This window comes from Triturus cristatus, chromosome 10 (assembly GCF_964204655.1).
Source record: "Triturus cristatus chromosome 10, aTriCri1.1, whole genome shotgun sequence".
Taxonomy (NCBI): domain Eukaryota; kingdom Metazoa; phylum Chordata; class Amphibia; order Caudata; family Salamandridae; genus Triturus; species Triturus cristatus.
In genome coordinates, this window is record NC_140593.1 from 988,537,717 (window position 1) to 988,609,805 (window position 72,089).

The window sequence follows — 72,089 nt, forward strand, 5'->3', positions numbered from 1 at the left end:
GCCTTTTACGAGGAGTTCGATTTTCTAAAGCTCCGTTGGCTAAGTATTCAAATGTATGGGATGTTAATGTAGTTCTCAAGTTATTTTCTGATTGGCCAGACAATTCTGCTCTTTCTCTCAAAATGTTGTCTGCTAAGCTTACCATGTTACTGTGTCTTGTTTCTATCAAGTGTGTTTCAGATGTTGAAGCATTGAATATTTCATCTCCTCAGTTTTCTCCTACAGGTATTTTGTTTCAGATCAACAGACGGACTAAGACAAATTTAAACTCTGTTTTTTATCGTTATTTTCCTTCCCATCCTAAATTATGCGTAGGTCAATGTCTCAAAGTGTATGAACAAAGAACTTCTGATCTCAGAACGTCCTCTCATTCCCAGCTTCTCATTTCTTTTCGTAAGCCCCATCTTCCCGTTTCTTCGGCTACTCTGGCCCGTTGGGTTCGTTGGGTCATGTCCCTTGCCGGCATTGACGTCTCCATTTTCAGAGCCCATTCCACCAGGGGAGCCATGGCCTCAAAACCCTTTTGGGCGGGCTCTCGTTTGGAGGATATTCTGAGATCGGCAGATTGGTCTAATGACATTGTTTTCCGAATGTTTTATTGCAAACCTGTTGTTACTGCTGCTTCTTTAGTGGTTGATATGCTTTAAACAAGCATAATAGGAGCCTCCGGTCTTGCCATAAAATGTAGATTGTCCTAATAGATTATGACGGAAAGTCTTAATTATAATAAAGACACGGAGGCGAGTATTATCCCACCGCAACACTTCTAATCTGTGTTTCTCCCTCCCTACAGCGACTCCAGCGTTACCTCCCGCATCTTCGTGATGGGACTAATAATCTGCAAGAGCGGTCTCCACCTCATCTTGACGTCTCTCCTTCCTGTTTGGATTCTTCATCAGTGATTCCTGCGGTTCGACTGTCCTGGCTGGATGTTGGTCAAGAGATTTGTTCCTGGACTTTAGCCCTTACTATTGTTCTATAGATTGTTCCACTTTTTCTTGATTCTATCTGAGCTGCTCGCCAGCGAAAAGAGGACTGTTCACAGTCAGTTGTGACGTTATTCATGCTAGTACACTCTGTTTGGTCATAAGGTTTTGTTTTATTGTGTTCCCATTGGCCAGTTTTTTCTGCTTGGCCCTCTGGGAACTGTAGTTTTTACTTTTCTTAGCTGCTATTGAAATAAAGGGCAAGAAAAGAAGGCATAATACACGCCTACGTGTCTTTAATAAAATGAAGACTTTCTGTCATAATCTATTAGGAAAATCTACATTTTAGAGTGAGGTACAGAAGTGGAGAGACGTAGAGGCACAGAATGGCACACTGAGGGCTGAGGTAAAGTGAGTGGATAGGAGCATGGTAGAGAGAGAGAAAAAAAGGGGTTAATGATAAACAGGGGAAAAGGCGTAGTGCGCGAGGTAGCAAATAGGAGTAAGACAGTGTGAGAGGTGAGATATTGGTTAAAGAAATAGAGAAAGAGGTGAAGTAGCAAACAATTTGTGAAAACTTCTGTTTAACTTGGGGGAAATCCGAGTGCTCCACTTCTTTGGCAAAAAACTGTCTGACAGCAGTTGTTCAATGGCTCTCCTCTGCGCAACTAAAATGCAATGAGGATAAATCGGAAATTCTCCTCTGTGGGAGTTTCCCTCCCCAGTTTAGGTGAGCACTATGGCCTGCCGAATATCCCATGCCTGCCTCAACGGGGCAACCCGCTAAGGATCTTGGGATTTGGTTTGAAGAGAACTTGTCTTTTTCCACTCAGATCAAAAAGCTTGCTGGGAACTGCTTCTGGATACTTAAATCCCTCAGAAATGTTCTCCAACTCCTCCCTAGGGCAGCCAAGGAAATGGTTACTCGCGCCCTGATACTCTCGCGTCTGGACTATGGCAACGCCTTGTACATCGGCTTACTGGCTATCTGCTGTACAGACTGCAGGTAGTCCAGAACGCAGCGACCAGGCTTCTTTCTAACTTCCCAATAAGAACCAGTGTAAGACAACATCTGCACATACTTCAATGGCTGCCCGTGGCCGAAAGAGCTAAATTCAAAGCCCTTCTCCTGGCACATTCTGACTTGTACGGATTCGGTCCAATCTATCTAAGGAAACGCTTCAGGTTCTACGCTCCCGCTAGACAGCTGCGTTCAGCCTCTCAGCTCCTAGCCCACATACCTCGCTTTCGTCTCAAGAGAATGGGTGGCAACTCTCTTGCTTTCAGGTCTGCCTCGGCCAGGAATGCGCCTCCATTCACAGCATCCAGGACCCCACTCTCTTAAAAAAAAGATGGAAAACGTTTCTTTTTATCTAATCCGGCACTTTTTTACCCCTTCAAGGCTCGTGCCGGGACACTCCTTGGAGTATCCGTGCATGCTACAAGCTTCAGTAACATAACATAACAAAGGGAGACGGGAGGGCAGAGTGAGGGGTGAGGTAGAATGGGTGGCGAAGAAGATGGAGGAGAGAGAAAAAGAGGAGTTAATAATAGATGGGGAAAGAGGTAGAGGGAGAGAGGTAGCAAAAAGTAAGTCAGTGTGAGAGGTTAGATATTGGTTACAGAAATAGAGAGAGAAGAGGTGAAGGAGCGGGCAAATAGTGAGATAAATTGATGCTAGGTAGTGAGAATGATGTGAGGTAGAGAAAGGGGTGTAGGACAGTGAGAGGTGAAGCAGAATGTGGTGAGAGAGAAAAAAGGTAAGTGAAAGGTCTGGTGAGAGCTAAAGAAAGATGAGATTAAGAGAAGAGAGTGGGATAAGTGAAGAAGGGAAAAGAGTACTGAGGTGCAGCTGTATGGTGACATCAAGAGAGATAAAGAAGAGGGAAGAGATTGAGAGGTTGAGATTTAGAGATATGCGCACACTGTGGTACCAGTGATGTCATGAGAACGCTAGAGAGAGTCTGCATCGATAAAGATGCATTCAGTGAGAAGTAAAGGAATCTGATGAGGTGGAGGGAGCAGCGATTGAGGGACAGGGTGTAGAAGCATGGAGATTTAGAGATGGTGAATGACAAAAATATTGAATCAAAAATATTGTGTCACATGAATACCATGTGCAAAATATTGTCACTGCAAAAATATTGGGAAACAGTATATGGAAGGAGCGAATATGGGGCTTGATCATGATGGCATTTGGACAAGCGTTCGACCGCCATCCTGTTGGGAAAGGGAATGCCCGATTAGCTGTCGGCGGTCTTGCCATCAGGTTTAGGATGCAACCACCTTCAAGGCGGTTGCAATCTGTATATTTTGTATTTCAGTGTGTAGGTTGTAGTCCAAAAAAAACATATTGCACATATACCTGCACTATGTGGTAGGCACCATGCGGACACAGCCACATGGTGCAGGGATATGTAGGGCGGCACCATAGGTGCCACCCACGGCCCGTATCGGTTGGCCAGGGGGAAGGGAGGCCCGCTAAGAGCCCCCAAGTCACTTTACGCCTGCCTTTTTATGGTGGGTTAACCACCATGAAATGGCTGGCGGAAAGGGACATAGTTATCCCTACGGTGGTGCCAGAGCAGGCACCGCCACTGTTGTAGGGATTGTAGTACCTTTGATGCATGGTTACGTGGCAGTCGGTCTCTCCGCCCACCCTCCATCAGCCCGCCTTCATAATGAGGTGGGCGGTCATGCAGGGTCCGATGGCAGTGGGACCGCCACCGACGGCCTGATGGTGGCGGTCCCACCGCCATCGTAATGAGGCCCATAGTTTTTTATGCATATAATATTGTATTAAAAATATATTCAGATATAATATTGTAGTATTTAATATATATGTATTTTATATTGTTTTAATAAATGTAATATATATTGGTTATTATTTACATTTTTGGTGTTAATGTTATAAATATGATTGTTTTAAAAAAAATATTGATAGTTTGTAATTTTTCTTGTATAAATATTTTTTTACATTTAATTAGTAATTGACAAATTTAGTAGCGGGTTGCTGGGTTTCAAGGGGAGTAGGGTGGAAGGCACTTAAATGATAAATTATTGTTTTTATATTTTAAATTTTTATGTTAATTAAATATTTAATAGGTGATCATCTGTAATCTGATTAATTGATATTCCATTTATTTAATTGTATTTTGTGATTTCTAATGTATATCTTATTTTTGTATAGTTAAACTATTCATTTATATTTTAGTGCAGGGAAATGAAGTGCGATGTTATTTAAATTATAATTATTGTAAGAAATAATTTTTAGTTAAACAAATATTTATTCATAATAATGTATGAGAAGTTTTTTTGCTCATTTGTTATGTAAATTAATTGTTAACTGATTAATAAGTGCCTTTAATAATAAAAGTTAACAATTAGATTGTATATTTCTTGTTGGTTTTTATTTTATGTGTTTTATTAAGTCCAATATTTCAATGTTATCATTGTTTTATTTCTAATTTTTTCAAATCTTTTTGTGTGTTGTAGTATGGAAAGAAGTGTGTTTAGTTTAATTTTCTTATTTGATAAATTATTTTTGTATTATTATTTGGTTTACCTTTAACTTAATTTAATTATGTGTATCTTTTGTTTTGAACGTTTCAATAATTTTCCATTGTTACCTATTTAAACATTTGTTTAAAAATGATTTGGGTTTGGAATGGTTTATGTAATTTTTCAGAAGTTCAACATTTTCCCTGATTTTTGTTACGTTGGAGTAGGAATAGTAAATCTAACCGCTCCTTAAATTCAACATTTTCCCTCCTGTTGCCTAGATTGGAGTAGGAAAAATAAATCTATCCCATCTAAAGTCCAACAGTTCCCTGCTTTTGCTTATGTTGCAGTGGGAATAATAAAAGTAAACCCGCCAGAATCAAACACTTTCCCTACTGTTGTTTAGCTTGAAGTGGCAATAGTAAATCTAACCCCTACCAAGTCCATTGGTTCTCTTTTTTTGCTTAGATTGGAGTATGAATAATAAATCTAACCCCTCCAAAGTCCAACACTTTCCCTGATTTTGCTTTTGTTGGAGTTGGGATAGTATAGCTAACCCCTCTAGAGTCCAACGCTTTCCCTGCTTTAAGTTAATTTGGAGTGGGACTATTAAATGTAACCCCTCCAAAGTCAAACACTTTTTGAGCTTTTGATTTTGATGTAGAGCAATAGTAGATCTATCCCCTACAAATTCCAAAATGTCCCTGCTTTTGCCTAAACTGGAGAGAGAATAGTGAATCTATCCCTCCAAAGACCAAAGCTTGTTCTACTTTTGCTTAAATTGGATTACTTAATCTACTCTTTTCAAGTCCAACAGTTTTGCTAGAGCTGTATATTTTTTATTTTTTATATTTTCTCCTTTAATATTTAAAAAAATAAGTGATTTTTAAAATGTCAATATTTTAGATATTAATTTCATTTTTAATTAATTGTAATATATGCTATTAGTAATATGTTTGCTAGTTTTCGTTTTTAAATTATTGTTATTATTAATGTTTTGGAACTGCTAAAATATATTGGTTTTATTTCATTAAACATATATATTATTTATTTACTTCACAACATTAATTAAAATGTGTTCATATTCATTTTAATATTGAAATGACTTGGAATGCTATATATAAACAGTTTTGAAATGCTTACCTTATTTGACAATATTCTGTTTGACACTATTTTGTACACAATATTTTTGTATTTTACATACTTTGGGGCCTATTACGATGTTGACGCTATCTCGGTGTGAAAACCGACGATCATAGGTTGGTGGTTCTGCACACCTTATCACGATGTAAACTCCCATAGAGAAATTGGAGTTTTTGAAAATCCCTGCACCATGTAGCAGGCACCTTGGAGGCTTTCCGACCGACATCCAAATCAGCCCCAAAGTATGGAAACTCAATATTTTTGTAGACAATATTTTTGACATGATATTCTGTAATACAACTATAGTGATGGTACAGAGACGGGGTAATACAAATGGATGAGGTACAGCAGATGAGGCAAAGTAGGAGAGCACTCTGACCTATGAGACGAAAAGAGAGCTGAGGCTGGAAAGAGGTAGAGTGTCAGAGAAAGAGGCAACGCAGATGGAGTCATAGCAGGGGTAGATTGAGAAATGTGGTGGAGAGATAACCCAGAATTAGTAATTGGTGAGATAGAGGGATCAGGTACAACAAGAGTGAGATGGGGAAAAAGAGATGTGAAGTAGAGAAAGGTGCTCCAGAAGGAGAGAGAAGAGGCTAGGGGTAGACAGATAAGGATAGGGTGAAGAGAACCAACCAATTTGCATAGTAAACCAAAGCATGAACTTTCCCAGTGTGTGATGTTGGAGACTCCTCCAGGCAAAATGAAAGGTTCCAGGCACCCTGATCTCCTTTGGTGATAAAGCTATAGTTCTAGCATGGTGCAATTAGGGACAACAAGCACTAGCAAACAAAGTGCACAACAGGATGAAAATAAGCAGTGGAAAAGCTGTTAGCTCTGCCCTTCACAAGCTGGAGTGGTGATTACATTTCTTTTTATTGTTTACTGCCAGCATAAACTACAAGAATAGAAATAAATACAAGGAAGCACACCGCCATGGTAGGGACAAGCTTGCAAAAAGTAAATTAATAATTTCACATAATTTTAGTGGAGCAGTACTGGTGCATCTAACAAGATCGGTAAACCTAGGTCAGTTATAACAACCCTTTTAAGTTTAATGGACATTACAGGTTCGCAAGACACATAAAGGTGTTTCTAGGCTTGGTCGCATTACACCTTGCATGGGTAAGGGATTTTACAAGGTTCTAGGGGTACTTTTAGGAAATTAAAGCTCCTGGAGGCCAACTTCAGCAAGATGTCTGGTTGCTAATCCTGGTCTAGCATTTAAGAAGTTAGTGCATTCTGGGAGTTTTTGTTTTCATTTGATTCTTTGGAACCAATTGGACTGATACACATAATGATCATGGATTTCAAAGGCAGACGCTGCACTGGAAGCATGGAGATTCTGCCCTATGGTGGATGTGGTTATCTGTAGGCTTTGTCACTAATGTTATTCTTAACTTTGACATCTCCTAATTATCACCAGCTGTCCATCTGCTCCTCCATCTTTGCCTTCAGATGAGGACAGCCGCCAAGTTCCTTTGGACAAAACCTGGGTGGCCTGTGGTAAGTACTACATTTCAACATTTGATGAAATGCAATAAATATATACTCTACATCCGGGACATTTGAAGGCATGGGCAAATTGGGCTTGGGTTCAGAACCCCTCGTGCTTCAGTGGATTCATGGATTGGTAGGTAGCTTTTCTGTCAGGGTGTGAGTGTGTAAGATATCTGGTACCTGAGGGGTAGCTCTTCAGTTGTAAAGAGCATATAATATCTCTCTAAACACAGACATCGCCTTGCTGTCTGAGGTAATGGTCAGTATCCTGAGGGATAACTTTGCTTTCCGGTGACTGAGCCTGTAAGAGTTCATTAAACAGAAGGATTGCTCGGCTGTCATAAGCCAGAGTCTGTACAATCTGGTTGACCTATCAGGGGCAGCTCTGCTGACAGTTGCATGAACCTTAGAACTATCTAACATTAATGGTTGCTCTGCTGGAGATAATTAAACTTGGAGGAGTCCCTTTACTCCAGGGGCTGTACTACAACGAGTTCACGCTGTCCCTGTTTAATTTGTGGCACACCTCCTATTTTGTATATGAGGCGCAAACAGAGACAGTGCGCCCTATTACTTATAACGCGTACTGGGTTGCCATGGAGGCAGCGCATTAGTGAAAGATGGAGTGGCTGCACTTCAAAGTTGGAGGCGGATATCCCCTTGCAGGCTGGCCTAGTGATTGAACCCTCCCGCCTGCAAGAGTTTGTCTGGGGAGTCCATGAGACTGTTCTTTACCCCCACCAGAGGGCTGACAGTGCACCACCTTTTTTTGTGGCTCAGTCAGTACTCATTTTGATGGCCTCTTTGTCTCTGTGCCTGTGTCCATGAAGTTTCCCTCATTTGCATGGGGCCATCCACCCATGCAAATGAGGGAATGCCCCTTTAAGACAAGGCCAGTGTTACATGAGTACCAGCTCTATCAATATTGTAGAAAGGGCAGCACAAGTGTTTGCGTCTTCCACTGTAATACCAAAGTGCCCCAGGGCACAGAAAGTGAATGTACACGCCCAATGTGACATTTGCATGGGGCCATCCACCCATGAAAATGAGGGAACGCCCCTTTAAGGCAGGGCCAGTGTTACATGAGTGCCAGCCTTATCAGTATTGTAGAAGGGGCAGCACAAGTGTTTGCGTCTTCCACTGTAATTCCAAAGTGCCCCGGGCCCAGAAAGTGAATGCACACGCCCAATGTGACATTTGCATGGGGCCATCCACCCATGCAAATGAGGGAACGCCCCTTTAAGACAGGGCCAGTGTTACATGAGTGCCAGCCCTATCAGTATTGTAGAAGGGGCAGCGCAAGTGTTTGCGTCTTCCACTGTAATACCAAAGTGCCCCAGGGCACAGAAAGTGAATGTACACGCCCAATGTGACATTTGCATGGGGCCATCCACCCATGAAAATGAGGGAACGCCCCTTTAAGGCAGGGCTAGTGTTACATGAGTGCCAGCCCTATCAGTATTGTAGAAGGGGCAGCACAAGTGTTTGCGTCTTCCACTGTAATACCAAAGTGCCCCGGGCCCAGAAAGTGACTGCACACGCCCAATGTGACTTCAGATAATAAGGGTCCTGATCTCTGTAACACTAGGATAAACATATTGTCATAGAAGATCTGGCTAATCTGAAAAGCACCTGTGCTGTGAGATGCCTAATGACATTGCACCTCCGTAACCTGAGAGTCAGCTCATAGCGCTGATATCTAATGGATAGCTCAGCTGTTTGAGACCTGAGCCTGTGAAATATATGCAACCGGATGGATTTTTTTTCTGCATGAGATCCTAGCCTGTAAAATCTCTGTAATCTCAAGGGACAGCTCTGATGAGCCGGGCAGCACTGGAGCGAACCCCGCCTCTGCTGCCCTACCAGTGATTCTCTTACAGGATCACCTGACCGTTGGTAACTTCTTACTCACGCCCCTTCCAGGGCGGAGCGTCGCATAGCAATCCCTCCCGGTTGTTCAGGTCAACAACCGCCTGAAGGACTAGCGGGGCGCCAACACGGCATCCAGGACCCTCCCATGAGGCTCCGCGGATTTGGCACTGGCACCCCCTATGGTGCTGCGCAGAGGTACCCTTTGTACCGGCCTGCTTCCAGATCGCCCTGTAACTCTGCCACAGCTCTGGAGTTGTCCCCCGTCACCGCCAGGGCCCCCCACCACAGCTGTAGCCTAACTGCAACCTCTCATCTCTAGCACTTCACTCAGGTCTAAAAGAAAAAGGTCCATGCCTACTGGCGATAAGTGAACTCCATCTATGTCAAAGTAACCCTTCACATTCTCTTTGATCATCTCGTGTCTGATGAAACCTAGGCCCCTCTGGTCAGCGAACTTGCGCATTGCCCCATTGAGACGCTTCCGGGAATGCTCCACCGCCTCAACTGATTTGGCCCCTCGCCACGTTCTGCGTGGAATCATCTCAGACCAGAGGACATCGCACTGCCCTACGCGCAGGCAGATCTCGCCTAGGTCCCTTTTCATGGCCTGCAGGAGAAGCCTTCTACCCAGAGCGATGAGGTCATTCCCGCCCAGGTGAATCACTAAGATTTTGGGGGGAGCCCCCTGCGCAACCAGTCTCTGCTCTAGTTTGTTCCGGAGCGAACTCCATCTCATGCCAGGGAAACCCATCCACTCAAACTGTGTCTGTGGGAAGTGCCTCATCCAGTTCCGGTGCAACGCCCATTGAGCCACCCTGGAGATAAATGAATGCCCGATCACCCAAACCGGTAGCCCTAGTAAAACAAGAGACACGGTTTACACTCCTAATCATTTAATAACTTTGTCAACACACGCAAAATAAAACAATAATCACTACAGATACACTGCACACAAGAAATGGTCAGGTACATTACGGGCGAACGTATCGTTTATAGCAGTCCGACTCCCACCGCCCCACCTTCTTCACACTCCCGGGCGCCAAGCCTGCCTTGAAAGCAGCCGTGGCAGCCCCGATCCTGAATGAGTGGCTGGAGTATCTCTTCTCAGGCTGAGCCAACCCTGCCCTGGACAAACTAGCCCTGATGATTCTTTCCATCTGATATCTGGTCAGGGGGCCCTGGTCTACATGCATCAGTAGATAGCCGGGGGCATGGGGACGGCACTCCAGATATTCCCTGACCCAGTGGACCGGGCAAAACCTTGGGTCCCCGAGGGGCCTGAGGACCACGTCAATACCTTGTCCCGCCTGGTCAGTCTTTGATCTCCGGAGGCGGATTGACAGGGAATCCGTGAGGGGCACATCTAAAATGCCTAAGGCATCCCCTGAACTGTCGGTCTTGGACCTGGCCACCAGCTCACTAATCCGGAAGGCGCCAAAGAAGGCCAAACAGAAAGCAGCCACGAAGAGGGTAGCCTCATACTTGGAGTAGGTAACCCCCTCCAGCACGCCCAGCATGCCCATGAGGATGTTGAAATCATTTGGGGCCCTATTATCCGGAGCCCTGGGCTCATTCTTAGCCCACCCCTTGAGAGCAGCCCTTATGGCAAAAGATTTTGTTGGGTCTACCCCCCCTGACAGCTTGGCGTCGTGGCTTACAGCCGCCAGATGGCTGCCCACCCAGGAGTGGCTCTTCCCATGCTCCCTGGCCCACACCACAAATTCCCTGACTCTACCCTCAATTGGTGCAGCTGAAATACCCAAGGAATGACACACAGTCCTTAAGGTGGCCATGTGTGCGCCATATCGCTTCCTAGTACCTGGGGCCAATGATCTCTCCCCCATGGTTCTCAGTCGTTGGCTCACTGCAGGATCCTCCAAAGGTGCGCCGGGAAGGGGGTCATCTGTGCTCTCGCCCGCGGCCAGGCCTCCCTGAAGCGGAGCCACTGAAAACGAGAAAGTGCATCAGCTGCCACATTCTTTACACCCTCAATGTGTCTCGCCCTGAATTCCACATTAGCACGCAGACAAACCTTAACAAGTTCCCTGAGCAGGCATAGGACCAGATGGCACTTGGCTGTCTGCCCATTGATGGCCTGGACTACAGCCATGTTGTCAGACCAAAATAGGACCTTTCTGTCCGACAGGGTCTCTGGCCAGAGATGTAAAGTAATCACGATGGGCAACAGCTCAAGTACAGTGAAGTTCTTGGTGATATTGCGCCTGCGCCAGGCATTGGGCCACTCCTGGGCACACCAGTCCTCGCCTAGGATTGCCCCAAAACCCTCCCTACCCGAGGCGTCCGTGAATAGGCATAGCTCCTGACTGTCCACCCAGGGTTTCCCCCAGATCACCGTCCCGTTGAACTGGGAGAGGAATTCACCCCACGTGGCGAGGTCCTGCTTCAAACCTGTCCCTAGTCTGACCCAGTGGTGTTTCCTTCTAACTTTTGATGTGGCCCTAGCTAATCTCCGAGCAAACACCCTCCCAACGGGGATGACCCTGGCTGCAAAGTTAAGTTTCCCTAAGAGACATTGGATGTCGCCCAGGGTAGCCTTGTCTTTCCCCAGCAATGCCTGAATGTCATGACGGAACGCCTGTACCTTGTCCGCAGGGAGTCTGGACTCGCCCTTGACCGTGTCCAACTCGATGCCTAAAAATATCAGTACTTGCACCGGACCCTCAGTCTTGCCAGGTGCTAACGGCACACCCAGGTGTTTGGCCAAGTCTTGAAAGCACTGCAGTGCTCTTACGCATGCCTGCGTGTCAGCACCCCCAATGAACAAGAAGTCGTAAAGGTAGTGGGTCACTCCCTCTACCTCGAACTTACTCATTAGGACCCATTGAAGGAAAGAGATGAACGCCTCGAAGTATGCACAAGACATTGAGCAGCCCATGGGCATACACTTGTCATAGAAAATATTGCCCTGCCACTTGAAGCCCAGGAGGTGTTGGCTGTCAGGGTGGACCGGCAGTAGTCGGAACGCCGACTCTATGTCCGATTTTGCCAACCACGCTCCCTTCCCCGCCCTCCTGATCATGTCCACCGCCAGGTCGAGGGAGCAGTAGGACACCGAACACCTCCCCTCCTCCAACCAAAAGTTCACTGAGTCCCCTTCCGGGTGCGACAGGTGCTGGATCAGCCTAAAGGACCCGGGCTCTTTCTTGGGCACAACCCCAAGGGGGGAGATAACAAAGTGCGGAAGCGGTGGGAGGATGAAGGGGCCCGCCACCCTCCCCAGGGCCACTTCCTTCTTTATTTTGGCCATCACTATCTCGGGGTGGTCCCTAGCTGATTTGAGGTTCTCCGCGTCCCTGCTCACTAGGGGGCCTAGGTACGGAATCCGAAAACCTTCCACAAAGCCTTCCACGAGGAGCGAGCCCTCTTTGGTGTTGGGGTACCCACGGATCAGGGGAAGGAGGTTGGCGATACTGATGTGGGAGGGACCCTTAACCAGGATGGGAGGAGCCGATCCCCCCGCAGGGAGCGCGGGGCAGCCTGCATTGCTGTTGGGAAGAGAAAGGGTGCGGGATGGTGGGGTAGGGACTTGGGCAGGGCCGCGATTACTTGTCCTGTTGTGCCGGGGGCTGAGCCGAGCTGTCTCGCTTGGAACAGGAGGAGGCAGGGTGAGAGGCCCCACACTTGCTGCAGTTGTGTGCGAACCTGCATGCTTTCCCCCAAGAACAAGAGCCGGCGTTGAATAGCCTGCAGGTCCCATTGAACAATCGGTTGCCCGGCTTCCGGCCCCCTCCACGACCCCCCCGAAAGGATTTCTTTGTCTGGCCCTTCGCTTCCTGCTTTGTGTCCTTGGCCTTGTCATTGCTGGAGGTGCTGGACTTAGCTGTCCCTTCCACTGCATGACCCAAAGCCTCACCTCTAGTTGGTCCCACTCTAATTCCGGGCACATGGCTCTCTTTTTCCTAAAGTCAGAGTCGTAACGGTACCAACCCATTCCCCCACTAGTCTCAGCCTCTTGGGTGATAATGCTGGCATATTGGAATAACCCCGGCCCTTCCTCCGGGAACCTTTCCATTATTACCGAGGCCAAAATGGCGAAGGCTTGTCCCCACGTGCCAATGTTCTTTTCAGGCCAGGCTTGAAAGCGCACTTTCTTGTCATCATCCTTGGCCCCCAACGTCCTAGTGTCGACCCCCTCGGGCCCCATGCATGAGTAGGGTGAAAATGTCAATAAACTCTCTCCTCCAGATCCCTTCTTTGGCTGCCAAGGGCTCTTCCCACGCCAAGCAACATCGACCAGATAGCAGAGGCGCCATAGTGACCAAGGGGTTTGGCACCACAGCAAGGGCTGACACTGTTGGTGGCGCGGCCGGGAAGGCCACAATGGGAGTGGTGGGCGCGGACACCACCGAAGGTAGGGCCGAGTTGACTGTGGGGTTGGTCGACAGCGGAGGGGCCCCCACAACTGGCGGCTGTCCTGCCACGGGCAAGGGGATTGCCATCGCTAGTCACCCAACCTGGGCAAGGGATGCACTAGGTGGGCTGCCCGACCCCCCCCCAAACTTGCGTGACAGCTGGGAGCGCCGGAGCTTGTGAAAGAGAAGAATGGCTGATGCGAGATGACCCAATAACAGATCAGTGGATGAAGAGGGCTGGTTGAGTCCCTTTGAGTAAGTGTATTACATATATCATTTTAGTAAAATCGAAAGGTCTAGGCTAACGCAAAACCTAAAAAGAAATGCAAGCTGTAAATAATATTACTGTATGAAAGTTTGTGTGTAAAAATAAACTGCAAGCTGGGTCAGTGTATCCAAGAACAGCTTCATGACAACATCACAGTGGTCAAGAGCCTCGGGGTGCATGTTTTACAAATGAATTAGCATAAACAACTGTAACTGAAAATGTTCGAGCAGGGTATCTATTTAAAACGTACAGTTATAAAAATGCCCGTGAAATGGCTTATTTGTACACACATCACACATCAAAATAGTGAATCTAAACAAAACGCCTATATATCTGGCATTGTAGGCACACTTCTGTTTATGTGAGCTGAGTTCTAGTCCGTCTTCTTTGTCAGTGTAAGTTCAAACATTTAATAAGTCTAATTGTTTACTTTGTGGTGCTTAAAATATTCCTCTGCCCTGGGCCCCCCTAAATTCATAAACTGGCTGTGGTGAGCGCCATTGGTTTGAAAACGAGCACCCGACCAGAGGTCCGATGAAAGCAACTTTATGAACTGATGAATTTGCACCATTTAGAACTTTTGTACTTTTTATTAGATGCTTCTAGTCCCAAACTGCGTATTTATTTGGCAATATGAAGCTGAAATGAGGTCACTGCGAGCCTACATAACAAGCACACTGTTAATTAGGGGGTGGGGGGCAATTAGCCACAGCAGATTGCCTCGTGTAGTTCCAGGGCAGAACCGGAAAGGTCCGGCTGGCATCCAGCACAGGCCGGACTGCCTTAATCCCCTCCGGCAGCGTGGAGGCCTCATGTGGGCTTCTAATGAGCACAGGTGAGTGAAGGGCCTGTTGCCATGGCACTGCCTCCAGGTGCCAAATGGGGACCGCGAGCCTGCCTGACTTTCAGCGGCTGAAATTCCAGGCAGAAGAGACTACGATTGGACAATCTCCGTTCTGCAGACCCTGCAGCAGTGCCTCAGTGTTCACATACTGACAGATCTATACATTGACCCATGGCTTCCCCGCCTCTCCTCGCCCTACCATCCATCCGCGGCCCCCCTAAATCCAGCCACATGAGGCAAAATGGATACCATGTAACATGTATATCATATTAATGTATGAACTGTCTTGTTCATTGTCAACACCCTTAGGGCATTATTTATGAGCCCATGCGTCACTTTTGCGCCGCTGTTGCGTCACTTTTTGTGACGCAGCGGCGGCGTAAATATTGCGCCATGTAGCACCATATTTATGAAGTGAAGCATCCAGGCAGATGCGTCACTTCGTAAACCCCTGCGCTACATTGTACCTGCGTCGGGTATAATGTATGCAAGGTGGGCATAGGAGTGGCACAGTGAAATCTATAAGATTTGACTGCCCCACTTCCAGGACACCAATGCGTCAAAACCTTACCTGCCTCATGGCAGGCGTAAGGGTGGCGCAGGCCCTTTCACATGGGGCTTGCCCATTGTGAAAGGACACATTGCTGGAGTTGCGTTTGTTTTCAGGCACACGTCAGCAATGCGTCCCTTTTGCGCCTACAGATACGTCAGGAATACTGACGCATATGTAACTCCTTGCGACATGATGCGTCACACAGTAAATAAGACGCATCCCTCATGTTGCAAGGAGGGCGCAATGAAAACTTGCATCGCTGTTTTCACGAAGCGATGCAACAGTTTTCCTAAATAAACCCCTTAGTCTGCAACTCACTCAACCTTAAGAATGTGTATCCTTTCAGGTTACTGCTTGCTATGTGCAGCATTCTTTGTAGATATTATATTTCTTCTAAATAAATACAAGTTAAAAAATCTGTCAGTGTGGAACATGGTAGCACTGTCCGCAACTACTCACCTGGTGATTTGGTCAGGGATCTGGGTTCAAGACATTGCACCAAAATATTACCATGGACTGGTCGGATAGTAAGCCCCATGGTGAATGTTTTTTCCAGAGTGGTAGCATTAAACTGGGATGGCCACCTCCTTCTATGACACAATTTTTCCCCAGACAAGGGCTTGCACTGTACACAAAATGCATTCTGGGAGTTGTAGTGTCTGTATTGGTCACTTTGTGCAGTTGGCCCTGATAACAATGATTTGTATAAGGAAAGCGTAGGACAAGCAATATGGTTTAGAGACATGTAGCGATATGAGGCACAATGCTTCAGAATTTATGAACACATTTAAAATGAGACTGAAATACAAAATAAAATGTAAAATATGTAGAGAGCCTGATGACTAAAATTAATGATGGTATTCTGTGCGAGTAGTTCTTTGCCATTCACCATATATTAAGACGCCGTAAACCAGACACAATGCATGTATCAGCTTAGAAAAACTTGCGAAATCCAGATGGATCTCGGAATCTTCGCAAACCTGCCGTCGACTGAAACCTCCATAACACCACCATTCCACTAATATGCTGCACAGAATGTTCATAAGAGAGCTATAAAAGGCACTGTGAAGGGGACTTAATCAGAAGGGTACGTACTTAAGGTTGCCAAGGTAACTATAACACGCCCCCCTCTATGTACAGTTATCTCATCAATAATTTCATTGCAAATGTTTCAGTGATATTACAAAGATGTCATAGAGGATTTCATGAGTGATGTAATCTGTGGAGTAATTAGCAGTGCATGGCGAAGGCACAAGTTATAGTTACCTTAGGACACGCGTCATAGTTACTTGAGATAACTATAACTATAGCTGGTGGATTTCAGTGGGTTTTAGAGTTTAAAACATTTGTTGTTACTTAAAATTTCAGCTAACTATAACGTTTCTTTGACCTTTGGTTTTTTCCAGTGGATGTGTGTGTATGTGTGCATGTGTTGGTGTGTGTGTATTTATATAAACATATATATGTGTATATGTTTATGTAAATATATATATACTATACACACACACGTAAAAATACACATAAACATATATTTTCGTATTTATATCCATTTACATATATATATATATATATATATATATATCAATAACTCCATACATATTTCTATACCCTTACCCACCTCTAAATCCTAAAAAGCCCTTACCACCCCATACCCTTACCCTTCCTTGAACACTTAAAGCCCTCACTACTACGTACCCTAACCCAACCCTGAACCCCAAAAGCCCCTTGCTTATTCCTACCATCACCCATCCCTGAACGCTAAAAACCCCTTACACCCCTTAATCCATGTACCATTAGCCATCCCTAATCCCTAGAAAACCCGTACTAACCTGTACACGTATGCAACACTGAACCCTAAAAAACGCCAACCAACCTGTACCCTGACCCATCCCTTAACCCAAAAATATCCTTATCAACCGGTGCCCTTACCCATCCCCGAACCCTAAAACTCTATGATCTCTTAATACCTGTACCCTTACACATCTCTAAATCCTAGAAACTCGTACTAACCCGTACTCTTACTCATCCCTGAACCCTAATACGACTTATAACCCTTACTACCCTACTACCCATCCCCTTTTTACACCCCTAAACCTTAAAAAACCCATAACACCCGTAACACATCACTGAACCCTAAAAAAGCATTAAAACCATTACCACTCCATACCCTTACCCATCAATAAGCTCTAGACACCCCTTCTACACTATACCCTTACCCAACCCTAAATCCTAAAAACGTGTTACTGACCCCTACCCTTAATCATTCCTGAACCCTAAAAACCCCTTATAACCCTTCCTACCATTACCCATCCCTAAACCCAAGAAATCCCTTACTACCCCATACCCTTACCCAACACTGAACCCTAAAAAAATACTTGCCAACCTGTACCCTTTCCCATCCCTGAAATCAAAAATATCAAAAAGTATCCTTTTTCAGCCCTGAAATATGAAAACCCTGTGATCCCTTACAACCCAGTTCCCTTACTCATCCTTAAACTCTAGAAACCCTTACTACCATGTACCCTTATTCATCCCTAAATCATAAAAAACCCTTGTGTCCCTTACTACCCTGTACCCTTACCCATCCCTGAACCCTAAAACTCTTTGAACTATTACTACCCCATACATTTACCCATCCCTGAACCCTAAAAAACCATTACCACCCGTACCCTTACCCTTCACTGAACCCTAATAACCCCTCATAACCCTTACTACCATACTACCCATACCCTTAACCATTCATTATTATTATTATACTCATTTGTATGGCGCTGCGAATGATCCCCAGGGGGTTCTCTCGGCGCTTTAGAAGATGACACCCAATGAGCAGCATAAACTTAAAACAGCCGAATCTTGAGCATTTTTTTTAATTGAGACAGCTCGGCGCATGCTCCTCAGGGAGATTATTCAAATGGCTGGGGGCTAGATGGGAAAAGGCCCGACCACCCATTTTTGCCTTCCTAATACGCGGCGTGTGAAGCAGGTTGCGATTGCTGGATCTCAACTGACATACAGGTCCATACAGTACGAGCTGCTTCTTGAGGTAGGCTGGTCCATTACCCTGAAGAGACTTAAAGACTGTACATAATAGTTTCAAAATAGCTAATTTCCTAATAGGAGGCCAGTGTAATTGGCGAAGAAGCGGTAGAGAGGGGGTTCGTGCTGGTTTATTGAGGGCAAGGTGGGCTGCCGTATTTTGTACCACCTGTAGTTTAGAAAGTAGGTCTTCCCTTATTCCAACCAATAAGGCGGTACCATAGTCCAGTCGACTAACCAGGAGCGACTGGATGAGGGGTTTTCTTGGCGATAGAGGGATCCAGGGGAAGATCTTTCTAAACATCCGCATTGTTACGAAACAGGTGCCTGATAATGTCTTCACCTGTTCTTCCATCGATAATTTATTATCGATTCTAATGCCTAGATTCTTAGCCCAGATTTTTGGGGAGTGTGCTTCTCCTAGTTAAGATGGCCACTAATCTGAAGTCCACAATTCCTCGGCTTTCCCAAACAACAATATCTCTGTTTTGGTGGAATTGAGCTGCAGAAAATTCTCACTCATCCATCTAGCTATACTGGACATACAGTTTTTAAACTTTAGTATGGTTACTGTAGCGTCATCCTCAACAGGGACTATCAGCTGTGTGTCATCTGCGTATGATATGGTCTCAAACCCACACCTTCTAATGACTCCAGCCAAGGGGGCCACATATACGTTAAACAAGGTGGAACTTAAGATGGATCCCTGTGGCACTCCCTTATCTATCAGAGTGGTTTGAGACACAAAAGAGTCCAGCTGGACACATTGTGTTCTGTCAGATAAATAGATTTGAATCCATTTAAAGGCTCTGCCTCTGACACAAAACTCTCGCAATCTGTTCAAAAGGATGCGATGAGAGATGGTGTCAAAGGCTGCCGACAGATGAGGAGGACTAACATCACTCGAGTTCCATTATCCAATGACATCCTGATAGTGTCAGTGACCTCCAGCACAGCAGCTTCAGTGCTATTAGTGTCTCCATTATTTTGGAACAGGGGAGGAGCGAGATCGGTCTCTAGTTTTGAAGATCGGTCGGATCAGCTAACGCCTTTTTAAGCAGTGGTTTAATGCGTGCATTTTTCCACTTACCAAGAAACGAGGCAGTCGCCAGAGAGATGTTACAGACTTTGGCAAGCACATCAGCTAAAAACGGAGTGAGTTCTGACAAGACGGCTGGAGGGACCGGGTGTCGTGGGGATCCTGATTTCACGTGAGTTAGTAAAGAGCCCAGTTGTTCACCCGTGATATCCGGGAAGCATTCCAAGCTGGGAAGGCTAAGGTCTTCCTGGGGGGGTACTCTCTTGAGGTTTGTTACCTTCGGACCAAAGGAATGATAGATTGTATCGATCTTATGTTTGAAATGGCTGGCTAAGTCCTCACATAATTCCTGAGTGGATGAGGGAAGCAAGTTATTGGCCCTCGGATTCGTGAACTCCTTCAGGATCTTAAAAAGCTCCCTCGAGGAGTTCTTTGCTTCCGCGATACGGGAGCCTAAATGTAATCTTCTGGCTGAGTTACAGCTGTTTAAATAGGCTCTGTGTGCCGTCCGATATAGCGATTAATCTTGCTCAGATTTAGATTTCCTCCATTTCCCTTCCTTGACCCTGCAAAGGGCCTTTTCTCTTTTAAGAGCGTCTGAGTACCGGGGGGCTGGAGCTGCCCTAACCTGGATCTTTACCTTCTTAAATGGAGCAATGAGATAAAGGGCCTTTATAATTGAAGTCTCAAACTTATCTAAGGCTATATCACAGTCTTCGCAGTTCGTAAATGAAGGGGCGATATAAGCTTGACTGAAGGCAGATGTCACCTTTCTCCAGGCTCTGCGAAAATCCTTACAGACTTGCAGGTGGGCACACGGTTTAGTATCTGCCCAAGAGAAACTTAGTGTCGAATGATCAGTCCATCCTAAAGACTGAGGGGGCTCTACAACTAACTCCGACATGTTAGAAAAGATAGTGTCCAGCGCATGGCCGGCGATATGAGTGGGACTTATACTCTTTAAGGAAAGGTCCAGAGACTCCATAGCTGCCACTAAACTGGCAGATTCAGCATTAGAGAGAACCTTCAAATGATGATTAAAGTCCCCTACTAATAGGAACTTTTTTGTGTGCAGAGTCTGTGGGGCCAATCTTTCTAATAGCGTAGTGCAGAACTCTTTCTTATTTCCCCCTGGTGGATGGTATGCTAAGGCACCCGTCCATTCGATCGTTTGGGCTCGCTCCACCCTAAAGATCATCAACTCTAAGTTGGGGAAGGAGACAGTATCCAAAGTCTTAATGTAGTACGGCGTACGCGTGGCAATCGCTAAAATCACATTCATAAACCCTAAAAACCCATATCACTGCTTACACATTACTGGACCCTAAAAAATCCTTAAAACCCTTACCACCTCATACCCATACCTATCAATATGTTCTAGAAACCCCCACAACACAATACTCTTACCCAACCCTAAACCTCAAAAACTCCAGACTAACCCCTACACTTACCCATCCCTGAATCCTAAAAACCGGCATAACCCTTACTACCTGTACCCTTGCCCATCTCTAAACCCAAGAAACATCTTTTTACCTCGTACCCCTACCCTTACCCAACACTGAACCCTAAAAACGCTTGCCAACCTGTACTCTTACCCATCCCTGAAACCAAACATATTCTTATAAACAGGTACCCTTATCCATCACTGAAATCTAAAAACCCTTTGATCCCTTATTATCCAGGTCCCTTACCCGTCCTTAAACTCTAGAAACCCTTACTACAACGTACCCTAACACATTCCTGAATCCTAAAATCCCTTATAAGCCTTACAACCATGTACCTTTACCCATCCATAAATCCTAGAAGCTCCTACCACCCCATACCTTAGTCCAACACTGAACTGCAAAAACTCGTTACTAACCACCATCCTTTACCTGTTCCTGAACTCTAAAATCCCCTTATAACCCTTTCTAACCGATACCATTACCCATCCCTGAATCCGAAAAACCCCACACCAACCAGTACACATAACTATATCTGAACCCTTAAACTTACTTACACCCTTTAATTCCACTTATTTCCCATAATAAATATTAATTTGAAAGACTTACCTGCGTTGTAAACTCCTGCGTAGTAAAGTACTCAATAATGACCCTCGTTGTACTCTTCTGTGTTGTAGCATCCCACCTTTTAACATCCATTGTGCTAACGCTTGTGTAATACGTTTTACATACCGCGCCCCACATCTGGGGTACAGTACTGCCTGCTGTGGAAATTTGATGTCAATAGAGACAAGGATTACAATATGCCTTAAAGGAACCTGTGTTAATGAGAGCATAAAGACAGTGGTTCACTAAAGAATCTTTCTAAAACATTCACTCAGGCCTTCTTTTGGTGATTTAATTGCTAATTCATTATATGTCATAAGGAAAGCTAGGTAAAACAAATAGTCCCAGAAGAAGGCAGCATTGCCGACACGCGTCGGTCAGTTTAGCGCATTTAGTGCAATAAATCCCTCTCATTAAATTAATTCTGTGAGTACCACCTGTTTCCGTGTTCAGGAGTCTACTTTCAGAGTATGTGTATGTGTGTGTGTGTGTGTCTGCGTGCGTGTATATATATATATATACTTATATATATACTCCACACTGTTCCCTTTCACGCCAAGGAAACACTCGGACATCGAAAGATATGAGTGAAAGCGATGTATCAGACGGCAATCTGTCAGATGTTTCAGTATCTGGGGCTAATCAAGAAATAACACAAGATCCTCAGAAGAAAGCGAGCAATTTTTTATTGCAGTTTCAAATGATCAATCAGAACAGGACAGAGTTCCAACAGGAGGGGGGTTCGTACAGAGGACGGGGACGAGGAAACAGAGGAAGAACAGGAGGAACCAACAAGCCAAGAAGAGGAGGAACAAGCGCAGACAAAGCCCCAATGGGAATGGAAACAAGGGGCAGGAAACAGAAAGTATGACTGTCATCAACCTTTCCCAGCGATCTCTTTCGAATCAAGACATTGAGACTCTCTCCTTTGGTATGTCTTTCTGTCCTTCATCTAATATGAATTTTGCACAAACTAGAATTGACCTGTTCCTGTTCTCTAGAAAACTGAAATTGAAAAAATGGTTTAAAACTAAACCTACAACACTTAATACCGCAGATCCTAGAGAGCGTGAGTGTAACTTGGATCTGAATGATGTTGAATTGTTACATGAACTTTACACTACAACGGATGTTGATTCCAGGAATGTTATGCCCAGTTCTGATTTGGAAGCCTGGGGTGTTGATCTTGATCATAATCCTGGGAGCCATTTTAAACCTAAGTCAATATTTTTGCCCAATATTCAGTGTGATGCCATAGAGGTTTTTGAAAAGGGTGTCTTGCATGATTTAAGGAAATTAAGATTCAAGAAAGTACAGGGATGCAAGAAAAATCTCACAGCTGCCCAAATTGCCTCTATTGATAGTCTAATAGGAGACAAGAGTATTGTCATTAGACACTCCGATAAAGGAGGTAATATAGTTGTCTTAGATAAACAGAAATATTTGTCTGAGGGTCTGAGACAACTTAATGATATCACCTGTTATGGTAAGACCAATATGGCTGAGGTTTTAAGGTCCAATGTCATGTATAGAGAAACACTGGTTGACTGGAGAGAGAGAGGGTTGATTGAATGGGAAGAATTTAATTACTTGTACTGTGCCCATCCCAGAATACCCATCCTATACCTTCTCCCCAAATTGCATAAAGACATCTATAATCCCCCTGGTCGGCCCATAGTGTCGTCTATAGGGTCATTATTGGAGAACACATCGAAATTTATTGACTACTTTCTCAGACCGTATGTAGTGGCTCTACCTTCCTATTTGAAAGATACCACTCATTTTCTCACGACTGTTGATGGCATACATTGGGAGAAAGATTATATCTTAGTCTCCCTTGATGTGAGCAGTTTGTACACCAGCATCCAACATGACCAGGGAGTGCGGGCTGTCAGTCATTTCTTTAAGTCTAGATCTATTTCACTGACGCACCACTCGCAGATGATTTTGACAATGATTGAGATCTGTCTTAAAAATATTTTTTTTATTTTTGACGACACCATATATAGACAGTCACAGGGCACGGCCATAGGAACCTGCTTCGCCCCCAGCTATGGGAATTTATTCATGGGCTGGTGGGAGGAGCAGGTTGTCACTGAAATGGCGGAATTCAGCAAGGTGGCCCTGTGGCTGCGCTATATTGATGATATCTTCTTTATATGGTGTGGCGATGAAGGTTCTGTCAGAAATTTCATTGACAAACTCAATGACAATGAACTAAATTTGCAGTTCAGTGAACATATCAGTGATAAGTCACTAGAATTTCTAGACGTACTCTTGGAAGTGAAGGACAATCAGCTTCACACCAAACTTTTTCGCAAGAAAACAGCTGGTAATAGCATATTGAGTGCTAACAGCAGCCATCCACGGAATTTGATATATAGTATCCCTTATGGAGAGCTATTAAGGGCTAAAAGAAATTGTAGTTCTGTGGAGGCTTACAAGGAGGAAGAAAAAACTATGTGCCAGAGGTTCAGAGAACGGGGTTATAACAACAAGGTTATCCAGGATGCGATCTCGAGAGTAGAATCCAAATCTAGGACGGAATTACTGTATCCCCAACGAAAGAAAGAACAGGAAGAATGTCTCAGATTTATCACCACATTTTCAGGTCAGGCTTCAGAAGTACGTAAGATTCTCAAAAAACACTGGCATGTGTTACTTACTGATGATCATCTCAAAAAGGATCTGGCAAGTAATCCTCAAATTACGTTTAAAAGAGGACGATCACTTCGAGATGTACTCAGTCACAATCATGTCACAGAAAATGAGATTAATTCTTCCAAGGGAACACCTGGTTTTAAATGCTGTCGCAAATGCAAAGCATGTAAAAACAGTAGTGATTGCAACTCATTACTAGTACCGAACTCTAAGAGAGAGTTTAGAATCAGGAAGAAGCTTACATGTAACACCACATATTGTGTTTATGTTCTGATCTGTCCGTGTGACATGTGGTACATAGGAAGTACAAAACACGAAGCGAAAAAAAGAGTTCTGGAGCATCTTCGTGCTATACGTAATAACAACAAACAGTACCCCATAGCGAGGCATTTCTTTGAGAAACATATGCAGGATAACACACTTGTTCGTATGGTGGTAATTGATACAGTGGATTTGGGTGTCAGGGGTGGTAACAGAGAACTGTCCCTTAGAAAACTGGAATCCCACTATATTATTGATCTGGGCAGCATGGCCCCTATGGGGTTGAACTTAAGTGAAGAATTGGCTGTGCATTTGCACAACTAAATGAATCTGTATTGTCTGCTTTAGTGGTTACATGATTTTAACTATATTTTATTTTATTATTTTTTTCAGGAACTTCTCTTATACAAGTGGACTATTTAGTTGAAGATTGTTAAAATCCTTGTGTATTTAAATCATTGCTGCTGTTATTAAGATATCATGCCCACTTGGGCTATACCGAGGTTTCATAATTTATCACACATTATATATAAACTGATATGTAATGATCTTTATTATACAGTGATATGATCGATATTTCTAAGTAACGGTTTGCACTATTATCGAGCAACTAGATCGATACACATTTGAATGGAGTAATTATTGGTGAATAATATAGATTTGTCCATTTGGACAAGGATGTTGAAAGAGTCTCTACTCACCAATAGTTTATTAATTGACTGATGTACGCTATGTTTCAGTTTCTGGAGTCACAAGTAATGTATTGCGTGTATAAATTCTAAGCGCATTATATGTTATTTATCTATATGTTTTGAAATTCTAATGATCAATGGGATAGAGTAGTATGTATTCTCTGTTTCGTTTGAGGTTTGTGCATTTAATTGCATTATCGGAGACTAGCGTACTCACCACTTCAAAATGGCCACTCCTTTAGTATTTCTTTTTCCGCTATGTGTATACGAGAAGTCCGCTTTTTGTTTTGACTGTTTTGACTGTTTGATGCACGATCAATTTTGTATTTAAACATGGCGTAGAGTTAACCATACGAGCGTGATAAAGCCGTAATGGTGAAACGCGTCGTTCTGCTTGCTGATTAAAGTATTCACCTTCTATGGAGTGTCCGAGTGTTTCCTTGGCGTGAAAGGGAACAGTGTGGAGTTTATAAGAGGAGTTCCGGTATCCTGACTCGGACCGCCCGTGACAGCCCTGAGTTCTACCGGAGTTGGGGGAGTGATACTTATATATATATATATATATATATATATATATAGTCACACACGCACGCCCACACGCACACACACATACATATATATATATATATATATATATATATATATATATATAACTAAAATTATGCGTGCAGTGGCCAGCACCTTCAAGTAACCACAGTGAAAAAACTAGTGTGTATGCACAGTGCAACCAACTGGGGTTCAGATAATGTACCTGGGTTCAACCCCGTGGACCCACAGTATGGTCTGTTAATAAGAGGGCTACATCACGGAAATGTATTGGTGGTAGCCATTGTTGTTCATGAAGTCTTGTAGTGACCCAAGGGCACTCGCATCATAGCAGTCTCCTTCTGTCTGGATGCCCACTTCTGTCCTGGGCCGCATCGGATTCATTGTTTAGGGTCTCCTCCCGTAGGGAGGCCAATCAGGGCCAATGCAGGAGCATGGGTCTTAGTGGTTTTTGATATAAAAGGTGTTCTTGTCCACTATTTTAACTCCATATTTAAGAGTTTTGGTCGTTTTCTGCCTGCTTTGTGTTTGCTCATTAAATATTTATATTTGTAACTTAATGAACAATTTTTTTGCTAAATCTGAATAATTGACTTGAGTGGTGCCTGAGGCCCTAGGACACCAGTGGCAAACATCCATGTATACTGTCCCGTAACCACAGACTGCCCCGCCGCTAGGCAGACGGCCTCAGATGTCCAATTTGGCATTCGTCTTTTCCTCTGAATTAACTCAATGTACCAACATCCCCTGCTACCTCTAACACAACAAGTTCCTAATACAAACAAGTTCAACGTTGAGGCTCCCATTCCAAGATGGTGAACAAGAACCACACGCGCGAAAGCATAGTGACTACATCCTGATAAACTAAGCCATCTGGGCAACTGCTGGGAAAGCTAGGGCACATTAAATGACGTTAGGTTTCTAAGAGATGTATGTGTGGTCTGATACAAGCTACGGAAAACCGCTTAACTAAGCATAGATATTTGTCTTTTGGATAAAGTTCAATGACCGTGGAAGGTTTGTATAAAGACTCCAACTTTTGTTTGCCTTTGGCCTCTCTTTACCGGAAATAGTGTTTGCTTAATAAGTTCAAGAGCAACTATGTGATCTGTAAAATAAACAAGTATCCTTCAGTTTTGAGAATTACTCAGCAGATGAAGCTTCTACACTAATGCTACAAGCAAGAAATCAGGAAGGCGTAAAGAAAGGTGACCTTCTCTTTTTGAAAATCAAGTGGATATCATTCATCTTCCTACATTTTAATAAATGTATGGTGATGGTGAAGGAAGAAGACCTGATGCAATCCATGACCTCCAATAACCTACTGTGTTCATCATCCCCCTTCATTCACCATCTCTCGCGCACTCATCATGTGCCATCATTGAACATGTATCTTGCTTCACTACTACAAGTCACCACGTGCCATACTTCTTCATAATCTTACCATTCCCTATCTTCACCAGTTCAGTATCCACAGTCGCCATATGCCATCTTTTAAAACTTCAACCAATCACTGCTAACCATGTAGCCAGTAGTTCTTGTCAGCCATTTTATTCCATCTTCAACCATTTACAGCCACCATGTACCAAATGCCATCTGTCCTTATTTCATCTTTTAAAATCTCCAACCAACCCCTATCACTTAGTCAGATAATTTGAAGGGTAGATAAATAAATTCAAACTGATTTGTCTCCACAAATCTTCAATTCCAAAATACTTCAAAGCATTTTTTAGATTAACTCAATGTATTAATCTTTTTCTCTGTTGGCTGATAAATTAAATTTTTTAACTTCAGAAAGACAACACTGCTTTGTCCACTGCCAAAGTTCTTCTGAAAGAGTTCTTCCCTAGGTTTGGTTTGCCGCGCATTGTCTGGAGTGACAATGGAAGTGAATTTGTGGGCCAAATTATGAGAAAGGTGTGTGGCGATCTTGGGATCGTCCAAAAATTCCATGCGGCGAACCATCCCCAATCAGCGGGTTTGGTAGAGTGCTATAACGGCACTCTCAAACTTAAGCTTGCAAAGTTACAGGCTAGCACGGGACTTAACTGGCCTGATGCTTTACCTTTGGCTCTCCTATCCACTAGAACAGCCGTACATTCTCGTTTGGGACTCAGCCCATACGAGGTTGTTTTTGGGCACCCGGCTAATGTTTGGGGAGTCCCTCGCCCTAAAAAGTATTCTGACATACAATATCCAATGCTGATTGATTACTTGCATGACCTCACCACTAAATTACGTATTCTCCACCAACATGTTCGAGACGCTTTACCAGAGGCCTCCACAGACCCAGGTCATTCTATCCAACCGGAAGACTGGGTCTGTGTGAAAATTTCAAAGGACAAGGAATTTGGAGCCTCGTTGGAGGGCACCTCGACAGGTTCTTCTAGTCACGCGTACAGCAGTGAAGGTCGAAGGGAAAAAGAACTGGATCCATGGCGTGCACTGCAAGAAGGTGCCCTTGCCCTTGCCTTTTGACCAGTGGGTCCGTAAGGGTGTAGGTGATTTTGAAGGTGTAAGGGTCCCTCGGTTTGTACCTTTCAGTAGTGCACACCTAGATGGAGCTCGGTCTGAAAAAGAAGATGACAACGTTTTACAAGAAGCAGTACCGCCACATCTTCGATTGAACACTACAGATCCACAGACACTATTTCAGGACCAAACTGTGCTGAACAGAACTCAATATAATTTAAGGCCTAGACTGGTCAAGGACACCTGAGATTTTCATCTCTTTCGTGCCATGTATCATCTGTCCAGGTTGCAGGGTCACGGTAGGAGTCTTGTTTTGTGGCCTGTATAGTGGCTAGGCCCCCAGGACTTGCAGTGTCATAGGACGGCTAATAATCACAGCCAAGTGAGTAAGGAAGATTGCCGTGAGCAACAATTTTAGAGGATGGATGTTAAACTGGGAAAGAATAATAAGAAGGAAGAGATGAAAAAGAAATATTGTAAATTAGTGTACAGTCAATGTGGCATAGCATTGTGTGTTCTTATGTTTTCTAGTATCTTATTGGCTTGTATAGGTTGGATTGTTCATGTTATGCAGCATAAATCTGTTCCTACTTCTATTTCTTTGCCTTTTCATTCTACTATCTCCCCACACCAATTATATACGCTTCCCCAACATGAATTAATCAGGAGAACAGAATATTTTAACAATTCATTTGTCCAGTTATTGCACCAACACCAATTGGTAGTCAACACAACCGACTGTTGGGTGTGTGGACTTATGCCTCATACCACCGAAAAAGGGTTGCGATATTTAGCCCTTCCATTTTCCTATGAAGGTTCCGCTTGGGCCTATTTTGTAATGTTTTCAAATGCATATCAGAACCTATTTAGACATCCAGCTGGTTCATATGGTAATGGACAAGATTTTAGTCATAGTTCTCTGATAAAAGGAATAGTGGCTATGGCTAGAATTGTAGAGAATGGTAAGATTCCAGTTGATGAGAAACGGGCATACGACGCTTGGAACGTGACTCGTTACGCCACTAGCCTTACAGATAGGAGTAAATAGGGAAAATCTCCACCAATTTGGACTGTGCCTCATCGAGGTATCTTTTGTTTACAGATAAATGGCCAGACTACTGACACTGGACAAGGGAAGAGTGTTTGTTCCCATACGTACATTCACACATCTCAGAATTCACCACCGTTAGTGCCATCCCAGGGCACGTATTTTGTCTGCCACGATAGAGCCTACACGTGCTACCGACGGATTTTTCAGGAACATGCTATATAGCCTTTCTTCTCCCCCCTACATATACTGCTCCTTCGGGACATCACAGAAACAGATATGGCCGAGGGATTATTGATTCTAAAGACACGGCAGGACAAGAGGGAGGTGATTTCCTTAAAGGATTTCTCCCTTTTTGGGGCCCAATGGCCAACAGTAGAAACATGAGATAATTGGTTTGTGTTGTTGAGACTACCATAGATGTCACTGTGGGAGCCTTGAGCAATCTCACAGCTGAACTTCAGGCGGATCGTCTCATGACATTGCAGAACCGGATTGCGTTGGATGTTATTCTTGCAGATCGTGGTGGAGTTTGTAAATTGATCGGATCTAGCTGTTGCATTTATATACCTGACGACGCCCCTAGGGTATATCAAGCCATCTCCAAATTACATGTGATCTCCGAGTCGATTCATCAGGACGAAGGAGATTGGTCTTTGTTGGAATGGTTTTGAAGATTACTGTCCAAATGGGGATGGAAGGTATTAACATTCCTTGGAGTGATTTTGGCCATCATTTTTTCCTGTTGTCTCTGTATGCAGTGTGGCCCCGCCATCTGTGGTCTTTGTGCCACTATGTGTGTCCCAAGGCCTGTGCCACGGAAGACGGAGAGCATTAAAATGATGTTGCAGCAACAGCTTGATGATCTCATGGCCATTGATGTCGACTCAGATAAAAATGAGTCTGTGCGTCTTGCCTGAGTAATGGCAAAATGAGGGTCTGAGGTAATTCAGTTTCCGATCTCGTTCGTATTTAGCCACCATTTTGTGTCTTTCTGCATTTTGTGTTGCCCTCACTCAGGCGGCACGGTGAACGAAGAGTTGTTTTTCCTCATCCTACTGCAACGTGTCAAATAACCTCCTGCCTCTGTTTATAGCTGGTGTCAGGGTCCGGCCGACTCCACTAATCCTCGTCTGGTCTGACTGATCCCTGTTTCAACTATCTGTTGGTTCGCACCATTCTTTCCTGACTTTATCTTATCCTCTGGCCTTCGCTATTCTTTACTCGCATTCTCTTATTTCACAACTATCCTCTAGGCCATGCAAATGTGTCCTGCCACCTGCAAGTTGACTTATAAACACTACCACTGATTAACTTGTGGGGAAGGGTGACAAACACTGTTGGGAGAGGGGCTTATTTGAGTTACTTAATATCTTGTTTTCGCATTCTTCTCATTGGTTGACCCTGTATGCATTGGGAGTGTTCTTTGTGAATGTGTATGTTATAAAAGATTGTGCGCCACGAAGTAAAGTGGCAGTCTCCTGAGAACATACAGAGTGTACTTCTGGGACAACTGTACTTAGCTGCAGCTAATAAAACCTATCTTCTACACCTAACAGAGTGTCCCGTGTCTCTGTTCGACAAAGCAGGTGAACTCAGGAGATTAAGGCGTACCATGCGCCGCCAGGCCCCTATGGTCATGGTTCTTCAGCGGTGAGCGCAATGTAATTCGTTTTATTTATTTACTTACCTCCGTTCGGCCATGTGCCGGAGTTTACTACCCCCCACCCTGCTTCCCCCGTCCGGCCTCACCGCCCTGCAGCAGTCCCTCCAGGAGCCGCTAGAGCAACATCTTCTGATGTCTGTTGCCCTTGAGACCTTCTGCGACATGCAGTAGGACCTATTTCGGCTCCCTTGGAACCCTCTAGCCCAACACCGTGATTTTATATATATAGAGATGACCTCAATATTACTGTTTAAATGATATCTTGGATAATAATGATAATATAGCCTATGTTTTTATACAGTGCATATATTGTTTAAAAGTCAATAGTTTGTAGTCAGCATTTATGCAATGATATTTTTGCATCCTAATATTTTTGTTGTCAATGTTGTGATATACAGCTAAGCTGATACGTTGCTCTACTATATTGCATCTGTGTGAGCTATATCTATACAACCAGGGTGATAGCTGTGCTCTTTCAGGTCAAAGCCTGTGATGCCTGTGTACTGCTAACAAACTGTCTTCCAATCATTGTTTTACAGATAGAGGGGGTCCAAAGAATTTTTAATTCACTGTGCTCAGGTTTCAGGTTGCCTGATTTTAATGTTAGGGGCTGGTTTTGAGTTCTGTGCTAAGAGAAATTTCTTCACGTTCTGAAGTAAAATGTTTACCCTAGTGGAGGATTAACTGGTTAATTTACAGCCCCACTCCATGCCTAAGGGAGAGCAAATTAATTCATCTGATTCTTCTCTATATTTATCACTTCCTCCACAAGTGTGAGGTTTGTCCATATCCTCCTCAACCCTAATTAATACCAATATGGTTTCATTTATTGTATTTAGACTTTGGCAGACAGGGTGCGCAGTCAAAAATGTGGGAGATGTCTTATCCATTGTGTTTAAGGTGCCATTAATTATAATGCAATTGTAATATGGCAGATGGGACATCTGCCACATTTTTGATGGAGTACCCTGTCCGCCAAACTGTAAATAGGGCCCTTAGCCTGTTCTTCAGACACGCAGGCGTCCCGGAGTCTAGACCCTTGAAGTTCACAAAGGCAGCTTTGAAAGTAACATAAGCATCCCTCTATAGCCAGTAGATTGTAGGTTTCGACATGTGTATATGAATGTTTAACCTACAACTAGGTGAGACATAGGTCTACATCAGGGAGTAAACCTTTTAACCGAGTGTGTGTGTGTGTGCGTGTGTGTGCGTGTGCATGCGTGTGTGTGTTGAAAAGCCACACCTCTCAAAACCTTGCATTCTTTTAAAGACTGTGCGAGATTTAGGATTTACAAATTCCATGTAGTGTAAAAAACTAGGTAAAACTTCGGTCTACTTCAGGGACTGGACCTGTTAACCTTGGTGTGTGTAAAGTTGAAAGTCACACAGCTCAAAAACTTGCATTTTTTTAAAACTGTACCAGATGTATTTATCTATTTATTTATTTAAGAGTCTTATATAGTGCTGGCAAGATCCGAAGGTATCAGAGCGCTTTACAACATTTATTATGTGATGCAATCAGACATACATTATTTCAATATATAGCATTGTCTCGTGTCGAATCCTGTTAAGGCTTGAAGGTGATCATAGGAGTGAATCAAAAGGCAGGCAATATTAATGCCTTCTTATTGAAGTGTCGATATTCTTCGCTGGGCGAGATTGCTGTGGCACAGGAACTCTGTCTCGTCGGGGGGAAGCTATCAATTTGGATGAGTTTGGTTGAGGAAGACGTCTTTGAGATGTTTTTTTAAGTTTATGAAGGAGGGGTTAGTCCTGATATAGACTAGGATGGAGTTTCAAATTTTAAGCGCATTTCCAGAGAAGGAGCGTGATAAGGTTTTTTGTTTGCGAGTTTTGGGAGGAATGAGGAGCAGTGTGTTAGTGCTCCTGAGATTCCTCGTCTGGACTGCCTTTTTGAGTTTGGTAGACAGGTTTACCGGTGTGAAGAGCTTTGTGTGTGAGACATGCAGTTCGGAAGTTGGAACGCGCTTCAATTGGGAGCCATTTTAGTTCTCTTAGGGAGGGAGAGATGTGGTCGTATTTCTTTACTCCGGTGACCATCCTAGCAGCTACATTTAGAGTTGTTCTGATGGGAGCTAAGTGAGATTTTGCCGTGTCTGTGAGGGTCGCATTCCCGTAGTCTAATCTGGACAGAACCAAAGATTGTGTTGTCTGTTTAAGGTCATTGGGAGGGATGAGGGGTTTGATTTTGATGAGTAATTTTAGGTTGTGGAATGTGCTCTTCGCAGTGCTCTTAATATGTTTGCTCATGTTTAGACGAGGGTCTAGAGTGATTCCCAGGGATTTTACAGAGTCGGCCAGGGTAAGATGGCAGTTAAGAGCATCAATGGATTTTAGCCATTCTGTGACAGGGGGGTGTCTGCTCTTTGTTGGATATGAAAGGGATTTCCGTCTTATCTTGGTTGAGTTTTAGGTGGTTGTGAGATAGCCAGTGCTGGACTTCCCTTAGCATGTCATTTACTCTCTGTATTTCTCCAATTGAGGATGTTTCTAGGTAGATCTGGGTATCATTCGCATAGAGGTGGAAGGGGATGATGGCTTTTTTTAGTATTGCGGTGAGGGGCTCCATGTAGATGTTGAACAGTGATTGAGAGAGAACTGATCCTTGTGGGACACCCCTGTTTATGGGGAGTAGGTCGGATGTGAAGTTGTTAATTTTTATTCGTTGAGAGTAGTTCTGTAGGAAGGAGATAAACTATTGTAGGACAACCTTGTCTGCTCCAATCCTTTCTCAGAGTGCATTAATGAGCAGTTTGTGGTCAACCGTATCGAAGGCTGCCGATAGGTCAAGGAGTATGAGCAAGCAGCATCGGTCTGCATCGAGTGATTTGTAGACATCATCTATGACATTCGGGATCACTGTCTCGGTGCTGCATCTTTTTCTGAAGCCTGATTGGTGAGTATCTAGAAGGTTGTTGCTATCAATGTGTTGGTTGAGTTGGAAGAGAACACATCTTTCCAGGATTTTGGCTAAGAAGGGGAGATTGGAGAAGGGCCTGAAGTTATTGGGGTTGTTTGGGTCTGTGCTTGTTTTTTTTTAGTAATGGCATGACTTGGCCGATTTTAAGACAGTCTGGCATGATTCCGGTTCTCAGGGAGCTATTTATAATCTTGGTCCAGAGAGGGGCTCTGTCTGGAGGCTAATGGTTAATGGCACATATGATATGCGTCATATATAACGAAACATATCACTCATACTGTAAAGGTCCAACAAGGCAGGTATCCATTGGAAAGTCCTCTTCTTAATAGCATACAGTTTCTGCCCTTCTATACTTTGCACCATCGGAGAAATAGAATATCCTCCAGTTGTAAGACGTCCACATTGTCACAGGTACATAGTGGGGGAACCAAGATGCCCATTATGAGAAACAGAGAGCCTGGCCACCGTGTGAGAAAATGCTTCAACTCAGAAGTGGTGCTATTGGTGATGTGGCAAGAGCCATCCGAACATCTAATCCAGAGCGCTGCAAATGTGACCCGGAGAAGCCGCTGTCTATTCCTTAAGTATGTCCTCGAGAAATCTAGGTGACCAATTCCTGGTGTGATGCCTTCAGAATGTCCTCCCCTTCTAGCGACCAGCGCTCAGCATGCTGTAGTTTCACTGTTTTTATTCGATGAATGAGCATTTGAATCCCTGTATTCAATGGTGCTCATTCTGTGGTCATCGAAATATTAGATGGTAAAGTTTCCAGTGGGTTAAATTGTTATGACATCCTGCAGTGCAATTTGATGACTTCATTCCAAAGGGTTCGAGCTCAGAATCTGGCACAATGTGCAGAACTGGTGTCAACGCACCCAAATTCCACTCATCTTCCTCCACTCCTGCCTTCCTCTCCTCATGCGAAGCTCACCAGGTATTACCTAGAGAAATTTGCATTGGGTAAAATTGCAGGTGTGCAAATTTTCTGGGAACAATTTCTATACTTGGAATGCGGATCAAGTGCTGGCGACTACAAATCGGGAACAGCTTCAAATAGTCACTTAGGCCCTCAGTAGGAGTGGTCTCTTAATTACAACGGTGCCGGTAACAGCAGTTACCAACACTATCAGAATTCTGAGATCCACAGGAAATCCAGAACACCGGAAAACTCTTTAACTATCATCTGGAGAGTTCAGCTGCTAATGAAAGTGGAAATCCCTGGGTGGAAATCCAGCTCATAATGAGGATTTACAAGATGAATCAGTCCTGGAATTACAGATTCCCCCGGTAATTCCTAAATTCTTGTGGATCCTTAGGGTCCAACTCATAATAAGCTTGATTTTTCCCATCCACAGAGTTAATAACTCTTCCAGTATTGGGAAAATCCGGCCTATTTATTGGACCAGTCATGATGAGGGCTGTAGAGTCATTTCTCTCCCACTCATGCCATTGGTTGAATTATTGGCTATTACTCCACCTCCTATAGATTGCTTGCGTCTCTAACCTACACCAAATCATCACACATGAATTATTTAACTCATAGATGCATTGTATTAAAAAAAATCAGTTTTTAATTTTTTTAATTTTTAAGTCAAGACTCACAATGCAAACCAGACCCATTGTCTTTGCCGATTCTCTGAATGTTATGTGTTTTTTTTTGTTTTTTTTACAGTACAGCGCCTTCTCCCGTATGAAACAAGCTGCTGAGCTGGATAAACAGAATCAGGACATGAAAGTTTTAGCTCCTCGCTGACCTAACGTGTGTTCCTCGACTGTGGCTCAGATAATTTGGAGGTCCAAGCTGTTATGTTCTTTTGTAAAACCGATCTCTAACGAATTATTTATGAGGTCTGGTTCTGATGCGGGTTTCCGGATTTCTTAATGGCTTCTGAATTTTCTAAGAAAAATACAGAGTGTGTGTGGTGGTCATGGAGTCACAAACCGTGTCTGATGCAGGATTTGAGGTTGGCCGTGCGTCAGCTCATCACCTGCAAACGTGCTGTTGCCTCAAAACTGGTCGCAGCCAGCCCCGCAGCTGGAGGTGGGCACGGCCAGGCTGATGATATGTGTACACAATACAGAGTGCCACCGCGTAGAATGAAAACACGAGGAAAAAATACAATTTTGTCCCCGGGTGAGGCGGAACGCACGCACAGGTTGGCCCGAGGCCGCAGTGAAAACCTCCCCTAACTCAGCAGGGCTGACATTTCGAGCAACGCTTTGTCGGGTCACGGGAATGGATGGATGGGGGAGGGTGGCGTTGGGGCAGCCTTATTATGCCTCTGAGCAGTCAGGGGTCTACTGTCGTGCGATTATTGTGAAAGGCCGACATCGGCACGAAGTCAAGGATGGGTGACTTGAAATGACTTTGAAAAACTACTTTTTAATGCATGGGCGAAGGGTGCAATTGCCCAGGGCGCCCACCTTCCATGGGGACCCCAGGGAAAGGAAATGTGATCTCTCTTTCGAGATCACCTCTGTCTTTTTCGATATCTGAATCTCTCTTCTTCTCTCTGCCTACCCCTACCTCTGTCTCTCTTTGCCCAGTGTCATCTTAAGGATTTTTGGGGTCCCCTGAAAGACATATTACAACTGTTTTTGTGCAAAATCTATTTCCAAAAGTTTGTTTGGCATCATACAGGCTACAATTAGCACAAAAGTAGGTAATAAAATTCAAATTTGTAATGGACAGGGGCCCCAAAATAGTTCTGACCCAGGCCCCAAAAATCCTTACGTCAACCCTGAAAGCAATACTATGCTTGTGTGTTGTTTTCTGTGTTTGACCTCAACCATCACACCGCCAGGTGTTGTGTCCCATAACACAACAACCGCACCTCAGTGGTCATCACGTGTGACATGAAAACACTTCCCAAATAGGCTCATAACAAAAACAACACCCTTCCGACCACACACCTGTATCTTGTTATCCATAAGGGTTAGCGCTTCAGTACCCCTACTTAGGGGTAGTAGGCACTATACAATGATACATACAGTACAATACTACAAATAAGAGAAGGCTCCTCTTCTAAAGGGCAGATGTGAGCAACACAGTCCTGATGACTGCACTAATTGACGCCCCTGCACCGAGATATCTCCGGTTAAAGTTAGGGGTGTGAAAACGTACTTTTGTAGAGGGCTCAATGTACTTCAACTCCAAATGCTGACAATGAACAGAGTGTAGGTGACATCTCTGCAACGGCAGCAGGATGGGACCGAGTGCCAGGAATCACCCAGGCCAGCCCGAGACACTGCAACCATCTCTTAAGGCAGAGGTCTTCAAACTTTTTGATGCCGAGACCCCCCTGTCAAACATTTGGAGGCGTAAGGACCGCCCCCTGATAAAAATGTCTAGAACTTGGTACTCCTCATCATTGACAACTGTCGACAAACATAAACGCCCCCAATTCCCACAGCAAATCACTTTTACAGTGGGTAAATAATATTAAACAGTAATTAGCAAACCAAAGGCGGGGGAGCGTGGGAGCATGGGAGCGTGGGAGCATGGTAAAAGGTGTGGCTAAAAACAAGGCTGCCCTACTCCAATTATGAGGAATTGGAGTAGGGCAGCTCCGCAAGTCTTCTTGCCGCACTGGCCTACGCCAATGTGAAAGGGTAGAAATGCACCTTATTTATGAACCATGGCGCATTCCTGTCCTTTCCCCCGCGTTGGCGCTCAAATTACTGCCTAGCGCCAATGTAGGTAGAATTGTTTTTTGTGCAGGAAGGGGCACCTTCCTGCACAAAAACAATCCAGAGAGAGGTTTTCCTATTTCTATGTGTGCAACAGAGTGCAGCACACATGGAAAGAGGGAACACATGAGGGGACACGAAAACATTTCTCCTCATTATGCCCGCTGTGGGGAGGCGTAAGGTTTTGGAGCTGCCCCAGGTTTACGTGGTTTTGTAAATCTAGGGCAGCGTCAACATCCATGGGTGCTGCGTGGGTACACCCACCGCAATGCCCATGGGACTACTACTTGATAGACTAAGGCAAGACAGCGACTTGCACTGCTTTGTCTTACTCCATATGGATGTGCCGCCGGAGCTTGAAAAAATAGACGCTCCAGCAGCTCAAGCCGCTCATAAATCAGCCCCCAAATATTTCTTTTGCTTTTTAGGTCTTTCACCATCAGGTAGCTACATATAAAATAATGGGTAGCTTAAATGAAAAATACATTTTAAAAAGTTGTTACTCAGTGGGAAATGCACTGTAGTACACTAAGGGCCAGATGTACGATCCACCAATTTGTGACTCGCATATTGCGTCGCATTTGCGACTCGCAAATTGGGATGCACAACAGTGTCTGAGACACTGTTTGCGATTCCCAATGAGGTTGCAAATTGCATGCCTCATGCATATTGATGAGGCTGTCGCAATTTGCGACCCCATTGGGAATGGCTAGCACTCCCAGGGATGGTGGCCTGCTGGGGTCAGTAGACCTCCATGTCTGGGACTGCTTTTAAATATAGCAGTCTTGTTTTTTTTTAAATGCAGACAATTTTCCTAAAAGGAAAACGGGCTGCACAGGAAAACGGGCTGCATTTAAAAAAGAAAAATGAAACTTTTCAGTTTCATTTTTTAAGGGCAGACACTGGTCCCTGATAACACTGCCTGCTCTTAAAATCATTCTCTCACATACTTCCTATTTGTGAGTGATTTACCACCTACTTCAAGTAGGAAGTAAACTGCGAGTGTTTTGCGGCCGCAAATGCGGTTACAAAACAATTGTAAATGGCATGGTGACTCGCTATTAGGAAGGGACAACCCTAATAGGGGGAGTCGCAAATGCTAGTTTGCGAGTCAGTGACTCGCAAAATAGCATTTGTACATGTCATTACCCTTTTTTGCGGTCGCAAACTGGAGGATCTCCTGTTTGAGGCCGCAACAAAGGATCGTACATCTGGTCCTAGGAAACCTCTATTTGCTAATACACTGCAGAGTTCTGTGTGTAACCAGAGAGCCACAGAATTAAATTTGGTTGGTGCAGTGGGGAATGGTGACTTGTGATTTTTTAGTGCTACGAGGTCACAGCCTGTGACAGAAAGCACAGTGAAAATGTAAGCTATTTTATTCTTGCATTACACACATTATAAGATAGACTGCTACACACTGTGCAAATAGTTTTAGGATAAAATGGAGTTTCCAAAATGTAGATTTTAGTAATACCAGAACACAAGTAATGATTTATTTTTTTTGCATAACTGTCCCTTCAACACCTCCTAAGGGGTACTAAGCAATTAAAAGCATGCACTTCGCAGCCCAGTTGTTAACTCTTCGTACTGCCACAAAAAGAAAAAAACACAAATCTTTTCCAACACAAGACAATTAAAGCCAGAACCGCTCCCAAGTACCATTTACATTTGCAGATTAACTCATAACGCACATTTGCATTTCATTCAGGCAAGCAGGCACCCTGGCACAAAGGATTGTTTTACCTGTCTGCCCAGCCTCTTTGTTTCACAGCACAGGAGACTCAATTAACTTCAGCTAAAGCATTTTAACAACCGGAATGAAGCGTCTCGGTTTTCAAAAGGAAGAGAGCATGTTTCAGATTCCAGGCAGAAGTGAGGCCTGGAAATGCACCATCCCTTTCCCAGGACTCCAGGCCCCCCCCACGGGGGTCACGCCCCACAGATTGAAGACCTCTGTTTTAAGGGGTAGGTTCGATTTGATTTTTCCAGCTGGCAGGGCTCGCCATACTTTCATCTGCTAATGCTGATAAAGGCAGATTGCAGGTCATGTTAGAACACGTTAGAAAAATGGGACCAGATGCCTATGATTTAGCAAGGCTCACCTGAAACAGTGTGACCAGCCCTAATGAGGTGGGAGTAGTTTATTCCTGGCTTGTAGGGCTCAGTGTACTTTCATCTTCTAATTTCGATAAAGTCATATTGCAGGTCTTTTCTTCACAATGGGAAGGGACTAAGCACCCAGAAATTAGCAGGGCTGGCCTGAGACATTATGACTGGTTCTAAAGTGGTAGGGGGTTAGTTAGATGTCTCCTGCCTAGGAGGGCTCTGCATACTTTCATCTTCTAATGCTTATAAAGGCAGATTGTGGCTCATATCATTGTAATGGGAAGGGTTACCACGATGGGATGAATTGCGGAGGATTCAAAAAGTCTAACCTGTGGCATTGTGACAATCCTTATTGTGCCAGGGGATTAGTTTGATTTTTCCTGGCCTTTGCTGGCTGATCTTCTAATGCTGATATAGGCAGATTGCAGGCAATATCTTTTTTTGGGGGAGTTTTATATATACTAAACTCGACCCGAAGGTATTAAAGCACTTTACACGAGTACCAGTTGCGTTACAGACTTTGCAATGGGAAGAATCAGCAGATTCAACTAATAGCCTAGGAATAGGCAAGGATAGCCCTGCAACATTACCCTGGGCTTTAAACTGGTAGGGGATAGTTTGGCTTTTCCTTGCTGACAGAGCTCATCTCACTTTGATCACCTAATGCTAATAAAGGCAGATTGCGGTTCATATCTTTGGAGTGTGGAGGTCAGCAGGATGTGACCAAGCGGCCAGGAATCAGTGAGTCTATCAAGTGCTTAATTTGTAAATGAAAGAGTGCTGGTGCCCAAAGGTCTGCTTAGAAGCCCGCAGCCAGTCTCACCGAATAGCAAGGCTGCAGGGTCTTTAATCCGCTTCAGCACTCCTTTATCCACTACCAGACACTCTCTGACCGTTTGATTCACTCCTGCAGGCTCCCGCTTTCTCCCGTTGAGAAGCTTTTTCCTGTCTTTTTCTTCCTCCTTCTTTCTGTTGTGTGTTTCATTCCCACTCTTGCTACCGGTAAACGTCTGATGCTGAAAAATAAGTGCCTGTCACAAAAAATCAGTGCCAGTGGCCTCCCCTGGCAACCACTGGCTCAAATTAAGCACTGATCCGAGAGATGCAATTAGTCATAGAGGAGAAAAGGGTAATCTAATTTCCCCCAATACAGGACCTGTATGGCTCAAACAAGAGTTCCTGGAAAAACAAGGCAGACAAAGGCTCTACTCTCCAAGGGCTGACCTGAGCTACAGTATCCAGTAGACCCAATTAACATGCTCAGCTGGCTGGAGCCGGCATTCAGAGAGGTTGAATTAAGAATCATCTAGGACAGGAAATGACTCCTATAGCCCACTTTAATTTAGTCCAAAGGCCTCTCGAGGGAGGGTAGAGCAGAGTTAATGGGTGGCGGGGTGAGGGGTGGGGGGTTAAGGGTTGCAGAGATTGGGAAGGGACCAAACATAGTTTGAAAGGAAAATTAATTGATGGAGACGTATAAAACATGTTTTTCACCAGGCTCACAGGTCAGTGAAGAGCTGAGCTCAGGTTAAACAAAATGAGAACTAACACATCTGTGCCATGCTGCTCTCCTAGCTGAAACAATGAAACACATGAGTTTCCTTTCACAACATTGTCTCTTTTGCACCCTGAAATGCCATTCACTACTAATAGTGAAAATGGAAGTTGTTCTGGGAGGAAATACTGAAGGAAATTCCAAAAGGTCATGAAGACGCCACCTTATGTAAACAAGAAAGAACAAGGGTCTGTGAGATCTAAAGACATAATTGGGCTCTGATGGAGGGGTGAGGACAGAAGGGTAACAATAGGCACAGTGCTTACTTTGTAAAATATTAAGTGCCAGGGCTCTGACCAGGAGGCCACAGCAGCATGCACTGCCCATCACCCTTATCATCGCTGCCAAACCAACTACTAACCATCTCTCTCACATGTAAATGCAACAGTCCAGATTATTCCAGGTCCCCAAAGCTAAAAGAGTGGCTGGGGAGGCAGGTATTAGCAATTTTAACATATATTGCATTCCTATACAACCGTTGTTCTGCTCATCTTTAAATTAGATGAGTAGCGCCACCATGTGGTAGACTGTTCTGTGTGTGGTGTTGACAATTAAGTGCCAGTGCTTAGCACCGGAAAGCACCGTCTCAAATTAAGCACTGCTAGGCAGGCTGACGTGCTCTTGCGCTGTCAGGACAGCAGCCTACCAAGCGGTCTGTCTCTCACCCTCACATGTACATACAAGAATGGCTGTGGTCTGAGCTATGACCCAACTAGTGCTGGCACGACTGGTGCTCATTCGCCTCTGGAAGCTGTCAGCAGCTTGCATTTAAAAAATAAATAAATAGTTATAAAGACAAGCATTTGCAATGCAATAGGTCTCGCAGTTGTGAGAGTTTGAGCTATTGGCATTGTAAATGGCAATGCCTTTTATTTACGTGCTGGTTTTTAAAACATAAATGAAAGGCATTGTCATTTACAATGCCAATAGCTTAAACTCTCGCAAATGCGAGACATATTGCATTGCAAATGCTCGTTTTTTTCTTAGAATGTATCCCATACTTGATAGGAAAAGTATATTGTAGCAAATGAGCGAAAACTAATGAGGGATGTAAGATGCAGCAGTGGGTATACGAAACTGCCCAAAAAGTGGGATGAACAAAAAATATCAGCCTACGGAAGAAATACCCTGTGTTTTTTTGTGCAAATGGTCTGCCCAGTGAAGATTTTGCATGTTGAAAAGGCTTTCCACCCTTCCTAGTTAAACGCGAAGACCAAGAAACAAGTGAATCATGAATCAGAAAAAAAAGAAAGGGAATGCAGGAAAAAGGGGTTCACTGTATTTTTCTGCAGTCCACAAAAAGATGAAGAAAACCAATTCTATTTAGAGGGCCAAGAAGTTTTGATAAAAATTAATGTTTCTTTTTTTCACATCGTACCTAGGTATCAAATGTTCCCACATCATGTACCATACCTGCATCGGCATTGTAGCCAATAGCATTTATCATGCTGGGGTATTTTGAGCATATGTTTATAACGTTTTAGAGCCATCTCTGGGCTGGGCCACTGGAATTATGTGGTAAATTAGGATCAAATTATGTGGCACAGTGGCTGAATTATGCAGCAAGAAAATAAATGTTTTAGATATGTTAACGCTATTAGTGCCACTGACTTCCAAATGCAGAAATAGGCAACAGAAAGGTGACCAGTAAACTTTTGTGGGGGACCTTCCAGTGCGCGACAACAGGTGCAGCTACACATGCAGTAACTTTTGGGCTACAATTCATTTTTTATTGAAATTTGAAGATTATGCAGCAGATTGTGGATTATGTGGGAAAATGCCACAAATCCATAATCATGCAGAAAACGCCATGGTCACAAAAATGCTTAATTCCAATTACCCTGACTACAGGTTCCAAAATACAATGCACTGTTGGCTAAACTAACAAGACATGCCGAGCTGTTTCAGGACACATTAACATTTTGGGTACTGCAAAGGCGAGTTACCGATGGCCCATTACAGAGTAGCTCGCGGCCGATTGTTTTCTTTCACTAAATCACTGTGTTGTCTTCCAGTGAGAAGTTTGCATTCACGGGCGGGGGCAGAAAAAGTGCCATTCGTGCCCCCCCCCCACTCCCCGGCTGATACCCTTTCATTTTCCCAACCCTCTTTTGGGGGAGAGGGAATGGAGCCCAGGCCACTGACAGTCACTGGCCAAGACCACATCACGCGCACATTGACGTTTCTGCACTGGCTCGCTCGAGAAGAAAGAGTGGATGTAAAGCGCGCGTGCTTAGTCCGGAGCCCTCCACAGCAGCACACGTGGGTAAATATCCAAGGTGTTAGCCCCTAGCAGCCACCCGGGCACCCGAGGTCATCAATGCATCACCGAACTCCCTGGCTATTCGTCCTGCGAGGTGCAGAACATCTGCCAGGCGCTCCTTTTAGATTCAAGGCGCTACACTCTGGAGCCCCTCCAAAGATACCTCAGACGTGAGGACAACCACACTAAACTCCCACGAGGGCGAAAAGCCACCTCTTCTGCTAGCTACCCCAGTCACACCTGACATCGTGCATGGTCCTAAAGCCCTGGGTCAGTATTGGCTACTTCGATTCAGCAAGTTGCTCTTTTACAAGCTCATTGACTCCCATTGCTTGGCGCTAGAAAGTGCTTTGGCAACGCCACAGAAAAAGTCTTAAAATAAATAGAGGGGACAAACAAATACAGGCAAATTGAAATGGGTGAGTTCATTAATATGAACACGCGGGCAACGAAAAGTGGCACACTGAGAGGAGGCAGGGGCCAAAGCGGTTGCAGGAGAGACATACTGCTGGAGTGACAGGCGAAGAACATGACAAACGGAAGAGGTGGGTAGTCAGAGTGCCGGAATCACCACGCTGCCGCACTGGCCTCTTTCACCGGCCATGACCCACCTCTCCTCAGCCTGTCTGTCTCAGTCCTTTTCATATCTTGAATCCATGGTCTCCCACCTCTCCAGTTCATTCTTTTCCTAAAGCTTTTTTACCCTCTCATTCTTTCCTTGCTGCTTCCTTACTCTGTCCCCCTTACCCTTCCTGAGAAATCTTCTTTCTGTCCATCTTTGTTCTCCCTCCTCCTGCCTCTCCCCTCTTTGCCATTACTCCGTGTTTCCATCTCCCTGACTCCCTCTCCCGGTCCCCTCTTTCCATGCCTCCCTTCATCTCACCCGCCTCCTTTGTCTTTCTTTGATCTCGCCCCTCCTCTGTCCCACTCTTCATATACCAGCTCTCCTTTCTCAGCCCTGGGCAACGGTTCCTCCTTTCTAGACCTTGCCCTCTACCCTCACTTTTCCTATTGTCTCCGCCTTTCGTCAACGCCCCTTACCTCTGCTCTCCCCCTTTAGGATCGATCAGAGCGACTTCGTGGAACGTTTTAAGTGCTGGTAAATTGCATATGAAAGTGTTGAGAAGAGAAGAACAAATAAAGAGGCGGGTGCAGGCCAGTTGTCCATGTGATCCGATTCCCGGGGGGAAGGGGAGGTCTCGAGTGGGCTCCGTTATGAGTGCACGCAGCTCCTGGGTGCAGTCTGCTTCTGAGAGGCGCTGCCCCCGAGTAGAGTTCGGCTCTGAGTTGGCACCTGTCCTCAGTGCGCTTTAGTTTCGAGCGCGGCTCCCATGCTTCTGAATGTGTAGCTTGAGGCTAGATTTAAGCGCAGTGTGGCTCCCTGTGAGCGCTAGACCGGAGATCCCCCCCTTATGGGTTTCCTAATCCCAGGGTCCCTCCTTAGCTTGACTCAGCAGGATCCACTGCCCAGCACACAATAAAATTAAATCCAGCCCGTACTGTCGGTGACAGTACCTTCTTAATATACTTCTCGTAGATCTGTGTGTAATAATGCAAATTTTTTCCATTTCCTGTAAACTCTCGCGCAGTCAGTGGGCCACTTCAAAGCGCTATTAATTCATATCTGCTGAAAAGAGCACGGCATAGGGAGCTACAACCAGTGCATAAAACAACAGATGATCACAATAATGAACGGTATGTACGGTGGACAAGCAGACAGCACAGTTCATTGAGACTTCCGGCACAATGCAGAAGTGGTATAAAATAACCTGCCGGTCCCAAATTAGAATCCCGGCCAGACCAACGCCACTTTCATCCTTCCGAGGTTATTCACAGCACTCCATACTAAGTAAATATTCCTTCCAGGGGAGGCTGTTCTAGAAGTATAGTTTACCAAGCACCTGGGCAGAGATGAGGGAGGGTTTGTGATGTAAAAAAGTTGAGGTAACGCCAGAATTTACATATTTTTTGTAGCTGGTACCTGACAGCAATGACAACAGAAGTGAGTTTGACAGAGACGGTGAAAGACAAGCGCTCGTCATGACGTATTTGCTCGGCTTTTTCTGCTGTCCCACTTGGACGGCTCTCGCCTGCTAAAAGGTTTCTTGTCTTTATGGGGCCATGTGTTTGGCCCCATAAAGATAAGAAACCTTTTGCGACGAACGCAAAGCAGACGAGGCCGTCCAAATGGGACGGCTCAGAAAGTCAAGCAAATACGTCACAGACACATCTTTTCCAATGGCTGGCCACCGTCTAGCATAAATGGTGGCGCCAGCCAATGGAAAAGAGGGGCGGGGCTTAATGCCCCTTACAGAAAATATCACATCTCATTAAATCTCGCCAGCGAGACTGCGCATGCGCGCAGCCTACGCCAGGCGAGACCTAAAAAAAAAGTGGTTCATTACTACTGCAATTCCCACTCTTGCCATTTGGCATCCGGTTACCTATTCCACAACATCTCTGCCCCGCGCACGTCACTATATGGGTTACTTGGCTTTCTCTGATTAGCACACTGTTTTGTATTTAGGTACACAACAGCCCCTGTGTCTAAGCTGGGTGGTCCTCATTACAATTATAAATCACTTCCATCTCTCACATACCCTTACCCATCATACCGCCAAGCGCTGCATCCCGTAACACAATATTGGTGGTCATCACGTACGACTTCAAACCACTTCACAAATATGCTCCCAAAAAATACCACAATTGCAACCACACTCCCTACACTGAGTAGATTGCTGTCCATGAGTGTAAGCACTTTAGCATACAATCCAGTGGTAGTAAGCACCATACGAATGCTACAATACGATACAATGCAAAGCAAATGTACTTTCACTCACTAAAATGCCTGGTATATCAAAAGGAACATCTCGAACTACTTGGCCCCTGGTGGAATCACAGGGGTGACCCTTTGCCCCACCCTTCGAACCCCAATAACCTCCCACCATTCACTTCAGAGAGAGTATGGTAAGGAGGAAAAATGTAAGGTTATTGCAGCTCTGAGCCTGATACTACTTGTATGGCACCATAGACCAAGCATATCAAAAATAGTATAAGGGGTAAAAAAAAATGCCAAGACATGTATGCCAGTCGGTATCCCCGGCTCGCCATACTGATGTCTATGTGTTTGCACCTTTTGGTATAAAACCAAACTACTCATTACTAGGTCTGGGTACAGTCTTGATTATGGCAGAGTAATTTTGGTAATTCCGCAATACTCTTTGACGAGGAATTACCCATTGTTACGAGATTGGTTTAGGGGAAAAATTGTACAGCAAAAGCACATTTAGCACGAGCGGCTGCTCGTGTTCACTATTTGTGTTCTGCTGCATTTAGCGCTGTTCTTAGCCAAACTGCATCCTGTGCTAAGAAAATAGTGCGATGTCTTACCTACTAGTTTGGTTTTTACTTTTCATGAAATTTGCACATGCTACTTATCCCCTGGATGGGTCCAATGCCGTGCAGCAGAGCGGAGGATGACGGAGGCATCGCCGCACCCCCCCTTCCCCTTTGGAGAGCCTGAGTGCCGACACTGGAGAGCGGCTGCGAAGCAACTTGCTCACTAGTTGTGCTGTGTTGGGAGTTGAGAAACTAATCGCTGCTGAGCGTGAGCAGAGAACAGGATGTCGTAGTCAAAAGTGAAAATTTGACCTACACGAGGTTGTAGGAACTTTTGCATCATTTTTTTTTACCTCACATGACCTTTTGGTGCAAGGTATGCCCACATGTTCACTTTTCAAATGGGATACAGTGAGGTGGACATTTCTGAATTTCACATCATTCTTGTGAGATTTTCTGATATTCTGACAAATAAAGTTTTGCAAGCACTGGATCATGTGATCTAGTTCTAGATCCCTTATACAGGGAGTCCAAGGGGAGGAGGACCCCCTCACCTCCAACACTGAGCATTCTGAGAAATTGACAAAGGACTAATTCCTCTCTCTCAAGCCAGGTTGAGAAACAGGAAATAGAAAGAAGACTCTCACGAAGAGGAACATTAAAAAAACCGAATTCGTCCCTCACAGGACAGTAAAATACAAAGAGAACAAACTCTTCTACCGCACCACTTAATCTTCACAAAATCTGTCTCTTCCCAGCTATTCATGAAGATTCTAAAGCAAATCTCATTAAAAATATAAATATAATAAGAAATTAACAATAAATACTGGGTAAACTCCCTCACGCCAAGCCACTAAGGTCTGAGCTAGTCCTAGATCTCCTCCAGCACTCGCCAGATCTGACCCTCCTACACTAATAGCCAGGGGAGACCCCCTGGTGTTATCCACCTATCTACAACGACAGCAGGGCACCCACTGAGACAAGATGCTACCTGCCACTTCGACTTCCTTCTGCCCCTCAACGCCGAAGTGCATGAAGACCCACGGCCCTAACTCTATCTCCCCCCCAATCTCTCACTAAAGGCGAAAAAATTCAAACATAGGCTGATTAGACAACACCCTGAAACGTTCATCACTGATATATACCACTACTCCTCTAAAGGCCAACTGAAAATGGATCTCATTTTACACATCCAGCGACTTGAGAAATGGAACACCATACCTAGGACCTACCTTCACATATCCAAAACAACTAGCACCCCTCTCAGCTACAAACTGACGATTTCTAACTCAAACTGTCCTACGCTCAGTGGCAACACTTCTGCCACCATCTACAGAAATGAAATAGTCTTGATTCAAGCCAACAACGCCAACCTAGACTCATTTGACTACCTATTCCCCTCGCTACGGAACGCCATCACTCGCTCGCACCTTACCCTCTTGCACAACTCCCTATCCCCCAACCAACAGCCCCCTCCTGCGACATCACAAGACAATCACATGCCTCACTCCTCCAACCTCTATTTTACCACCTTCGCCACCACTCTCTCTTCCTCTACCACTAACCATCACCCCCACACTAAAAACATCTTATCCAGAACAATTCAGAGGAACGTCTCTACTAAGACTCCCCAACCTCCTGGCGACCCCCCCTCTCCCTTTCTTTACCACGACCCTCCTCCCCACAGGCAACTCATGAAGGCGACCCACAAACACAACAAGAGTTCTCACACATGTCCACGGGTAACTACAGGAACAACTCAGGTACCAATGACACTGTGAACCACACTCTCAATGACAGGCACTCTCCATCTCGGCACTGTTCCACACAGGACATCTTGACCCTAAAAACAATTCCCCCTCCTCACTGAATATGGCTCAGAGACATTCTCTGCTGTAAAGCCAACTAGAGATTGTAATACAGGGTATAAACAAATTCTTATTGAACCTTACCACATATCTGGAGCCTACCCAACGCTTACACCCTCCACCCACAGACACCAATATTTAAAACACCTAAGTCTTCCCAAGGCACAGTTGCACAGCTGGAACTCTACTCCTTTAGATAAACCAACCTCAGAAACCCAAAAGAAAAAGTGACGCAATGTCCCTGAGAGAGGTGACTTCGCTTGCCAACTCTTACAACTCATCAACAACTGTCAACCCCAGCTCCACGATCCAGGTAATCACTGGATTTGGGAGAGACCGAATCACACCAAGAACGACGAGGCCACCAGCTAACCACATTACTATCCCCATGGCTCCGCCCCCAAAGAAGCTCAACAACAAGGGAACGACCAACTGCATGCTTATAAACAGCAGATCTGCATCCAAACACGCAACAGAACTGGCAGAAACCATTCTAAACAATGACATCAATATCACGTTCATTACATAAACTTGGTTGAATATATCCACCTACCCGGTCATTGACATGCTTGTACCCACGGGTTCTCAATCAGCAATAAAGACAGAAAGAACTATTGTGGTGGGGGTATTACAATCATCCACAAGAGCAACATTTACATAACTGAAACTGACACCTTCCCTTACAACACATTTGAATATCTGACCTCCACCATTAAGACGAATGACAACGAAACGCTATACTGCCATCTCCTCTACCATCCGCCAGGCAACACACTTACATTTGGAGAACACCTTTACAAACTGATAACACATTGCTCACTCTTGTACTTCCACAACATAGTACTAGGCGACCTCAACCTTCATTGGAACGACGAAAACAATACTCTGATCCAATCCTTAAATGAACTTCTACTCAATAATAATCTTATTCAACACTGCACAGAGAAAACTCATAACAGAGGCTCAATCCTTGACGCTATTATAGCTCATGAAGATGCAGTTACTATCAACCACATCCTTCCTGTCGACTGGTCAGACCACCACATCATTCTATTTCACATTAACCAAATTACTCATCACCTACCCTGTACACAGGAATCCCTTAGTTGGATGAGAAATTTAAGACAGATTCCCCTTGCTGACCTGGAAGAAAGGGTGAGGACACTACTTCCCCCCACTACGAGTGACCTCTCTACAACCAAACCTACCACACACTACAATGCAACGATGACAACCATACTAGACCAAGTAGCCCCCCTGAAACAAAAAAGAGCCAGGAACAACCGATCGAGTTCCTGGTTCAATACAGACCTAAACTTTGGAAGAAGACAACTTAGAGATGCTGAAAGACTTTGGCGGAATAACCAGTCTGCAACCCACCTTGAACAGCTCAAGACAGAAAGCAGGAAATATAAAAAACACATCAAGAATGAAAAAACTACCTTCTTCTGTAGCGCATTAGACAATGCCAAAAAACGTCTCAAAGAACTCTTCAATATCATTAAACAACAAACTTCCAAGCCTCCCACAATAACTGTGCAGGCCTCCAAAGATCTATGTGACAACTTTGCCAATTTCTTTAATGAGAAAATCACCAAAATTGAGGGCTCCCTTAATAACCAACTCCTGTCACCCAATGAAAGCCCTCCCCCCAGCAAATAAGGAAAAAACCCTCCCATGCACCCCGTCAGCAGCTGGAAGACTTTCAACCCCATCTCTGAAGCAGATATCCCTGAAATTATTAGCAGTTCCAAACCCTCCTCACTCATAGCTGACCCTATTCCTGCTCAACTGGCAAAAAAACTCAACCTCGCCCTAGCCCCTCTCTGGACCAAGATTACAAATAGCTCCCTGAGAACCGGAATCATGCCAGACTGTCTTAAAATCGGCCAAGTCATGCCATTACTAAAAAAAACAAGCACAGACCCAAACAACCCCAATAACTTCAGGCCGGTCTCCAATCTCCCCTTCTTAGCCAAAATCCTGGAAAGGTGTGTTCTCTTCCAACTCAACCAACACATTGATAGCAACAACCTTCTAGATACTCACCAATCAGGCTTCAGAAAAAGCTGCAGCACCGAGACAGTGATCCTGAATGTCATAGATGATGTCTACAAATCACTCGAAGCAGACCGATGCTGCCGGATCATACTCCTTGACCTATCGGCAGCCTTCGATACGGTTGACCACAAACTGCTCATAAATGCACTCCGAGAAAGGATTGGAGCAGACAAGGCTGTCCTACAATAGTTTACCTCCTTCCTACAGAACTACTCTCAACGAATAAAAATTAACAACTTCACATCCGACCTACTCCCCATAACCAGGGGTGTCCCACAAGGATCAGTTCTCTCCCAATCACTGTTCAACATCTACATGGAGCCCCTCACCGCCATGCTCAAAAAAGCCATCATCCCCTTCCACCTCTATGCGGACAATACCCAGATCTACCTAGAAACATCCTCAATTGGAGAAATACAGAGACTAAATGGCATGCTAAGGGAAGTCCAGCACTGGCTATCTCACAACCACCTAAAACTCAACCAAGATGAGATGGAAATCCTTTTCATATCCAACAAAGAGCAGACACCCCCATGTCACAGAATGGCTAAAATCCATTGATGCTCTTAACTGCCATCTTACCCTGGCCGACTCTGTAAAATCCCTGGGAATCACTCTAGACCCTCGTCTAAACATGAGCAAACATATTAAGAGCACTGCGAAGAGCACATTCCACAACCTAAAATTACTCATCAAAATCAAACCCCTCATCCCTCCCAATGACCTTAATCAGACAACACAATCTTTGGTTCTGTCCAGATTAGACTACGGGAATGCGACCCTCACAGACACGGCAAAATCTCACTTAGCTCCCATCAGAACAACTCTAAATGCAGCTGCTAGGATGGTCACCGGAGTAAAGTAATACGACCACATCTCTCCCTCCCTAAGAGAACTAAAACGGCTCTCAATTGAAGCGCGTTCCAACTTCCGAACTGCATGTCTCACACACAAAGCTCTTCACACTGGTAAACCTGCCTACCAAACTCAAAAAGGCAGGCCAGACGAGGAATCTCAGGAGCACTAACACACTGCTCCTCATTCCTCCCAAAACTCGCGAACAAAAAACCTTATCAGACTCCTTCTCTGGAAATGCGCCTAAAATTTGAAACTCCATCCCAGTCTATATCAGGACTAACCCCTCCTTCATAAACATAAAAAAACAGCTCAAAGACGTCTTCCTCAACCAAACTCATCCAAATTGATAGCTTCCCCCCGACGAGACAGAGTTCCTGTGCCACAGCAATCTCGCCCAGCGAAGAATATCGACACTTCAAAAAGAAGGCATTAATATCGCCTGCCTTTTGATTCACTCCTATGATCACCTTCAAGCCTTAACAGGATTCGACACGAGACAATGCTATATATTGAAATAATGTATGTCTGATTGCATCACATAATAAATGTTGTAAAGCGCTCTGATACCTTCGGATCTTGCCAGCACTATATAAGACTCTTAAATAAATAAATAAATAAATAAATAAATACATCTGGTACAGTTTTAAAAAAATGCAAGTTTTTGAGCTGTGTGACTTTCAACTTTACACACACCAAGGTTAACAGGTCCAGTCCCTGAAGTAGACCGAAGTTTTACCCAGTTTTTTACACTACATGGAATTTGTAAATCCTAAATCTCGCACAGTCTTTAAAAGAATGCAAGGTTTTGAGAGGTGTGGCTTTTCAACACACACACGCATGCACACGCACACACACGCACACACACACACACCCGGTTAAAAGGTTTAGTCCCTGATGTAGACCTATGTCTCACCTAGTTGTAGGTTAAACATTCATACACACATGTCGAAACCTACAATCTACTGGCTATAGAGGGATGCTTAAGTTACTTTCAAAGTTGCCTTTGTGAACTTCAAGGGTCTAGACTCCGAGACCCCTGCGTGTCTGAAGAACAGGCTAAGGGCCCTATTTACAGTTTGGCGGACAGGGTACGCCATCAAAAATATTACAATTGCATTATAATTAATTGCACCTTAAGCAAAATGGATGAGACATCTCCCACATTTTTGACAGCGCACCGTGTCTGCCAAAGTCTAAATACATTAAAGGAAACCATATTGGTATTAGGGTTGAGGGGGATATGGACAAACCTCCCATTTGTGGAGGAAGTGATAAATATAGAGAAGAATCAGATGAATTAATTTGCTCTCCCTTAGGCATGGAGTGGGGCTGTAAATTAACCAGTTAATCCTCTACTAGGGTAAACATTTTACTTCAGAACGTGAAGAAATTTCTCTTAGCACAGAACTCAAAACCAGCCCCTAACATTAATATCAGGCAACCTGAAACCTGAGCACAGTGAATTAAACATTCTTTGGACCCCATCTATTTGTAAAACAATGATTGGATGACAGTGTGTTAGCAGTACACAGGCATCACAGGCTTTGGCCTGAAAGAGCACAGCTATCACCCTGGTTGTATAGATATAGCTCACACAGATGCAATCCTTAGATAGTAGAGCAAAGTATCAGCTTAGCTGTATGTCACAACATCGACAACAAAAATATCATTGCGTAAACACTGACTACAAACTATTGACTTTTAAACAACATATGCACTGTATGAAAACATAGGCTATATTACCATTATTATCCAAGATATCATTTAAACAGTAATATTGAGGTCAGAACTATTTATACAAAATCATCTATTGGCACATTTCTGGGAGGGGATGCTGGGAACACTGGGGACGGTGTTGGGCTGGAGGGTTCCAAGGGAGCCGAAATAGGTCCTACTGCATGCGGCAGAAGGCCTGGAGGGCAACAGACATCAGAAGATGTTGCTCTAGCGGCTCCTGGAGGGAGTGCTGCAGGGCGGTGAGGCGGGACGGGGGAAGCAGGGTGGGGGGTAGTAAACTCCGGCATATGGCCGAACGGAGGTAAGTAAATAAATATATAAAACAAATTACATTGCGCTCACCGCCCCGCAGCACTCCCACCAGGAACCGCTACTGCTCTAGCTGGGTCTGCTTGTGGCCAAGAGAGAAATCGCGAGGGCTTGTAAGGGTGCAGAAGCCCCGTCTCTGGAGAGGTGGGCAAAGGACATGTATTTTTGCATGAGCTTGGAATGCCCGGTATATCAAGCTCGAGGGTGCCCCCACAAATATGTCAAGGTTTGGGAAGACTGGGTAGACTACAGAGGGATCCACATAGACCCTGCCCATCCAGGCCCTGGCTCATTGACAGTGAGGTGCGCTCCTTTGTAGCCACATCAAATTGGGATTATTCTTGGGGGAGAGACGGCTCTTTGGCCATCAACTTTTTTTACACCTGATTCAGTCAAGGGGACTTTGAGTCTCGAACACAAGGATGTGGGCATTGTGCTTCACATGGGTTGTGGAATGTTAGCAGTGATTTGACACCACTGTGTGTTTATAATGCGTCAGGCTTGGCTATCGTCTTGTTTTATTTTGTTTGAAATTAAAGTTAATAAAAAGCTATTTAAAAAAAGTAGATCCCACACGTATATTTCATGCAGGTTCAGTCATTGACTCACATCATGCTTAAAACAATCAATCATTGGCAATGCGGATCAATGTTTCTAATGCATAGCTGAACGTTTTATAACGAGCTTCACAATACAATATAGGTACAACATGGACAGCCACAGCACCACTTTCCCTAACACAAATAATGAGTAAAGGACAAGTGGCAGTAGCAGGAGGAACATCACACCATTCTCTCACACATACAGGACTGGTACAACTCAGGTAGCTAACACTACTGAGTGAGTGAGAAGCATTAAAGGACTGTTGTATGATTTCAATAAACAGACACATATATACACGTACAAACTCCTGCTTGAAACAGTCAAACCTCTTATGGAATTACCATACATTCATGTACTCACATAGGATGATGGACGCTCACTTATCAGGTATGGTATGCTTCATCAGTGGATTCCATAACTGGGAAGCATTAAGATTGCTACTGTTCACTGGTTGCACAGTTTGTAGTTATTGGTTCTCAGGTTTGGGTGAAGTTATGCCACTTATGTGGAAATGTATGCTGTCCCATTGTTAATTTGTCAGATCTATATTAAAATTGTATGTGGATGGGCAAAACGTGTTTTTTACTGGTGTCTCCCTAATACAATATTAAAAAACAGGAGTGCCAAACAATGGACCCTACTTTTTTTTCAGTCAACATGTTTTGGTGCTCAAAAATGCCCGTATGGGCTCAGGCACCTTCCCCAGGAATACAGGTATCTTGCACCAAATATTGGGAAATTATCTCTGCTCATATGATATCTTCACCAGTTTCAGAGGGGAGGGTGGGTGATGGAGCTTGCTTCCTGAGGGCCCACTCCTTGAAGTGGTCTCACAACTTGCTATTGGCAAGGCTGTCAGCACATGCGGATTGTTTCGCATGGTGAGTCACTGTTATCCTAGAAACTGGCAATGCCCATGCTGTCAAGCCACACCCGCAGCTGACGGCTTGTGGGCAGTGGGAGTGCATGGGTCTTGAGACTGTGAACTACACACTAAATACCAAAGCATTTTCTACCTCGTCACCAGTGGCAACAACAGGGCAGTGGAAATGAGGCGGTGGCGGCCTGGTCCCATAATTCTCCACTGCCCCATCTGTGTTGCAGCTTGTCTGGAAAAGCAGCACCATGAAGGCTGAGGAGCCCTGCTGCAAGTAACACTGACTGCCACTTTATTGATAACTTATACAAAACAAATTATTTGGGATTGTGTCACTTTAGCACGTTAGATTATATCACTGCATTGAATTGTCTTTCCTGAAATGAGTGAACCTAACCCTTTCTGTTAATGACTCAAGTTGTCTTGCTTATTCTATGTAAGCCTTTACGTTTTATAACTGGAGCAACATTATGGTCTATTAAACCATACCCAAGAGAGCATTAACAAAGTAGGTCGCACACTGCTCGTCATACCCGCAAATAGCCCCATAGAACTCTGGATAATGTAGTAGCAACGGTGAGTACGCCTATGCCACGAGTATGTCACTATAATGCCATCCCTGGACACGTGTTTCGAGGTAATTGCCTCTCGTCAGCAGGGAGCAGGTAGGTATGTGGGGTGCCAAGTAGACTGCCAAAATATTAAAGGTAAAATACCTCTACCGGCGCGCAGGTGCGGAACCAAGGCTCGTCAGCCCAAATCGCTCGAGAGAGCTTAAATACATTAACAAAGTAGGTCGCACACTGCTCGTCATACCTGCAAATAGCCCCATAGAACTCTGGATAATGTAGTAGCAACGGTGAGTACGCCTATGCCACGAGTATGTCACTATAATGCCATCCCTGGACACGTGTTTCGAGGTAATTGCCTCTCGTCAGCAGGGAGCAGGTAGGTATGTGGGATGCCAAGTAGACTGCCAAAATATTAAAGGTAAAATACCTCTACCGGCGCGCAGGTGCGGAACCAAGGCTCGTCAGCCCAAATCGCTCGAGAGAGCTTAAATACATTAACAAAGTAGGTCGCACACTGTTCGTCATACCCGCAAATAGCCCCATAGAACTCTGGATAATGTAGTAGCAACGGTGAGTACGCCTATGCCACGAGCATGTCACTATAATGCCATCCCTGGACACGTGTTTCGAGGTAATTGCCTCTCGTCAGCAGGGAGCAGATAGGTATGTGGGGTGCCAAGTAGACTGACAAAATATTAAAGGTAAAATACCTCTACCGGCGTGCAGTTGCGGAACCAAGGCACGTCAGCCCAAATCGCTCGAGAGAGCTTAAATACATTAACAAAGTAGGTCGCACACTGCTCGTCATACCCGCAAATAGCCCCATAGAACTCTGGATAATGTAGTAGCAACGGTGAGTACGCCTATGCCACGAGTATGTCACTATAATGCCAACCCAAGAGAGGTTGTTGTACAGAGTACATCATGAACTATTTCAGGGTGCTCTCAAATTTGATGATCATGGAAAAGGAGGCGCAGTGAAGAAAAGTAGTTTCCTAGGGTCTCACTGTTTGGTCAACCTTAGAAGCTGGGATTAAAACCAGGTTTCCTGTCTAGATATTGTGCAATTCAGATCCTGGATGGATATCACATTCATTCCTCCTTCTGCAGTGGTGCTGGAACAATCTTCAAGGCGGGGATGTTGCCATCAATATGACGTCACCGAACTCAGACACTCAAAGTGGTAAGTGTGTAATATGTAACTGGTGGTGCACTGTGGACAGCACTGTCACTAATATATCAGTACAGCATCGCGGGCTAGCGCACAGTCATTTACAGACAGAACATTCTCCAATGAAATGGCCACCAAATTTGGAAAGACATACAGTTTTACTGATAAAACTATGTAGCACACAAATGATAATGCGTGGAAATCGGATTCCAGCGAATACTTGTCATTAGTGCATCACCAAGTACAGAGCCTTCATTTGTTTTTATCCTGTTAAAATCTTTGCTTCCATCATACTTCAGAATTACAAATGAAAGTGCTTCATTTGTTTATTTATGCTTTCCTAATTGCAACACTTTGTCACATGGTTTGCTTTTCAAAATCCTCTCACTTTGAAGTCAGACATAGAAAAGTAAACACCAATCTCCACATTAAAAGAGGAAGCAGCAATTTGTCACAACACATAGCCTGACATTTGACCCCTGTCTTTGACATCACAGCAAATGTGGCAAGATAAAAGTAAACTTTAAAGGCATCTTTATTGCTCATTTACCTTCGGAAGTCTAGCATTGTTATTTTGGGGGTGTTGCAGCACCCCACAACACTACTTTCAGTACCTATGCCCTTCTGGCCGATGGAAATTGTATTACTGACCCAAGAGGCATGTTGGTTGTCTTCTGCCTCCTATACGACGCCTTTATTGTCGATATTGATGGGTCGATGTTCAGTGTATCAAACTGTACACAAAAGAGATTTTTGTATAGTGCACATCTTGACCTGAATTTTTCAAGGTACTCTCAAATGTGATGATCACTGAAAAGGAGGCAGAGGGAAGAAAAGTAATTGCTCAGGGTCACACTGTTAATGCAAGCTCGGAAGCTGTGACTGAAACCAGGGTCTCTGTGTCAGGGCCCCACTACTAGTTTTGCCCTGGGTCAAATAAAAGCTCCTGACTAGCCTGGACAAGTTATGAAAGAGCATTTAAAATATATTTTTTTAATAAGATGGGACCCCAGCAGTGGAAACACCCCTTTTCATAGAACAGCTACACCTTGGGCAGCAACAGTACAAGCGTTTCTCACTCGCAGTACAGCGAGGGTAGCATCAGCACAAGCGGTTCCAATCACAGGACAGGTACAAAACAGGCAGCAGCAGTGCAAGCTTCACTGCCTCACGGAATAGGGACAGCACAGCAGTAGTAAAGCAAGCTTCCCTCTCTGACAGAAAGCAAAAAGTGCAAGCTTCCATTTCCTGCAGAGCAGATCCAGCAGGGCAGGGTTGGACAAACTTTAAGCGCTCCCATAACATGTACACTTAAGATTTGAGTGACATGTAGGTTACATACAGATCTCTACAGCGAAATTGCAGAAACGTAGTCGGAGAGTGTTATTTGGAGCAGCCTCACCAGAGCCTTAGTAGCTATGCTCCAGACAGGCACACAGGAGGCAACCTCTTTAGAACAGTTAGAACGCGAGTGCAATCCCAGGCTCAGTGCTGCATCTGTTCAAAATGTTGAGGGCCGCCAGTGGTATCAATGGTTGCGAAAGCGACAGACAGACAGGGTGCTATGGGGTCACCTCCTTTACAAACAAGTTCTATGTCTGTAGCCTAGGACGCCATTTCTGGCACCATCCCAAGTCTTCCATCAATGGAGGGGCATCACTTGTCCGTCACACAGAATACTCGATCCAGCTGATGTGCTAAAGCAGAAAGTACTGATATGCTATTGAATGCAAAAAAAAATATATGTATATTGTGGGATTTTTGATGTAGGTGCGCAGAGAAAAAAGCAGCTGAAACAGAAAATTCATGCAAGGTCACATGACTTTCTAGAGAGACAGATGGGCAGCGACTGGTAATGATGCGGGGAAGTCCTGTACGTATGTATTCCCAGGGGAGAGTCTAATGGCCTCTTTTATATTTAAAGTGGCCTTCCACCTTAGAGAAAAATGGTTCCCTTTCCCAGGCATGTGCCTCAAGCAATTATCAATAATAGTCATTCTAGAATACTTGTTGATTTGATGTTTTCAGCTGGGGTTTTGGGATCTACCGTGACTTCATTCAACAGATTGCCCCTTTAAGGGCTGTCTCCCCGCTCTACTAGTCTCTTGAACTCACTATGCCCAAATTCAGATGGCAGCTGTGAGCCTGGATCCTAATTTCCAACAACTCCAATGTAAGTGCACCCTCCCCCCTACTTCCTATGCATATAAACAATGATGTTAAAGTAAAGCGTAATATGGATTAGAATGTGAGCCGTGACCAGCCCCAGCAGGTTTCATCATCCTCATGTATAGCTGCTGCAGCAGGTACAGTACCTTAATGAGCTGGAACTAACAGCTTGTAAGGCATTAAACCACTCAACCTTGTAATGTTACAGGAGTGATGGAAAATGTTGCACTCGTTGACTGACATTTAGACTGCCTTACCTGACCATCCTATTCATTAACTGTATTTACAATACAAATCAATGTCGGAAAGAGTGCATGCCCTGCTCGTCAACCTATATTCAGTAAATCTGTGCCACAACAGTAGGCAAAGTATACATACACATCTGTACCTCCTCTGAATGTGCGTATTTTACAGAAGCGCAGGGATACCCTCTGTGGTGAGTTGTGCGCCATACAAATTAACATAACATAACAAACCATAACATAACCTAGCATAGCAAGTGCATTCGCGACCCTGAAGTTAGCGTTGGCACCTTACTACACAAGAATTCAATTTTTGCACCTTTAATTTGCCTCTCCTTGAACAATTTACACCTGGAGGAAGTGGCCTTCACTATTCCACCTTTCAGTGTACCAAATTCGGTACAGATTGGTCAAAGTGGTCAAACAATATAAGGGATTTCCAAATCCAGTGACTTTTTCACATAGCATACAGATTGCCATAAGAAACTTCTGCCGCTAAAAAGTCACAAAATGCTCAATAACTACATGCCAGAGTTTGTAGGCACATAGTGCTCGGGTCCATTAATATACTTTTTTGGGGCTGGTGAAATTTCAGTAAAGCTGGCCTGGCTGATGAGGGGTGATACCCCGAGACCGGTCCCAGGATGCTTGTTTCCGGTCCAGGGAGGACCTGGCTTGGCAGTTTGGGCTGGACTGTTCCCATGAGGCACAGGGTCAAGACTGATTTGCATATGGCTGGGTCTAAACTGGGATGGCATGGTGGGAAAAAGAACGATGGATTCAACCCAGATCTCTCGCCTGGGGGTGAATATTTGATTTGCTCTGCATTCCGTCCATCATCTGTGTGAATTTTTAGTCAGCCATTTCTTATTATGCAGAAACCAAGAGTCCAGTCTTCCTGGGGCAATATGCTATAAATCCATAAATGTTTGTGAACAAGGGCTAATCTTTTACAAACTATTGACCTAGAGACCAACGTCAACTTGCTAACATGGCATATGCTTGTTTTAATATATTGTCATTGTTTGCGAACATTAATGGACCTGAGCATCAATTGTTCTGATCTTTTCAAATAAAACCGCAAAATGTGGTCCCTACCCTACCTCATACAAACACGAGCCACAAGTTACATGGGAAACAACCTTTTCAACGCAGTCATTACATTGCACTACCTTTACATAGCAGTCATTACATTTCAACATCCTTTACATCGCATGTCATTACAATGCAGCCATTACATCGCATGTCATTACAATGCATGTCACTACAACGCAGGCATTACATCGTAAATCATTACAATGCATACCATTACAACGCATAGTACCCTTACACTATCCAACACTTACCCTACTGTTGCACTCACTGGAATTAGAATAGTAATTTTCACCCCTACACTATCCAACACTTGCCCTACTGTTGCACCCACTGGAGTTAGAATAGTAATTATTACCCATATACTATCTAACACTTACCCTAATGTTGCACTCACTGGAGTTAGAATAGTAATTTTTACCCCTACATTATCCAACACTTACCCTACTGTTGCACTCACTGGAGTTAGAATAGTAATTATTACCCCTATACTATCCAACACTTACCTTAAATGCGATGTAATGGTATGCATTGTAATGGTATGCGTTGTAAAGGTACGATGCGATGTAATGGAATGCGTTGTAAAGGTAGTTTCTGAAAATGCAATGGCATGCGATGAAAAAGAATGCATTGTAAAGGATGTTGCGATGTAAAAACTGCATTGTAAAGGCATGCATGGTAAATGTATGCGTTGTAATGTCATACATTCTACGAGTCTGAATAGCAAATATACTCTGGTGATGGCAAATATAAAACAAACCACATTGCCAAGCACCTGGGCAGATACAGCTGTTACACCTACCACAAGCACACACACTCCACTGTTCGCTAACATGAAACAGACTACTTAAAAAGATTATCAGCCCACTCAAATATGAGTTGCATTGCCTCATAAAATTCTTTCAATTGGGTGGGGATCGCTCCTGATCCAGGTAATGCTAGCGGGGAAGAAGATGGCCTGCCTACCTGTGGTCATCGACGTCATGATAGACAATGGTCGCATCTGAATGGGGTCTGAATCCGAACCAAAGAGCTCCCTGAGCCTGCCAAATACTTGTCAAAATTCCACTCAATACATCACAAACTAATGGGGTCCTTTTTGTAATGAAAAGAACATCATGTCTCCAATTTTTACATGGTGAAACATTTTTTAAAGGGAAAATAGTTCCTTTCCTTTAGTTAACCTCTTTGATTAGGAAGACTGGCATTTTCACAATCAAAGGGGAGGGAAACAAGATGGCTGCCACATGAAGTCTGTCAGCAGATTCTAGTCAATAATAAGGCTTGGCCAATAATTTTGTTTCTGCAGGCATCAGGAAAATTCAACTCAAGAAATTCTATACGACATGACAGCCATCCTGGAAGTCTAGTTTAATTTCCAACACATTTCCACATGATGGATAAATGTTTTGGCCCTGACTGAATTTACTTTTGATAGAGACATTAACCTATAAAGAGCCTGAATAGGTTACAGCAAGTTTGCCGCGCATAGTGATTGGCATCAGGACACCTGTGCATCAGTAGTCCACCCTCTGAATTGTATATCTATGATATTACTTTATGTGGCTGAATTAAAGTACATTTTATTATAAGTAAAAGCATAAGCTCGACATTGATGTTTCAGCTCATATCATTAATATCTGAGTTTTTACCCCACACCACCAGCCGAGGCCCGTGCAGGTAAGAGCGGTGGGCCCAGGTGGGGAGGGGGGGATTTCGACAATCGACGATGAGGGAAAATTAAATAAATAATTAATTTCCCCCATCATCGTCTGTCGAAATCACCCTCACCCGGCCCCACTGCTCTTACCTGTATAGGCTGCGGCTGCACACCACTTACCTGAGTAAGCCTTGTGCTGCTTGACTTGGCTTTCGTGAGAGTCAAGTGCTAAAGAAGTGTACTTGGTGCTCAGTTTTGTGCTCAACAGTAGCGTAAAACCCCAAGACACCATTGGTAGAATGCTCTGATTGTTACAATCAAAGTACAGTATATGGTCCCTGCTCTTGGACTCCCTAAAAACTTCACCAAGTTATAAAAAAGGGCGTATGGAAATGTCTGTGCCGTGAGTGTTATTTTTCATCAACACTCATGGAACAGACTGTTCTGACCCACATCCTTTTCTTCCAGCTTCCATTGCCGCCAGCACCCTAATTCAAGAGCTTTGTCAGTACAAATATGTCGCACCTACTGTGAACACAAGCTCAACTTCCGCTTTCCTGGCCCAGTAATTATTCACAGGATTGGCTAATCCATCCCCCTCCTATGCATCTACGCAGAGCATGCCAAGCGCTCTCCTGACTCTCCACATTATTAGAACACATACAATTAGTCTATTTTCTATAATTAGGACAAGTGCTGAACAACAAAAAAATACAAGCAAAGCTCAAACGGCCAATGAGCGATGCTTCTCCGGCTTTACGCGTCAACACGCTCTGGTCTTTTTCCACTATTACGGAGTGTCTGGGATCCACACAAGCTAGACAACAATTACATAGATCACCAACCGAGTAGTCTAAAAGAAGAGCAACTCCTGCTAGGTAAACTCCTCCTTTATTTGTAAGTGGTAACCCAATAGAACGAGCAGGGTGGAACCGCCCACAACCACTCCTAACCCAACTGTCCACCTTTAACCCCTCCTCCACATTCTAAGTTCTATTAACGCACAGAACCTTCCCCAAAGACCAAGGGGCATATTAGCAAGAGCTTTATCGCCGCTTTAGCTGCACTTTTTGTCGCTAAAGCGGCGATTTTTTTATCGCCCAATTACCAAGTTGTCGCTAATAGCAGTTAGCGACAGCTTCCAGGTGATAGCGACCGGTTTGGGGCCCGTTTTGCATGTCAGTGATATTTATCGCTAATGACATGCAAAGTGGGCGTACCCAAACTGGTAGCGACTGAAAGCAGTCGCTAACACAGCGATCGCCTATTAGCAATACCTGTGGCGCGATAAAAAAAACGCGCTAACCGCGATTAGTGCCAGGATTTTACACCTGGTAAAATCCCGACTTTGCCATAATAGTCAATGGGAGGTGGATTCTACGGCTAAGTCCCCACCTGCCTATTAGCGAGATTTCCCTTAGCGATAGGTCTTTTATCGCTGGAAATCTAACGTTAAAGATGGGATTCGCCCCTATCGCTGGATTCTTTATCTCCGTGGAGATAAACGTTGGTAATACTGCGTTATCTCCGCAATAGAATCCAGCGATAAACAAAATCCCGCTAAGCGCAGTTTCCGATAATTATCGCAAGTTGTTGCTAATATGCCCCCAAGATTCTACCAGCAGCATTAGCAAACCATGCATAGGAAAAAGAAGAAGACCCACATAGTCTTACCTTAAAATCAACTTAAAGACCAATCAGCCCTCCTACACCCCACATACACGCTCACAAAATCATTCCACTAATGCCTGGGAGAGAGCATTGGTAACTCATACATTGGAAGGTCTACCGCACTCCCAAGCAAAAGGACTGACACAGCTGACAAGGGTTAAGTGGAGGGCGAGATTATCAGAGACAACCCACAGAGACAACCCTAAAACACCTCCCTCTGTGGGAATGATCGGTGATGTGCCGGAAGGTGTCCCTTCCTAAACATAAACAATCTTAAATGACTATTTGTAACTTCTAAGTTTGCTGCTTTGTGCTGCACACATAGAAGTTGCAACTCGTAATTTTTAAAATGATTGTTTATGTGCAGGAAGGGAAACCTTCCTGCACTTAAACAATCTTGCATGGCGTTTTGCTGTTTTTATGTGTATTCTACATGGCAACAGCAAAAACGAAGAGAAATAAAACATTTCTCCTCGTTTCACCATGTTGAGACAAGGTATTTTTTTTGGGTCTTAATTTTGGCCCTGCCCCATATTTATTCCACCCTTGTAAATAGGGTGCAGTGTCAAAATCAATGGGAGTTGCGGCGGAATGCCCACCCCAACAACCATTGACCTCCCCTTTCACGCCAAGTATAGCGTGAAAGGGGGCCTTATTTACAAGGCAGCGATAAGCCATGTTAAGTGGCTTAACACTGCCTTGCAATTAAGGTGAAGCCCGTATCGCCACAGGAACGTCAAAATAAGTGGCAATAGGGACTTGTGAATACGCCCCAAAATAACCTAAAACAACACTGCCACCGTCCCCTATTCAAATTTGCACTAGATAGTTTGCATCCTAACAAAATCTGAAACAAGATATCGGCACCTCTGCTACTCAAAATGGCGCTACTCGTGGCAGTAATCAAAGCCCTTCTCTTGACTGGCCGCAATCATTGAAAACTTAGTGGACCCTGAAGAGCACTTTTCAGGCAAGCTGCCCACGAAGCCCCTCTTGTGTTGTAAACGTTTGCCCAGAATGATCTAGAATTCACCTGTCTTTTAATTATGTATATATTTAGGAGTTTTGTCTAGAGCTGATTGTTGCCGTTCGGTTGCTTTAGAGCGCTAATTTGTTTAATTCCAAACATGGAACACAACCTGTACACATGTCTGTCTGTCAAGGTGCATAAAAGTGAGCAAAAAGGGATGCCCAAGAGGTCTCAAGTTGTCCATATCAGGAATGATCAGCTCCTCCAGTTCTGTTCTTTTGCTGCGTATTGCTGCACTTGCAGTAGTTTCTGTTGTAAAAACAGGACTACATGTACCAGAATGCAAAGCAAAATATTGTGACTGGATAAGCTACTCGCATCTGGCGTTTACGAAGAGAATGAAGAGCACTGTCAGCTTTTCTTTCTACTGCATTTCACTAATTTGTTAAGAGGGGTTGGACGCTCTTTGTGGCTAAATTTATTTTAAAAGGGGCCTATTGTTTGTAGGCAGCCAGGTGCGCACAAGTGCACAAATGCGGATTCACACGGCTCACACACCAGAGGTCATGCACATCGGTTTAGCTGCATGAGGGCCCCTGTCATGTGGCACACCTTCATCGAGTCCTAGGTGTTTGGCTAGGAGGGTTTTGGCATGACAGTGGCTCTAAACCAGTACAAGTCCCAGCATGCAACGTTCATTAGCTAGAAAAGCCAGAATTGATTAAAAGTGTCACACAAGAATTGGCCACTTGGCAGTTAACCACATAGACTGAAAGCTGGAAAAGAAAAAAATAAATACATATATTTCCACTTTGCACGGCTGGCAATTTGATTTCTTTTCTTTTTAATTCTTTACCTGTTTTCTTAGTTCCCTACATCGTTAATATTTAGTCTTATTTTTACTTACCGTGCGCCTTTCCAGAGATTTATTTTCAGCGCACTCAGAACCGCCCCATGAAATGAAATGTTCTAAAGGCATTTGCAAAAGACAAGAGGCTTGCTGAACCTTAGTCATGCAATTTAGTGTCTGGCTTGAAGTACTTCTGTGAAAGAGGTGTGGCGCCATGGCCAGGGTGACTGACTCCAGAATCTGGGGATCATGGTTTGATCCCCGGTGGCGGCGGCAGATTAGCCCAGCACCATGTGACTCTGGGCAATAGCTTGCTCAATCTTCCCGACGGCCCCCAGCGCCTAGAGACCCTTACGGGTGATTGTTTGCGCTTTTCAAATGTGGATTATAAAACAGGATATCATATGTTCAGTGGCGGCTCCTCCACTATGGCGGAGGAGTGTCACCCCCCTGCCGGCCTCAAAACCTGAGAAATAAAACAGGTTTATTATCTTTTTATTTTTCAAGCTCTAGTCTTGGGGGCAGGCAATTGCGGGGACAGTCAGGAGAGGGAGTAGTGGGCACTGCTATCAGTGTGCATATCGGTTTGGCCGGCCGTCTCAGGCCAACAAAACTGACATGCGCACTGAGTTGTCTCCAACCCAGCTGCGTTGCTGGGTTAGAGACAGCAAAGCACAGGCTCCCAGTCTGTCTGGGAGCGCAAATTCACAGCGCTCAGGCCAATCCTGATGCTGCTTTCAAACATGAGAGCCGCTTTTGGATTGGCCGCATTGGAGCCTGTGCTGCAGCAAGGACTCGGAGAAGAAGAGTGGCGGGCTTGCATCAGGTAAGTTTTTTTTTCCCTTTCTTTTTTTCTGTTTTCGTCTGTCGTCCCGTCCCTGCCCCGTTCCCCCCTCCCGCCTCACCACTCGCTGTCAGAGCAGCCACTACTGAATATGTTTTAGGAATATCATGCAGAAGCTAAAGCCCATTCTTGAAGCTTGACACTGGCTGCTCAGCCAATCCCAATGCAGAAATTCTACTTGTAACACAAGTTGTCTTCTTATATCTCCAAATGGATGAATATCATAAGCGACATTCACAAAGCCAAACTTACAAAGGGTAGCTAGGTTAAGCCTTGTCCCTTCAAAAAGCACAAGCATGTGAGGCCTGCCTTAAATCACATCATTGATATGGCTGGTGGAATTTGAGATGAATGTAAAAGTTCTCTGCAGCATGCATGCAGCCCTTATAAGAAAGGATCCAAGATCCCAGGATAAGATGACCCCTCATTAACCTCTGATTCAGGAGGCTCAAATAAACAGCTAGACGGAGCTTGTGTTTAAGAGTCTAGGGCTCTAGGTTGCTTAATGCCCTCAATTCACCCCAGGGAGCACCCATTGGATTTGAGAACCATCTTAAAGACCAGGATGTTCAATTAGGCCTTCAACTCTTGTACCTTGAGTGAGTAACTTCAGCTAAGGGACCCACCTCTGTTCGTGTCTAGGCTCAAAGTAGACCCCTCCCAAAGCACTTATCCCACGGGTGGATTCTCACTTAGTATATATTCCTCCTCTGTAGGGTAACAAGATATTGAAAACCAAAAACCAGGACATTTCACAAACACAGAAGAAGTACTATAATTTCACATTGACCGAGGGGCACAGAATGACTGAAAAGACTGCGCTCACCAACATTAAAAAAATCTACAATGAGGCACTAAGGAGAATAAATTGAATGCAACTTTTATGTAAAGTATCATACGTGTTAACTAAATTGATTTCTCAAAAGGCTGGCACTGGTACACATGAAAACCTGCCTCTGCGTTGAGTCAACCCTCTCTTAAAAGAGACATGTGGTGAATTTAGAGAAATATGCCAGGAGAGATGTTAGCAAATGTTAGCAAATCCAGAATGCCCAGTCACCCTACTCCATTGACCCAAGCACCATCACATATAATCCGATAAACTGCAGATAGAGCTATACAACTGAATACGAATATCACGACACAAGAATATCCTGTATAAAATATCGAAGACCAAAATATTGAAAGGTAAGTGCATGTAGAAGAAGTATGGATTTACTATTCCTAACTCCACATCTACGTACCTTGAAGATATATATATATCGTCAAGGAACATATGCTTGGAGTTAGGTATAGAAAATCGATACTAACTTACCTTTTGATTTTCGGGTGTCGATATTTTGTCGCTGAAATTTGCCTCCCTTGATACTCTAGCTTCGATCTTCGAAGTGCACACCAGCAGCTATTTATTGTCTCTGCTTTCCACAGATCAAACACTACCCTCCAGTGACACTTACAGTACAAACTCGACACATTGCTCCTCCTACCCCTCACACACAATCACTCACCCAATCATTTTATCTAGGCTTGAGGGTAGGTATAACAGAGCAGTCTAAATTAGCTGATACACAATATGATTTGTTCTACACAATGCAACTACATTAAATAAAATAAATGACATAAATATTTCTCTTAAAGTTACAGACCCTCAATAAAGAACAAAACCTCACTCAAATGCATGCAACCAAACACATTCAAAACACCCAGAAGCTCAGTGAACCTGTATTTTCCCTTATCTAGCTAGGCACTTCTCTGTTCCGACCACACTCATTGATAGCCAATAATACAGGATAAAAGCAAGGTTACTGCAGCAGAAGCTGACAGATGGGGAAGATTCCATTACACCCTATATTTGCTTTTGGGACTTTTCTGTCCTGCCCTCTTGGTCCATCGTGCTATATGCCCCAACCCACAACCAACTTCAACTGCCCTGCTGCACCGCAGTCCAAGTGTGGATCTTGAATATCGAGTACAGAATATCGTAGCACACTAATATTGAGGGCAAAATACCAAGGGGCAAACCATCGAAGGGTAAGTATATATAGATTTTCTATACCTAACTCCACATCTATGTACCTTGCTGAGGCATATATCATCAAGGTACATAAATGTAGAGGTAAGAATAGTAATTTGATGCTTCCTAGTATTCATGTACCTTCGATATTTTGTCCCTCTATATTTTGGCAACGATATTTGTGCGCCACAATATTCTCTTACTTCATATTCCAGAGTACAATCGACAATAACACAATACACTCTTGCAAACACTAACAGAAAATTCAGGTTGTAGTGGGCACTAAACAAAAAGTCCACTTTTTATTGTTCATGGGCAGGGCTGGACTGGCAGTACAAGACCATAGGCTTTTCCCTGGGAGGCTGGAAGGGTGGAGGGCAATTTTGTAGTGCTGGGGAGCAGTTTTGTTACTGGGGGATGGTTTTGCAGCAGTGCTGCAATATCGGCCCCCAAGTAACATAAGCAGCAAGCAAGCATTTCCAGACTTCCTCGCCCAGGTAGTGCTGCTCCAGGGGCTGGTCAGAGAAAATTGCACGGGCTGATTTGGGTTCCCAGTCCATCCCTGCTCATGGGAGAAAAATGTCCTCGATTTTATCTGACTCTTCCTGAAGACTGCTTTTCATGTCCTTCTGCAGGACTACGATTAGAACCACAGCTAAATTAAACATCATCGTGGTCAGTTGTTCAACTTAGAAAACTTCAATAAAAAATATACAAAAATGCATTTGTGTATTTTAAAATCGAAATAAATCCAGTAGTTAAAAATGATAAAAGCTAGAACCCTATATACTCTAGTCAGCAACTTCCCTGTATGATGAACTTACAAGGGGCGAAACCACCCAAAGTAAATTCTCCTGCCTTTTGAAGATAGAGGGCAAAGTGAGCAACTGGTGGCACCATCAGTGGGCTTCCGAGAAAAACACTGTGCCTTGGACTTATTCATTTATTTTTATTATTTTATAAATGAAGCACTGCCTGGCGACTGATTCTCCAAGCAGGGTGCATCGTGTCAGGGGGACACAATTTTAAAGCTGCATGAAATTAGAAATACCAATATACAGATTAGAATAAAATGGTTTAGTTAAAAAGTCTTAAAATCAACTCTAGTTTTCCAAGGCTTAGAGCAGGAAGAAAGGTCTTAGAAATACGGAGACAGTCTTGCATTTTTCAGCCCAAATGCTTGCATCCCTTCCATTGTGATATTTATGGGAGAGGAGAATAGGGACTAGGAGATGATCCCTCACTGCGTGCACCTACAAAAATACAGAACATGGGTGTTGGACTTGGCGCTCTCAGCAGGGTCCCCCCGAACATTTTTGCTTCACCCCTCTGTTTTTGGCTGAATTGGTTTTTGCTGTCCTTTGGACTCTGTGCACTTTACCACTGCTAACCAGTGCTAAAGTGCTTGTACTCTCTCCTAAATGGCACTTTAAAGTCCCTAGTAAAATGGTACCCTGTGTACCCAGTGCATGTCAATTAAATGCTACTAGTGACCCTGCAGCATTGATTCTGCCACCCAATTAAGTAGCCTTGTAAAACATGTCTCAGGCCTGCCATTGCAGCCTGTGTTTGCAGTTTTGAACTGCCATTTTGACCTGGCAAAATAAACCTTTTGCCTAGCCCAAATGTTCCTTTTTAACACATATAAGTCACCCCTAGGGCAGGCCCTGAACAGCCCAGATGGTAGGGTTCAGTGAATTTAAAACGTTGAACATGTACTTTTACGTTTTACATGTCCTGGTGGTGAAAAACTCTTAAATTTGTTTTTCACTGCTTTAAGGCCTACATTTCCCAAAGGATAACATTGGGTTTCCTTATTACATTTAATAAGGAATTACTTTCAAGTGGGAGTAGGTTACCAGGTTGAATTTGGTGTCTAAAGAAATGCAATTTAGAGCCCTCTTTATTGGTAAAGTCGGATTTAAAGCCACAAGTCTAAAAATACCACTTTTAGAAAGTTGCCATTTTCTTGTCCTAACCATTTGATGTCTCAATCAATCAAGGATGTATAAAGTGCAGCAAATCACCCATGAGGGTCTCGAGGCACTGGAGTTGCAAGCTGCTGCGTGGTGATCTGTTAATTTGAACAGCCAGATCTTGAGTTCTTTCCTGAATCGCTGGAGCGATGAGGCGGTCCTGAGGTGCAGGGGGAGGTCGTTCCAAGCTTTGGCCGCCAGGTGTGAGAATAAGCATCCTCTGCTGTTGCCTCAGCAGATCCAGGGGGTGTCCACGAGGAAGATGGAGGCGAATCGTAGGTATCTGGTGGATTGGTGGAATGTCATGCGTTTGTTGATATATACTGGTCCTTCATTGTGCAGGGTTTTGTATGCGTAGGTCAACATTTTGAACTGGCATCTCGTCTGGATTGGGAGCCAGTGTAGCTTCTTGAGATTGGGTGTGATGTGAGTCTGTCTGGGGAGGTCGAAGATGAGTCTTGCCACTGAGTTGTGTATTGTCTGTAGCCTCTTCAGGAGGCATGTGGTTATTCCTACGTAGAATGTGCTCCTGTAGTCTAGCCTCCTGAAGACGAGGGCCTGCGTGATGGTCTTTCTGGTGTTGACTGGGAGCTATCGGAAGATCTTCCAGACCATGTGTTGGGTGTGGAAGCAGGCGAACGAGACTACATTTACCTGTTTCTTCATAGATAGCGTTCTGTCCAATATGATGCTATGGTTGCAGGCGTGGTCTGTCGGACGGGAGATGGGCAGTGTTCAGCAGGCCACATGCATCATATTATGGCAAGGGGTTGTTCCAGATGATGAGGACTTACGTCTTGTCTGTGTTGAGCTTGAGTCAGTTTTCCTTCATCCCGTCCGTGACGTTCATCATACCTGTGTGGAAGTTGGCTCTGGTGGTGGAGGGGTCTTCTGACAGTGAGAGGATGAGCTGGGTGTCACCAGCGAAGAAGATGATGTTGAGTTTGTGCGATCTGACGGTGTTGACCAGGGGGGTCATGTACATGTTAAAGAGGGTGGGGCTGATGGACGATCCTTGGGGGATGCCGCAGATCTTCTTGGGTTCCGAGTTGAACGGTAGAGACAGATACTCTGGGTTCTTTCAGTGAGGTATGATGGCGATGCCTACACCTCAGCGAAGTGGAAACCTTCTGCCAACTTCAAAGTGAGCCACTGGTATAAATAATAAACCCTCAGACCCAACTCTTCAGCACATATCTGGGCCCGTGGAAGACTCAGTATTAGGACTGCTGTGCTGCTTTGCTGCAAGAAGTACTGCCACTCTGCTGCCCTGCTACTTCTGAGTAAGAAGGACTGGACCTACAGCTTGAACCCAGGACCACCAGAGTGACTTCAAGGGCTAGTTGGCTGGCCTCCTGTCCTCAGGGGCAGAATAGGCTTTAAGGTACTCTTGTTCAGCAGACATAACTTGGTCTCTGTATCTAGCCCACTACATCTCGGTCGGTATGAACTTGTGACTTTGTTCCAGGCCAGCTCAATCAGAGAACCACAGTTGCCACTTTCCACCTTTTGGCAATACTTTCACTTAAATCTTTAAAATCTCTGGTTCTATTGATTAGATTTTTGTTGTTTTGGTCTTAAATTATTTTTTCAATTGTACTCTATTTTTATTGAATTGGTGTGGAATTTTTCTTATGTTGTGTTTCACTTTATTACTGTTTGCAGTGCTGCATAAATACTTTACACATTGCCTCTACGTTAAACCTGCTTGCTCTGTGCCAAGCTACCATAGGGATGAACACAGGTTAATTTGGGGTTTGCTTGTGACTTCACCCTGACAAGAATTTTGCGGTTGCTGCTTGAGTAGGGTTTCACCACACTCAACCAGTAGCCCAACTTCTTATAATTAGGTTGCTGTAGTTCCTAAAAAACACATGTAAGAGGTTTACCAGCCACTAGTTTGCTGACTAGTGTGGACTCCGGGCGAAATGCCAGTCACTAAACTGTGGTACAGTGAGGAAGGCTATTGGTGCGATAACTCAGTGGGTTAAGTTATTCTGCACATATGTTACACACCTACGTGCCACACTTTCCAATAATAATAGTGTCTGCTCAAACGTTCATGCTTTTGAAGTGGATAAAATGAGTATCATTGTGTTAGGTTTCAATGACACCTGTTAATTAAAGGGCAATGGATAATTTAAGCATGTGGTGTGTGGGTAGATGTGTTCACCACTGCATAGTCCACTATAGAGACGA